Source organism: Plecotus auritus (genome assembly GCF_963455305.1).
Source record: "Plecotus auritus genome assembly, chromosome: X".
NCBI classification, from domain to species: domain Eukaryota; kingdom Metazoa; phylum Chordata; class Mammalia; order Chiroptera; family Vespertilionidae; genus Plecotus; species Plecotus auritus.
The window spans coordinates 7,254,730-7,326,818 of record NC_137784.1 but is presented as its reverse complement, the minus strand read 5'-3'; the positions used below and the strand labels follow the sequence as shown (position 1 = coordinate 7,326,818).

Below are 72,089 nucleotides of genomic sequence, written 5' to 3'. Positions count from 1 at the left end.
CTGGTGACTGGTTGTTTGGTCATTCTGGCATTACATATGGCGTTACAGCCACTGGCCTTTTATAATATAGATGTGCCTGTTTCCACATTTTGGGGGCCACCTTATGTATGCATTGCTCTTTTACTATCATCAAAGTGATAGATGTTTGTTGTAAAGTTCAAGACATATAGAAAAATGTCATGATAGCTAAAATGTATTAAGCCCTGGCCATTTGCTGACACTATGCTGAAATGAAACAACCAATACATATATGAACACTCACAACGAACCTGTGAGCTGGACATTGTGTCTATGCCAAATTTAAAAGGTCAAAAAATAGAGGCTGAAAGAGATTAAGAAACAGGCCTAACAATAGAAAGCTAGTGAACAGCAGAGCCAGATTGGAACCCCAGAGTCTGACATCAGAAGTCTGCCTCTGAAACATTGCCTTACATTGCCTAGAAAGAGGTTATACCCCGGTTGCAAGCTCGATCCTCAGTGGGGGGCATGCAGGAGGCAGTGATCCATGTTTCTCTCTCAATGTTTCTCTCTCTCCCTTTCTCTTCCTCCTTCTCTAAAAATAAATTTAATAAACATATTTTAAAGAAGTAATAGTACCTTTCCCAATTCCACTCTGAAAGAAATTACCATTGACTAAATATTTCAGATACCTTTTTAAAACAAAATGAGGATTCCCACTATAGTCAAAATTCTAAAACCAAATTTTTAAATTTAATAGATCATGAGCATATTTTCATGTCTGTACACTTATTTTATCCTTATTAATGGCTGTATGATATGCGATTGCACAAATTTACCATTATATAGTTATCCAATCCCCTAGAGCAGTGGTCAGCAAACTGCAGCTCACGAGCTACATGCAGCTCTTTGGCCCCTTGAGTGTGGCTCTTCCACAAAATACCACAGCCTGGGCGAGTCTATTTTGAAGAAGTGGCGTTAGAAGAAGTTTAAGTTTAAAAAATTTGGCTCTCAAAAGAAATTTCAATCGTTGTACTGTTGATATTTGGCTCTGTTGACTAATGAGTTTGCCGACCACTACCCTAGGGCATTTAAATTGTTTCCATTTTACAGTGTTGGTATAAAACTCTCAATATCTTTATTCACTTGCTTGATTGTGTTGTCAAGATAAATTTCTAGAAGTGAAATTGCTTGGCAAAAGATATGCCTGTTAGTCACTGTGATGAATGCCACTGAATTGTCCACCCCCAACTTTGTATGAATTTAGATCTCCACCACTAGTGTGTAAGAGGGCCTCTTTCATCATACCATCACAATCCTGACTGTTGTCAATCTTTTTAGTTTTACCAACCAATAAATCAAACTTTACATCTTATTTTACTTTGCATTCATTATTAACAAAGTTGAACACCATTCATAAAGGTATTGGCCATTTGAACTGCTTTTAAGAATTTATTCTTAAAGTCCATGTTTTGCCCATGTTTCTGTTGAGGTGTTCATTTTATTGATTAGTAAGACTCTGTTACATTATAGCTAATAACCCCTCTATATTTTTCTTTTACATATGTTACAGCTTTTTCTATGGGTTAATTTTAGTATTTTAACTTATATTTTTGGCCACCTATAAAGTTTTTTATGTTTTTTTAATGAAGTCAAATCTCTCAATGTTTTTATTTAATGTTTCTGATTTCAGTGCCATGCTTTAAGGTGGACTGTGTGTCAAGATTATGAAAATATTTTCCTATTGTGATATTTTGAGTACACGAAGCAGAGTTTATTCTTGTATTATTATGTATTAATTGTTGTATTATTTTCCATAGGAACAAGTGTAGACTTACTTTTCCCCACCCTGTATATTTGGTCTTCCTCCCTGTTTCTGGAATGGAGCTCCTAAAACCCTTGAAGTTTTCTAAGTTATAAGAGCAACCAAAGTGTCTTTCATTATGTTAATGAGGTTACTTTTGGACCACACCTAAGGATAGGCTGGTTGCCAGGAGAACCAACCATGTACTTAAAGGGTTGGCACTTTCAGTACCACCTCCAAGGAGGGAAGAGGAACGGGAGGTTAAATCAATCACCAATGGCTAATATCTAATCAATCATACCTACGTAATGAAGTCTCCATAAAACCCAATAGGACAGGGTTTGGAGAGCTTCAAGGTTGCCAAACTCATGAAGATTTGGGAAGAGTGGCACTCCTGAAAGGGCATGGATGCTTTACACCCTTTCCCCGTACCTTACCCTCTATAACTCTTCCATCCTACTGTTTCTGAGTTACATACTTTTATAATAAACCTATAATCTAGTAAGTAAAATGTTCATCTGGCCCAGCCAGCGTGGCTCAGTGGTGGAGCATTGACCTATGAACCAGGAGGAGGTCAGGATTCGATTCCCAGTCAGGGCACATGCCCGGGATGCGGGCTCGATCCCCAGTGGGGGCACGCAGGAGGCAGCCAAAGGATGATTCTCTCTCATCATTGTTTCTATCTCTCCCTCTCTCTTCCTCTCTGAAATCATAAAAACATATTTTTAAATGTTCATCTGAGTCCTGTCACCTGCCCTACCCAATTAATCAAAACCATTGAGGGGATCAGTGGAATCTCCAACCTATAGCCAGTCAGTCTTCTGACAAGCTGGCATCTGAAAGTGGAGTGGGAACAGTCTTGTGGGACTGATTGATCCCTTAACCTGTGGATTCTGACTCTATCTCCAGATGCTTCCTATATAATAAAAGCTAAATATGCAAATTGTCCCCTCAACTGCTTGCTATGACGAGCACTGACCACCAGGGGGCGGTGCAGAACATGGCAGTTGTCCGTGACGAGGTGCTGGCAGTGGGCGACAGTGGAGGCTCTGCCAGCCCCAATGGGCTTCCTGGTGAGCCGGTTGCAGCCACCAGGACCCCACCAGGACCATGCTGGTGGGCAGCACAGAGGCCCACACTGCACCCTGGCCCGCGGCATCCTGCTGTGCTCACTGCATCTCCACGTGGGGACTCAGGCACCATGACTCAGGTGGAAGGTGGCATGTGGGGGCCCAGGGGCCCAGATGCTGCCAAGGGCCCAGAGGTCAGCTGGGACCTACCCTTCCACACTAGACACTCGCACTTTGATAGCTGGCCAGGCCTAGGGACTGCATCTGTGCGTGAATTTCATGCACCGGGCCTCTAGTAGTGTCATAATTGAGTTGAAGTGTAGGGACACCCAGTTGGTGTCAAAGACTTGCTCGGTGGTGTGGAAACACACCCATACACACACACAAGAATTGTGTGTCAGAACCCTTTACCTCTTTTTCTAGGAAGGTTTTACTTTTCCTGATTAAGTTTTAGTCCACCTGGAATTAATATTTGTTTATGGTGAAAATTAGGGCTCTCGCTTTAGAAACGAGAACAGCAGATAAGATTATCTCTGAATTTGCTTTTTGCTTAATTGGTTGGTTGCTTGGATGGTTGGTTGGGGTTTTGAAATTTGGTTTTCTTTTGGTGGAATGAGTTTTTTGTTTTTATTCAATTTTTTTCAATTATCTTTGTGAATATGTTGCTGTGTAGAATGGTTTTAAGTGCTGGTTCACAACAAATTGATTCAAAAGTAATCTTCAGAGCCTAATATTTGCCCTCTTCTTTCTAAAGATGTCTTATGAGGCCAGACTTTGTCCAATGGGAACTGGAACCAGAGTGTATATCTGCAGTTATGAGTATAATCAAGATCAAATCAAAGAAAAGAAACTGAAGATGGCTGAGTGGTGAAACCATGAGGATTTCAGCGTTTGATAACACCAAAAATCCAGGTACCCCTTCCTCTTGCCTTTATTCATGGCCTTTCTCAAGACCCTTGCCAGAAAGCTTTCCCCGGCTGCCTCTAACTGCCTCCATATAGCTTAGAAGTATGCTATCCAATTCAGTGATGACTGGCCACATATGGCTGCTGAGCATTTCAAATATAACTAGAGCCCTTGAGGTACTGAATTTTTCATTTAAATTTAATTAATTTAAATTTTAATTAATTTAATTTAAATATAAAATAAATGATTTGGTTACTGGAAAAATTTTAAGTATGCTTGGAACATTTTTGTGAATCTACTTTTTCAACTGTAATTTTCATGAAATTTAAATGTCAACTAAGTATGGTTAATAAAAATTTAGCATCTTAATTGAAATGTGCTTTGAGTGTAAAATATGTGCTGGATTTTGAGGATTTGGTTTGAAAAAAAAGTATGAGTTCTCATTGACAATTTTTATATTGATTGCATTTGGAAATGAGAATATCTTGAATATATTGGGTTAAATAAAATAGATTATTAAAATTAATTTCACCACCCTGGCAAGTGTGCTCAGTGGTTAGAGTGTCAGTCCTCAAACCAAAGGGTCTGGGGTTCAATTCCCAGTCAAGGGCATGTACCTGGGTTGCAGGGTCGATCCCTGGCCTTAGTCCAGGCATGTGCAGGAAGCAATGAATGGATGTGTCTTTCTCATATCAATGTTTCTCTCTCTCTGTCTGTCTCTCTCTCTCTTTCTCTGTCTTCCCTCCCTCCCTCCCTTCCACTCTTTCTAAAAATCAATGGAAAAATATCCTCTAGTGAGGATTAACAAAAAACAAAACAAAATAATTTATTTCACCTATTCACTTTTATTTTTAATGTGACTACTAGAAAATGTAAAATTACAGATGTGGCTCACATTATATTTCTATTGGAGAGTAATGACTTAGAAGTTAAGAGTTCTACAAACAGAGCCTGGTTTGAGTCTCCACTTACTATGTCTGTAAATTAGGGCTAAATGGCAATGAACTGGTTTTGTCATCTATGCCTTGCAGGGTCTTTGTTAAGCTTAAAAGAGATAAATAAGGCAATTTATACAATGAATGGCATCTAAGAGCTCAATAAATAGTAATACATTTTTAATCTTATTATCATTATTACTTTTCTTGATGTGGACAATCAAATGTTTCCTCCTGCTCTGACCTGCTGCATTAACCTCTCTAATAAAAATTATCTTACCTGGCTATCTAATTTGCAGGGCTTGGTGCAAAAGGAAAATGTGAAAAACAGGGGAAAGTGCTATAAAGTTATCAATATATACAAAGTTTTCCTTTGTTCACAGTTTCTGTCTCAACCTGTGTTTTTATTTGCTATTCAATGCCAGGCTCTATTGAGCATTCCTGGGGTGTCCTCAGGGTACTCTTGAGGTGAATGTAAACCCTCACTGGCACTGGGAACCCTGGCTTGGCAACTTGGTTTAGTCACACAATATGTGAAGAACCCTTGTTGTGCTGTCACCTTCCCCCTGCAGTGCACCACTGGGCAGAAGTGATAGGTTTGGCCAAGACCAGGGAAGTCAATCTCTCCCTCCCACAGAACCGCCACCACAACCCACAGTGGACCTGAAATGACCCCACGGGATAAAAGTTACATGCTAGAACACAGTCAGCACCAGGATCACTGAAGGTGGGAGTGTGCCCTTCTTCCTCCCACACCACTCCCACGGGCTCCTTAAGTGGTGATGCTCACTCCTAAATGTCACCTGCTGTCCTCTCAACTCCAGCACCCACCTCAGCCCCAGCCATTCAAACCCGTCCCCAAACCCCCACTGAAGGCAAACAGTGGAGCCAGCCTCCCCACGTCCTTGTAACAGTCACTGGCCAAGCAGAGGGAGGTGACAGTCACTGCTCAGGGTGGGGTGGGGAAGCGCAGGTGGGACCTGGGCACCAAGGAGATGGCAGATGGTGGGGGGCATGGATACACATGAACCACGGCACCAAGTATCCAGGTGTGCTCCATTGTCCCATGGGACTTCACTTATATAAACCAAAGTCAAAGGTAAAATTACTAAGAATTTCAGGATGGTGACTCCACAGCATGAAATCCCAAGGGCAGGACCCTATAAACTGCACTGATCACACACTCATGAAATTGGCTCTGCCTTAACCTTACAGCAGACACTGTGGGTGCCCTACCCTCTCTCATATCTCTCTCATTTGTTCTGTGCACCCTGTACCTGGCTTCTATGGGGTTTGCTTCTGAAGGCTGGCACCTATAATTTTTTTCCTCAAAGCAAGGCCCCTGAGCCTTTGGAGCCACTTCACCTTCCTGTACTGAGAGCAGAGGTATCTGGGAGTTCACTTCCTCCCCAGGCAGCCTGTGGAAGTATGGAAGCCTAGCCCCCTCAGCTTGAGGTCAGACATCCTCTAAGGCTTCATTCATCCTTCAGAGCTCCCAGGGATGGGACTGAGGCTATGACTTCCCTATCCTGCTCCTTCCCTCCCGGCTTCTCTGGGGAGCACTTCCTCAGGAAACTCACTTGCTTTCAAATTCTCCTGTCAGGGTCCACTTCTGGGAAACCTGAGTTCAGACAAACCTTCTTTTTACTGCATTTACATAATAATATCAGTTATTGAGGACTGCCAGGTACCAGGCATGGTGCTGGGAACTTCATCTTGTTAAAGAAAAAGTCACAGGCCCAAAATGGAGTCAGTTATGCTGGACCATGCCATCAAACAAGGGCTTAATACCTAACTAATTGTAGTTTCAGTCTTCCCCCAGGAATATAATCTTAAGGTATGTCTAGAATTTTATGGTCAGCACCAATTAAGTCATCTGTTGCATAGTCCCTCTCCATCCTTCAAAGGAATATGAGGTACCCCACCTATAAAGACTTTTATTGTCCCCCAAAGGGCGGTGACCTAATCCTTTTTTGTTGTTTGTGTATCACTTCCTCGTCTTGCCTTGAAAAGCTTTCTCCATTCTGTAGCACTTTGGGGCACCATTCTACTTGCTAGATGCTGCCCGATTCATGAAATCATTCAATGAAGCCAATTAGATCATTAAGATTTACTTGGTTGAAGTTTGGTTTTTGACAGTCCCATGAAGCAGTCCCTGTGTCTTCCTTTGTGTGAAGCAAAGCAACAGATGATTGGCTTGGAAGGGAAAGCACAAAGGCAAAAGAGCAATCATCATTTGCGGAGCAGGCTGCTTAAATTAAGGGGGTGATGTGACAAATCTTCAATTAGCAAGGCTCCCGACACAGAGACTTGCCCAGTCATCAAAGCACTGTTTTCAGTGTTATTCAGGCAGTCAGATGGCACTCCCTATAATTTAAAGACTTCATTTGCTACCTTTAAGACAAAATATTAAGATAAACATAAAGCCCTACTTAGACATGACTATATGTGACATCAGGAATAAAATCATTTATTTTGCTCTAATGAAGTAAGTGAAAGAAACTCCACTGGGAAAAATACACGAAAGGCATAGGCCCCTCTTTCTTTCTCTAAAAGCCACATTTTATTCTGATGAATAACACCAGTTATCCAAGAGGGAACAAAAGGAGAAAAATCCTCTCTCTTAAGGTGGCAATTGGATTATCCAAGAATTTCTTTGATTCCTGAGTGTCTGCTTGAATTATAGAATTATGTCTTTTTCTCTTCACTCCTGTCACCATCATCCTGTCATTTTTCTCTTTTAAAAGGAAAGTCTGACTTTTTCCTTTCAACACCAAAAGTTAGCAGCTGTGCCCACATGAAGGTAAAAATGCTGAACAAAACATATTTAAAAATTAGTCATAGGTACATTTTGTCTAAATGATGACAACTTACAAAAGTTTTTTTGTACGTACTCATTTAATAAGGCAATATTTTAGGAAAATTAGAACATATAATTTCATAGAAACTTTATGATACAGAGTCAAGACAATTGAAAATCCTATTCAATCAATTGGGTATCTAAATATAATATAAATACATAGTTTCATAACTCCAACTAATTTCCATGTGTTTCTAAGGGAAATGATGTGCCCTAAATCTGGCAGTTGCATTCTTAAAGAGAAGAGTTACTAGGGATTCAGTAGATAGTTCAATGCAAAAAAAAAAAGTTTCTTACATCAGCGTAGGTATTATGTAGATATTTTAACTTAATTTTTGAATGCATATTAAATATTCTAGGTTTAAAATTAAAAATTACATATCCCAAACAAGATGAACCCAAAGAGGCTGACACATCATAATTAAAATGACAAAGGTTAAAGATAAAGAAAATCTTAAAAGCAGCAAGAGAAACAGTTACCTATAAGGGAGCTTCCATAAGACTGTCAGCTTATTTCTCAACAGAAACATTTCAGGCCAGAAGGAATTGGCATGAAATTTTCAAAGTGATGAAAAGCAAGGACATACGGCCAAGACTATATACATCCAGCAAGGCTATTATTTAAAATTGAAGGAGAAATAGTTTTTCCCAGACAAGAAAAGCTAAAGGAGTTCATTACCACCAAACCAGTAATACAAGAAATGTAACAGGATCTTGAAGAAGGAAGAGGAGGAGGAGGAGGAGGAGGAGGAGGAGGAGGAGGAGGAGGAGGAGACAACAACATAGTATAAAGAATAAAATGGCAAATAAATATGTACCTATCAATAATCACTTTAAATATAAATGGCTTAAATGTTCAAATCAAAAGACACAGAGTAGCTGAATAGATAAGAAAACAAGACCAAAATATATGCTGTCTACAAAAGACTAATCTTAGAACAAAAGATACACACAGACTAAAAGTGATGGAAAAGGATATTAAATGCAAATGGGGAAAAAAAGCTGGGGTATCAATACTTAGATAAAATGGACTTTAAAAGAAAGTCTATAGTAACAGACAAAGAAGGACACTATATAATGATAAAGGAAGCAACCCAACAAGAGGATATAACCCTTGTAAATATTTATGGACCCAGCATAGGAGCACCTAAATATATAAAGCAGGTATTGGTAGACATAGAGGGAGATTTTGACAGTAATACAGTCATGGTAATAATATACCTCATTGACATCACTGGATAGATCTTCCAGACAGAAAAATCAACAAGGAAATAGCAGCCATAAATAACACATTAGATCAGATGAATTTAATTGATATCTTCAGAGCATTTCACCCCAAAGCAGAAAAATACACATTCTTCTCAAGTACCAATGGAACATTTTCTATGATAGACTACATGTTAGGACACAAAACAAGTCCCAGTAAATTTAAGAATACTGAAACATCAAGCTTCTCTGACCATAATTCTATGAAACTAGAAATCATTCACAAGAAAAAAACTAAAAACACACAAAGACATGGAGGCTAAATAACATGTTAACAATGAGATCAATGAAGAAATCAAAAGATACCTTGCAGCAAATGAAAATGAGAACATGACAACCCAAAACCTACAGGACACAGCGAAAGCAGTCCTAAGGAAAATTCATAGTATTACAGGCCTACCTCAAGAAATAAGAAAAATGTCAAATAAACGATCTAAACTTTACTTAAAGGTACTAGAAAAAGAACAACAAACAAAGCCCAAAGTGAGTAGAAGGAAAGAAGATTAGAGCCAAAATAAAATAGAGAATAAAAAAATTCATAAAATATCAATAAAACCAAAAGTTGGTTCTTTGCAAAAATAAACATGATTTTCAATACTTTAACCAGACTCATCAAGAAACAAAGAGAAAGAACCCAAATAAATAAAATCAGAAATGAAAGATGAGAAGTAACAACTGACATCACAGAAATACAAAGGATTGTAAGAAAATATTATGAACAACTAAATGCCAACAAATTGGACAATCCAGATGAAATGGGTAAATTCCTAGAAACATAAAATCTTCCAAAAATGAATCAGAAAATCTGTATAGACCTATTACAACTAATGAAATTGAAGCAATAATAAAAAATTTTTTTAAAAAAAACCTCCCAACAAACAAAAGTCCTGGACCTGATGGCCTCACAGGTGAATTTTACCAAACATTAAAAGAAGAAATAACCCCTATCCTTCTCAAACTATTCCAAAAAATTCAAGAGGAGGTAAGACTCCCAAGCTCATTTTATGAAGCCAGTATTATCCTAATTCCAAAACCAGATAAAGACACTACAAAGAAAGAAAATTATAGCCCACTATCCCTGATGAACATCAATGGTAAAATCCCTAATAAAATATTATCAAACAGAATCCAGCAATACATTAAAAAGAGCATACACCACGATCAAGTGGGATTTATTTTGGGGATTCAAGGTTGATAATAAATCTGAAAATCAATAAATGTGATACACCACATAAATAAAATGAAGGGTAAAAATCACATGAGCATATCAATAGATGCAGAAAAAGCATTTGATAAAATCCAGCACCTACTTATGATAAAAACTCTCAGCAAAGTGGAATAGAGGGAACATATCTCAATATAATAAAGATCATATATGACAAACCCACAGATAACATCATACTCAATGGGCAAAAACTAAAACTGTTTCCCTTATTATCAGAAATAAGATAGGGATATCTACTTTCACCACTCTTTTTCAATATAGTACTGAAGTCTTAGCCACAGCAATCAGACAAGAAGAAGAAATAAAAGTCATCCAAATTGGAAAGGAAGAAGTAAAACTGTCATTATTTGCAGATGACATGATACTGTATATAGAGAACCCGAAAGATTCCACCAAAAAACTACTAGAACTGATAAATGAATTCAGTAAAGTATCACGATACAAAGTAAATATTCAGAAATCAGTTGCATTTTTATACACCAACTAGAGGCCCAGTGCACAACCTTTGTGCACTGGGGGCGGAGGGGACATCCCTCAGCCTGGCCTGCACCCTCTTGCAGTCCACGGAGTGGGCCTAAGCCAGCAGTCAGACATCCCCCGAGGGGTCCTTAGCACTGCCATGGAGGCGGGAGAGGCTCTGGCCACCTCCACTGTGCTCGCCAGCCTGGCTAGTGGCTGAGCAACACTCCCCCTGTGGGAGCGCACTGACCATCAGGGGGCAGCTCCTGCATTGAGCGTCTGCCCCCTGGTGGTCAGTGCACATCATAGCAACTGGTCATTCCTCTTCGGTCAATTTGCATATTAGGGTTTTATTATATAGGATAATGAACTATTAGAAAGGGAAACTAAGAAAATAATCCCATTTACAATTGCATCAAAATATACCTGGAAATAAGTTTAACCAAGAATGTAAAACACCTATACTAGAAAAATTATAAGACACTGAAAAAAAATAAGTGGAAGCATATACTGTGTTCATGGATAGGAAGAATTAACATCATTAAAATTTCCATACTACCCAAAGCAATCTATAGATTCAACACAACTCCTATCAAGATACCAATGGCATATTTCACAGAATAAAACAAATATTCCAAAAATTTGTATGGAACCACAAAATACCCTGAATAGCCACAGCTATCTTGAGAAAAAATAACAAAGTTGGAGAATCATGCTACTGATATAAAACTACACTATAAAGACATAGTAATCAAAGCAGCATGGTATTGGCATAAAAAACAGATATATGGATCAATGGAACAGAATAGAGAGCCCAGAAATAAATCAATGCCTATGGTCAATTAATATTCGACAAAGGAGGCAAGAACATACAATGGGCTAAAGGTAGTCTATTCAATAAATGCTATGGGGAAAATTGGACAGATCATGCAAAAAAAATAAAGTTAGACCACCTTCTTATACTATACACAAGAATAAACTCAAAATGGATTAAATACTTATATGTAAGGCTCGAAACCATAAAAATCCTAGAAGAAAACATAAGCAATAAAATCTTGGACATTTCTCATAGAAAAATTTTTTCTAATATACCTGCTTGGGCAAGGGGGGAAAAAGAAAAATTAAACAAATAGCACAACATCAAACTAAAAAGTTTTTGCATAGCTCAAGAAGCCATCAACAAAATGAAAACACAGCCCACTGAATGGGAAAACATATTCTCCAATGATACACCTGATAAGGGGTTAATATCCAAAATATATAAAGAACTTATACAACTTAACATCAAGAAAACAATCTGATTAAAAAATGGGCAAAGAGCCCTGACCGGTTTGGCTCAGTGGATAGAGCGTCGGCCTGCGGACTGAAGGGTCCCGGGTTCGATTCCAGTCAAGGGCATGTACCTGGGTTGCAGGCACATCCCCAGTGGGAGGTGTGCAGGAGGCAGCTGATCGATGTTTCTCTCTCATCAATGTTTCTAACTATCTATCCTCTCCCTTTCCTCTCTGTAAGAAATCAATAAAATATATTTAAAAATAAAATAAAATAAAATAAAATAAATAAATAAATAAATAAATAAATAATGGGCAAAGAGTTGGGCCAGCGTGGCTCAGTGGTTGAGTGTTGAACTATGAACCAGGAGGTCACGGTTGAATTCCCGGTCAGGGCATATGTCTGGGTTGCGAGCTCTATCCTTGATATGGAGCTTGCAGGAGGCATCCAATAAATGATTCTCTCTCATCATTGATGTTTCTATCTCTCTCTTCCTCTCCCTTCCTCTCTGAAATCAATAAAATATATATTTTTAAAAATAATAAATAAGTCAACAGACAAGTATTGGCAAGAATGTGGGAAAAGGGGAACCCTCGTGCCCTATTAGTGGGAATGCATATTGGTGCAATCATTGCAGAAAACAGTGTGGAGATTCCTCAAAAAAACTTAACAATGGAAACTGCTGTATGACCCAGCAATTTCACTTCTGGGAATTTATCCAAAGAAACCCAAAATACTAATTTGAAAGAATGTATGCACCCTATGTTCACTGAAGTATTATTTACAATAGCCAAAATTTGGAAGCAGCCCAGGTGTCCATCAGTAGAGGAGTGGATAAAAATGTTGTGGTACATTTACACAATGGAATACTACTCAGCGGTAAAAAAGAAGGAAGTCTTACCTTTTGCATCAGCATGTATGGACCTGCAGAGTAGTATGCTAAGTGAAATAAGCCAGTCAGAGAAAGACAAATACCACATGATTTCATTTATATGTGGAATCTAATGAACAAAATAAGCTAACAAGCAAATATAAACAGACTCATAGATAGAGAACAGACTGACAACTGTCAGAGGGGAGTGGGGCTGTGGGGGGTGAAAAAGGTGAAGGATTTATGCAAAAAAACCTCATAGACACTGACAACAGTATGTAGAAGGCAGTGGAGGGAAGTAGAACAGGGTAAAGGCAGGATAAATGGTGACAAAAGTTGACTTGACTTTGGATGGTGATCATGCAATTCAGAACACGGAAGATGTATTATAGAATTGTACACCTGAAACCTATATAATTTTATTAACCAATGTCACCCCAATAAATTCAATTTAAAAAATTCAAAGTTACAAAAGTGCATATAGCAAAAAGTCTCCTCTCACCATGTGTCTACCTACCCATTTTCTCTACTTTGAACAACTGCTATGACACTGAATTAAATTTGAGTCTGAAAGACCTTATTAATAGTCCCTGATTAAAATAAAGCATTATCACCAAGTGCAAAAAAAGCTAGGGAGATTCCAATATGTACAATCCTATCTAATAAAAGAGTAATATGCAAATTGACTGTACCTCCGCTACACCCACAAGCCACACCCACAAGCCACGCCCACAAGGCAATCAGGAGAGAATATGCAAATAAACCCAACCAAGATGGCTACAGCCACAGAGAGCAGGAGGAGGCTTGGGTTTCCCCGGCAATGGAGGAAGCCAAGCTTTCCGCCTGCCCTTGCCGGCCTAGGCCTCCACTCAAGCCTACAAAGTTTCAATGATAGAAGATACATAAAACCAAACAGAAATGGCAGCAGCCACGGAGCTGGAAAGAGCAGGAGGCTAGGGTTGCCCACGGCGATGGAGGGAGCCAAGCTTCTGCAGCCCTGGCCCGCCCAGGCCTCTGCTTAAGGCTACAAAGTTTCAATTATAGAAGATATATAAATAAATAAATAAATGGCTGCTGCCACGGAGCAAGCAGAAGGTTTGGCTCCGCTCCAGGCTACAAAGTTTCAATTGTAGAAGATAAATAAACCCCAGATACCAGGGCCTCCGCTTGGGTCACCAGGGGGCGTGGCTGGCCTGCAAACCACCACAGGCCCCTTGCCCAGGCCACCCCATGCCCCAAGGGAACCCCCACCCTGATCCGGGACACCCTTCAGGGCAAACCAGCTGGCCCCCACCCGTGCACCAGGCCTCTATCCTATCTAATAAAAGAGTAATATGCAGATTGACCATCACTCCAACACACAAGAAGGCTGCCCCCATGTGGTCAAAAGATCCTGTCCCCATGTGGACACAAGATGGCCACCACAAGATGGCCAGCAAGGGAGGGCAGTTGGGAGAGACCAGCCTGCAAGGGAGGGCTGTTGTGGGCTATCAGGCCAGCAGGGGAGGGCAGTTAGGGGTGACCAAGCCGGCAGAGGAGGGAAGTTGGGGGCGACCAGGCCTGCAGGGAAAGGCAGTTGGGAGGGACCCAGGCTTGCAGGGGAGAGCAGTTGAGGGGGGGGGGGACCAGGCCTGCAGGGAAGGGCAGTTGGGAGGGACCCAGGCTTGCAGGGGAGAGCAGTTGGGGGAGACCAGTCCTGCAGGGGAGGGCAGTTGGGGGGGACCAGGCCTGCAGTGGAGGCAGGCCTGCAGGAGAGGGCAGTTGGGGGGGACCAGGCCTGCAGGGGAGGGCAGTTAGGGGAAAACAGGCTGGCAGGGGAGCAGTTAGGCATCAATCAGGCTGGCAGGGGAGTGGTTAGGGCAGGTGTGGGCAAACTTTTTGACTCGAGGGCCACAATGGGTTCTTAAACTGAACCGGAGGGCCGGAACAAAAGCATGGATGGAGTGTTTGTGTGAACTAATATAAATTCAAAGTAAAGGAGCGGAGGGGAGAGCAAGAGAACCAGATAGAACAGCCGGATCCGACCCGCGGGCCGTAGTTTGCCCAAGGCTGGGTTAGGGGGTGATCAGGCTGGCAGGCAGAAGCGGTTAGGGGCAATCAGGAAGGCAAGCAGGCGAGCAGTTGGGAGCCAGCAGTCCTGGATTGTGAGAGGGATGTCCGACTGCCCGTTTAGGCCCGATCCCACCACGATCGGGCCTAAACGGGCAGTCGGACATCCCTCGAGGGGTCCCAGATTGGAGAGGGTGCAGGCTAGGCTGAGGGACACCCCCCTCCATGCATGAATTTCGTGCACTGGGCCTCTAGTCTATATATATAAAAGCTTAGGCAACTGTTATGACAGGACGACCGACCGAATAGTAGCTATGATGCACACTGAGCACCAGGGGGCAGACGCTCAGTGCAGGAGCAGGAGCTGCCCCCTGGTGGTCAGTGCACTCCTACAGCCAACCTCCTGTGATCCCTCCCCCACCTCCCCCATGCAGGCCCGGATTGGGTATTGGGACTGGGCCAGACAGCCCCGATGGGCCTGGGCCTCTAGTATGGATATAAAAAGAGAAGGGAAAAATTGATACATATTTGCTTGGGTATGTAGGAAAAAAAACATCTGGATGATACACATGTATCTGAATTACATTTTTCTGTTGTAATTACTCTCCAAAGCCTTCACACTCAGATATGAGGCATGCATTATTAATTAAATGACAACACTGTTATAGCCAGTAATTGAATTATTCCATAGCTCCTGCCTGCAGTAATTAATATCCATCAAAATAAAAGAGGAGGAGTTGTGTTACCTTTATTACAAATGGTTTGGTTTCATGGATTTTTGATCAAATTAAATAGAATCAAACTAACAAGTGGTTAAATTAAGTGAACGTCATCACCCTTATATTGCCCTTATTTCTTCGCAGACATGACTGAACAGTGAGAGTCCACTTAATAGTCTACATATTTCTCATTAACAAACTCCCTCCTTCTCAATGTAAACCCAGGAATGTGACTGTGTTTCCAAACTGATGAACGGTATTCTCATCAGACTATATTTAGCAGTTGTTTTGCACACAAAAAACTACTTCAAAGTAAGTTAGGAGCAACCAATTAAGTCTAAAAATGATTCTGCAGCCACTGTGCCAATTATAGAATAATCAAGGAGCAGTTTGTGTGTGAAAATACTCATAAAATCAGAATGGTGTCAGAGTTGGTCGATAGCTATCAATTTTGATTATTGTAAAGCAAAACAGTAATGCAGGCAAGCGCTGAGCAGGGCAAAAACTGAATCAAAGGGAAGTTTTCTCATGAATAGGCAAGCAGATTGTCTCTCATAAACAGATGCAGAATTGCATGCAGAAAAATTAGTAAAGAGAGGACAGACCACCCCCAAAATAAAAGAGCTTTCCACCCTGATGCTCCATCAATATTCAGAGCATCATGAACCACAAAAAAGTGATGCAATCTGTATTTGTAACAATATTTATGAGAGCTGTGGACTTCAACAAAAACATAGACTACTTTTCTTCTTTACTTAAACTCACAAAGACAAAATCTGCCTTAACTGGAATCTCCCTTTTTAGACACCGTTCCTTCACTCCACTCCAGTGCATAAACACAAACGCAACTGCAGCCAACACACACAGGTTGGCTAAAAGCAGCTTAGATGAACTTGTTCTAGTCCAGTGGTCGGCAAACTCATTAGTCACCAGAGCCAAATATCAACAGTACAACGATTGAAATTTCTTTTGAGAGCCAAGTTTTTTAAACTTAAACTTCTTCTAACGCCACTTCTTCAAAATAGACTCACCCAGGCCGTGGTATTTTGTGGAAGAGGCATACTCAAGGGGCCAAAGAGCCGCATGTGGCTCGCGAGCCGCAGTTTGCCGACCACTGTTCTAGTCTAAATAGCCTGAGGTAGTCCCGTTTATGTCTGTTATGCTAGTTAAATTAGTAATAGTTCTGTTGTCCCTCTCAAAAGTGTCCTGATTTGGTAGTTTCTTAACAAGTATTTTCTCTCTCAATACATAAATTACAGTCTACTAAATAGAAGAAGTCATGGATGGGTACAATGCCTCTATTCTGAACTAAAGGCAGAACAGCATTGTGGAGCTGAGGTGCTTCCATGAGTAAAACTTCCTAGTAATAAAAGAAAGTTATCCCTAAAGAAAAACAAGTTTCACACATACAAACAGCTCTTTAATTTCATCAAAGATAATAGGAAAATCAAACTCTAGAAATATCCATTATGGAGCAATAGGATCAGGTGGATGGAAGAATATTCTAGAAGTCAATAACCTAGCTTTGTCCTCAATATAATAGTATCCTATCTGGCTTTTACCTGCCTCAAAAGGATCTTCTAAGCAATCATCCATCAAGATGATAAAGTATTGAAAGAGGCTGGCTAAAGGAAGTGGTGGAGGCTCTATACCTAGAGATATACCAGAAGAAAATTAATAACCACCTCTCCTCAGTGCCATGGACATAAATCTTTTGGACCAGCTGATTTTTCAACTTACTTTCCAGTAACACAAATCTATGATTCATTAGACCTTTGAAATTGTCTGTAGACAACATGCTAATGCAAATGTTATAGCATTAAGTACATCCAGGGAAAAGGTGATCTTGGGTAGATGTATATTTGTAAATGGGCAAATTAGAAAAATAGTTTACAAGCTCAAACAATAAAATTATTTTTAAAAAATAAATTCTAGTTATTCAAGAAAAATGTGTTCATTGAGGAAAACCTGCAAAACATAGATATAGCAAGAAACCAAAATCACTCAATTCAACATGGTTAACATTTTAGCTTATATCTTATGTACAATTAGATAAATTATGATGAATGTATATACCCATGCAACCTCCAATCAGATCAAGAAGTACATTTCCATCTTCCCCAAAAGTTCCCATATAAGTTCTTTGGTTAATCTCTTCCCATCCCATCCCCCACCCCCCTTCCCTCTGAAATATGTCAGTCTGTTGCATGCTTAAATGTCTCTGGATCTATTTTGTTTGTCCTGTTATTTTGTTCATTAGATTCTACATATTAGTGAGATCATGTGATACTTGTGGGACTACATCAAATTAAAAAGCTTCTGCACAGCAAAATAAACCAGCATCAAAATGAAAATGGAACCCATGCCCAATTGATGCGATTCAGTGATTGAGTGTTGACCCATGAATCAGAAGGTCACGGTTTGATTCCCAGTCAGGGCACATGCCTGGATTGCGGGCTCGATCCCCAATAGGGAGCATGTAAGGAGGCAACAAACTGATTATTCTCTCTCATCATTGATGTTTCCATCTCTCTCTCCCTCTTCCTTCCTCTCTCTGAAATCAATTTTTTAAAAAATGAAAAGTGAACCCACTGCATGGGAGAACATATTTGCCAATGATACATCTGATAAGGGATTGATTTCCAAAATATATGAAGTACTCATACAACTCAACAAAAAGAAGACAAACAACCCAATTAAAAAAATTGGCAGAGGACCTGAATAGACAATTCTCCAAAGAGGCCATACAAATGGCTATGAGAAACATGAAAAAATGCTCAATGTCACTAATTATTAGAGAGATGCAAATTAAAACAACAATGAGGTACCACCTCATAGCTGCCAGAATGGCTACCATCAATAAATTAAGTAATATATTTGATAAATTATGCCATGGTCCTTACACAGAGCTGTTTTAATAAGAAACATATTTCTAAAGGCAAAAGGCAGGTTTATCTTTATTTCAAGCAAACATTTTCCTATGGCCACAAATGCTGATGATTGTCCACCACCCAGAGGTAAGGTAGCTGAATTGCAGGTGAGGTAGTGATTTTGTTTTGTTTAGGGATGAATAAAACACTTTTCATTTGAATCATCAAACTTAAAGTTATCACATCATCTGTGAGGAAAAGCAGACATCTGTCTGGTGACCTCTAGTGTAGCCTGTACTGTCTGAATTTCTCAGGCGTTTTTGACAACCCTATAATTCTCAGAATTTTCCCAGCCTGCTCTGAGGAAGAGGTTTGATTTTTATGTACAAGAAGCAGGCTGAAATAAATAGCAGAGATGAAAAGGATACAAATAACATATTTCAGCCAAAGAATGAATGTTCCAAATAGGCAATTAGTGACATTTGAAAAGCAGGAGTAATAAAAAAGGATTGGAAATGAAGACCACTATAGGAGAGGCAAAGACAACTTGTTGGGTAAACAAGACCCTCATCTCAGTAAAATTAGGTGAAAGTTGGGCTCATCGATGCAATAATCCCCCGTGAGTTATAAGAGAGAGAAAAATCTAAGACAGTTGTGGATAAAGATGGAAGACAAACCTGGACATTAGACAGCAGCTCAATATAAGTGCTGCACTGCCATAAAATAGTTTGCATTGGTTCGGGGCACTTAAAAGTGGTAGCCATATGTAACTGAGAGAAGGAGCAGAGGGAAAGACCTCATACATTCCCAGGAAGTTTCTGTGTGGATCTACAGTGTAAAGTGACATAGCTATCAAGCAAGGGTCTGAGAGTCCCTTCCTAAAAAGAAAGGAGTATGGCACTTAAGAAATGCTTGCTATGACTCAGGAGCTTCACTTTTTTTCCACTCAATTTTCTTTCCAAAACAAATGCATTATATTTATAAAATGATGCTTAACTATCATTTAAGCTCTTATTTATGTGCGATGCACAGAACTAAGCATTTTACAGACATTATCTCATTTTATCTTCACCACAACCCTTCAAGTAAGTATTATTATCCCCAATTCCTCACTCTCACTACCCATATCTCACATATAATACAAATATTGGCTAGAATTACCCTTCCTTTTGAGATATACAGGGTGTCCCAAAAAATGTATACACACTTTAACAGCCGAGAGCTCGATTAATGTTTCTTTCTTTTCAGAATTAACCCAATATACACACTTTGGCTGGCATTTTTAATTCCAATGGGTTAAATCTGAAAAGAAAGAAACATTAATTGAGCTCTCAGCTGTTAAAGTTTGTATACATTTTTGGGACACCCTATATGGGTGTTAACTTCTACTTAATGAAAAAACAATGCTAGTCTCATGATTCCTAATCTTTTTAGGGGCTTACCTTCTCATGCTTGCCCTGCCTCTGAGCTCCTGCTTTTGCTAAATGAGTTTAGCTTAGTAATTGTCTGATCATCCCACCTACCTTTTCCATTCAGTTCTACTCTAAACATTGAGCCACTCCCTTATTTAATTCACACACAATCACTCTCACACGCATACACATAAACACACACAAATCCAACCAAGCCAGTTGTGCTTGGAGCAACTTTTATCAAAGATCTGGAAAGACAGAGAAGGTCTGCAACACAGTAACAGAAATAACTTGGAAGTAATACTAGCTCTCCCTGTTCCTAGAGTCCATTTGGCCACCCCAACATTCCATGTAGGCCCAACCTCTCTTACTGGCTCTTCTTTCGATTCTCATCAGGGCCAACAATTAATGAACAGTTTCTCCCATGTTCTTATAGAAAATGCCTGGCCCTTCCTGTATTCTGCATTTCCTTTCCAGACCCTTCTCTGAGGCCTATATTTTCATAGCCAAATTATCCATCAAGGCATTTTCCCAAACAAAGAGAATTCTCTCCCTAAGAGGATTTAGATATCAGCAAATAAGAAATTTGGGTGAGGGAACCGAGGGCTGAAGAGATTTAGAAATTTGCCCCCAGGTTAAGGGTGCAGTAAGTAGTAAGTGACAGAGTCCAGATTCATTCTCTAGAACTGCACTGTCCAATATGGAAGCCACTCGTCTCATGTTGCTACTTAAATTTAAATTGTACTTAATTGAAATTTAATAAAATTAAAATGTCAGTTCCTCACTCTCACTACCCATATCTCAAGTGCTGAAGAGCTCACGTGGCTCGTGGCTATTGTACCGGGTAGCTCAGATACAGAACAGTTCCATCATTCAAGAAAGTTCTATGGGACAGTGCTCTGCAGACTGTACAGTTCCCAGACTTTGCTGTCTCTGGCCTAGCTGCCACATTGGAGAGGGTCACAGATTCATCTCATTCTTTTTATGTTGGACTGCCATCTGCTGTGCTATTTATAAATTCAAAGAAACACGGAGCATAGTTCCAAGTACAGAAAACCAGCTGAGTTTGTCTGTCATCTGTGTGAAGGCCACTTCTCTGCACAGGTGTCCAGCCTTTCAGTGACGAAATCACCAGACCATGCTCTTGCCATGCTTCTGCTGGCCTCGGAAGGCTGTTGAGACTGCTTGTCTTCTGGAAACAAAGGCCTCACTTCATCATCAGGGCGCTGGCCGCTTTATGAACCTTTCAGAAAGAGCAGGTCTTTTAAGGAGGGGGTTGTGTTTCCAGACCCTCACCGGCTTCGATGATAAAGTACGGCTGTCTCTCAGAGCAAGTGCTCTTAGTGGTGCTGTACTGATAATGATGTGCCTACTCCCGCTGCACCCTCACACTCCGAGTCCTTTCTTCTGTTCTCCCTTCTCTTGAATTATCCAGTTCAATTACTCAAACTGCCACCATTTCTTCATTTTGAGCTTTGATAGCAAGAGCAACGATTCATCAGGATTGAATGCCCTTATTTTTTAAAGTGATACAAATGTTGCTAATGCATTTTTTTTTAAATCCTCACCTGAGGATATTTTTTCCATTGCTTTTCAGAGACAGTGGGAGAGAGGGAGGGAGGGAGAAAGAGAGGGAGGGGGAGAGAGAGAGAGAGAGAGAGAGAGAGAGAGAGAGAGAGAGAGAGAGAGAGGTGACACATGGAATGGTTGCCTCCCCCATGCGTGACAGGGGTTGGGGAGTGAACCCACAACCTAGGTTCCTGCCCCTGACCAGGAATCGAATCTGTGACCCTTGGGTTCCTGGGCTGACGCTCTAACCATTTAACAACACAAGCCAGGGATGGATTGAATGCATTTAAATCAGTGGTTCTCAACTTGGCTACTCATTGCAATTACCTAGAGAGCTTGAGAAAAAGCCCGGTCCTCAGGCCCTCAGAAGATCAATGACAGAATCTTGAGGGATAGGTCCCAGGCATCCGCTTTATTAATAGTCCCCAGATGGTTCTGGCGTGCAGCCGGGTGGTCTGGCACCGCTGAGTTGCGTGCAATGACTGTAGAGGTTCCCAAACCTGGATGTGCATGAGCCTTGCCCCGAAAGCTTTGTAAAAATACAGATTCCCAGGCTCCTCACCCAGCAACTGAGTCACAATCTTAGAGCCTGGGATCAAGCTACCTGTATTTTTCTAAAGAGGCACAAGAGAGTCCAAGAGAAGATAGCTTTGCAAACACTTGCCTACGGGCAATTGCTACTCTGTAGGGCCAGGGCCAAATTGCTCCATATCAGTTGGCCTCTCTCTCCTGCACTTTGCACCCTCTGACAGGCTTCCATCTCCCCTCCACCCCGCCTCCCCGGCCCCCACCAGTACTCCACACCTGCAGTCCTGCTGGTCAAACACTCCCAGGGCCCCTCCTGCCTCCATCAGGTCTGGGTTTTATCTCTGCTTTCCAAAAGAAGAAAACAGAAGGGGAAAAACAAAAAGTTGACTCTTACAAATAAAGATAAAAAAAATAAGAAGGAAACTGAAATGAAACTGGCATCTAGAAAATGCTCAGAGAATTCCTTTGCAATGGACCTTTCTGCATTCGTAATATAACTTTCTGCCTCAAGATTAGTCTTGTTTCTTCCTAGCACCCAACCCGTTTTGCAATTGAGTCCATAGTCCAGCATCTTGCCTTATGTGCAGTAAGTAGTCAATAAATGTTTGAATATAAATGATTGTGCAGAAGTTTTCCTGTATTCATAATTTAACATTCATAGTTTTTGTTTGGTTGGTTTTTAGGTCTGGGTTGTGTGTTGTTTTTTTACTGTCAAAAAAACAAGTCCCTTTTGTAACAACTTAGTTCACTGGCATGTCTGCATACAGAAGTGGTAACGCAGAATTTAGGGAAATAATTTAAATTAGCAGAAGATACACTCTGCAAGCTGTCTAATAAATGCATTGGGAATTAATGTCACTCTAATTTTAAATCAATTTTCTGAAGTGGAAGAGCCCACTGAAACTTTCCCCACATATTTGCATGAATTTTGCTCTTAAATGTATATAAATGAACCAGAAGACCAAAGAAAACAGAAACAAATGTTACGTTTCTCCAAGGAGATTTACATCTCCTTGAAGAAACCCCAGCAGTTTCAGAGCCCAGGGGCTGCTGGGCATTTATTAAATCTGCTTATAGGTGGTTTTTCTCAGGCTCAATCCCTGGAGCTAGTTCAGACCTGATAATGACTCAAAGATGCTCATCCAGGAACCCTGTAGAAAGAGGCAATGATTATTGCCAGGGAGGGAGAGTTTTCCTTCCTTCCTTTTGCTTATATTTTGTTTTTTATACAATAAAAATCTATTTTAGGTAATAATAAATTTAAGTGTCCCAGCTCAATAGTGAACGTTGGGAGTTTCATTTTTATTCAAGTAGAAATTAGAGAGGACCCTTCCATCTCTGTTTAAAGATGAATTAAGTGGCCAAGCTTGTGTTCATTACTTGGTTTGAATTCTCTTTATTGGGAACTTTCTGCCAATTTAAACCTTTGATGATAAAAATTTATCCATTATAGAATATTTTTCTCTATCACACAATGTTTCCCAGTTGCATATTTCTTTATGCATTCTTCATGGATAAAGACCAAAGTGGATCTTGAAAGTAGCTTAAGGAAATAATCCAAACATTAGAAAATCTGTATGCAGGAAAATCTATCTGTAACTGTAAAAATTTCTAAACAAGTGTCCCTAGATAGAAGAATGGTCTAGCAAATTATAACAGATATTTGAAAGAATATTTTGAAGCCATTTGAAATACTGATTATGAAAGATAGCAGCCTGGAAATGCATATCAAATAACATTATATATATATCAACACCACAACGATATGCCCCTTCATACTCACTAGGATGGTTAGAATAAAAAAGACAGGTAATAAAAAGTGTTGGTAAGGATGTGGAGAAATTTCAAAACTCATACATTACTGATGGGAATGTAAAATGGCATGACCTCCTTGGAAAGCATTCTGGCAATTCCTCCAAAGGTTAAACACTTATCATATGACCAAGCAATTCCACTCCCAGATATATACCCTCCAAAATTGAAAACAGGTGTTCGAACAAATACTTGTACACAAATGTTCATAGCAGCACTATTCACAGTAGCCCAAAGGTGGAAACAACCCAATGTCCATAATCTAATGAATAGATAAACAAAACTGCTATATCCACACAATGGGTTATTATCCAGTCATAAAAAAGAATGAACTATTGTCTGGCTGGTGTGGCTCCGTGGTTGAGTGTCAACCTATGGACCAGGAGGTTAGGGTTCAATTTCCAGTCAGGGCACATGCCCAGGGTTGCGGGCTCCATCCCCAGTAGGGAGCGTGCAGGAGGCAGCCAAATGATTCTCTCTCATCATTGATGTCTCTATCTCTCTCTCCCTCTCCCTTCCTCTCTTAAATCAATAAAAATATATTCCAAAAAAAGGAATGAACTACTGATACATGCTACAATGTGGATAAACTTTGAAAATATTATGCTAAGTGAAAGAAGCCAGACACAAAAGACCTTATATTGAATTAATTCATTTATATGAAATGTCCAGAACAGGCAAATCTATAGAGACAGAAAATCTCTGGGGCTTGGAAGGGTTGGGGTAAATGGGGAGTGACTACTAATGGGTAAAGGGTTTCTTTTGGGTGTGATGAAAATGTTCTAAAGTTGATTGTGGTGATGGTTGCACCACTCTGTGAATATACTATAAACCATTGAATTATATACTTTGAGTGGGTGAATTGTATGGTATGTGAATTATATCTCAATAAAGTTGTTATAAAAACACACCTAGGTATAAGCACACTATTACTAGAGAAAAGCATATGCATAGATAAAAAATTCAAATTTTAAATATTTAATACGATTATATAATTATAATGACAAGATTAAAAATAAATCCGATGAATGTAGAGCTATCAGTACAGGGATTTCCAAGCTATTTTTGTGAGTATCCCATATTGTCTTCAGTAAAGATTTCACTTTTTTTGCTTATAGCACTTGGTGACTCTCCCTAAAAAAAGAAATGTAGTATTATAGATTAGAAAGGTGACTGACAGGTGCACAGTAAATCTGCAATAAATATTAGCCAAGTAGGTATTTCTTGGGCTATAACCTGAGCCCCCTTCTCCCTCTCACTCTTATTCTCTCCCAGAACTTTGACTCCTTCTGCAATAATAATCCACAAATGTATTTCCAGCATGAAACTCTTTCCCAAGTTTCAGACTCCTATAGCTAACAGTCCCTTGTTAATAATAAATATAAAAAGTTTATTAATAAACTGTGTTCATTGCGATTAAGCCCTCTTCCCTTAGAATCAGCACTTATAAAATATTTTTGACTTTTTAAAAATATTTTTATTGATTTCAGAGAGGGAGAGGGATAGAGAGATAGAAACTTCAATGATGAGAGAGAATCATTGATTAGCTGCCTCCTGCACACCTCCTACTGGGGATGGAGCCTGCAACCTGGGCATGTGCCCTGACGGGGAATCAAATTGTGACCTGCTGGTTCATAGGTCAATGCTCAACCACTGAACCACACCAGTTGGGCTATTTTTTACCTTTTATTTGAGCCAATGCAAGCTTGTTTATTTGAACACTCCACCTCAAAACAAGTGTCAAGCTCTTGTAGTAAACCAGGAAAGGAATATGAAAGGTGGGAGAAGGAAATTAACAATGTCTGTAGGACTGTCTCCTCTGAATTTCCTCTTGAAATCCAAAGCAGGTGCATTTTCAAAGATAGCTCCACCCTTCAACCCCTCTCCCCCTCTTATCACCTAGTCATGAAATACTAACACTGAGATTGTTGAGAGTAGGGTCAAACATGTGATCTCAAGGACCCTAACAAGAGGCTATAAATGCTCCAGAATGGGAGAGATATTTTGATGATAAATAACTACCTTGCACTGTGTTAAGGCTCCACATGCATAACCCCATTTAAACCTCACATCAACTCCAAGGTGAATGCTAATAATAGCTACATTTTCAGATGGATTCAGGCTGGAATAATAAGTTGATCAAGGTTACACATCTAGGAAGTAGAGGAACGAGAATTTGAATATATACAGTCAGACTCCAGAGCCTCACTGTTGATCAAGGTACCTTCACCCCAGCACTAGTGTCATTTGGCACCAGATGAATGTGTGCTACGGAGACTGTTCTGTGCACTGTAGGATGTTTAGCAACATCACTGGCCTCTACCTACCAGATGACAAAAGCAACCCCTAAGTGGTGACGATCGAAAATGTCTCCAACATTGCCAAATGTCTCTTAGCGGGTAAAATTATCTCCAGTTGAGAATCACTGCTATAGATGGGGGGCCTAGTTTAGAGGCTAAATAAATTGCCAATCAATAACAACTAGCAAATAGCCCAACCTGGATTCAACCTAGGATAACCCAATGCCATATATTATGCTATATTGATCCATATGGCAGAGAAAGCAAGAGCCAAAAGAAAAAAGGAGGGGTAAAAGAAAACAAATAAGATTATTCTTTTGGAATGATTTGCTTTTGTTTAAAGCAAAAGAAACATAACAGAAATGGTTCCTTTATTTCTGTTAAAGAAATAGACTCTTAAACATTATTAGAGTCCCTAATGCCGTGGTCGGCAAACTGCAGCTCGCGAGCCACATGCGGCTCTTTGGCCCCTTGAGTGTGGCTCTTCCACAAAATACCATGGCCTGGGCGAGTCTATGTTGAAGAAGTGGCGTTAGAAGAAGTTTAAGTGTAAAAAAATTTGGCTCTCCAAAGAAATTTCAATCGTTGTACTGTTGATATTTGGCTCTGTTGACTGAGTTTGCCGACCACTGCCCTAATGCACTTAAATTTAAGAATAAACAGGGATGTTCTATAAAGCAGTGTTTCCCAGACTCAGCTACATATTAGAATCACCCAGTGAACTTTAAAAATACTGATATCTAAGTGCCAGCCCCAGGAAATTCTAGGATGTGGCCTGGGTTTATGGTTTTAAAAGCTCTCCAAGTGTTGCTAGTATGAATCCAAAGCTAAGAACCACAGCTATAAACAATTAAACTAGCCTTGTAAATTACATATTAAATTGTTGCATTTGTTTAGCTTAATAGCAAACCAAATGGTTACCTGATAAACTTAGTACATACATTATTCTCAACATTCATTGAGCTAATGATAATGAAATTTGCTTATGTTCATAGCATTGTATAGCCGGAATGGAAAGTATTCTCTAGTTCCTAACCTTTGGTCCATCTTGTCTCCCATCATCGTTTACAGTAGAAAATGAGCAAAAATGATGGGAAGGATATTAGTTATTTCATAATTTTTCATAACACTGTAAAAGAATGTTTTTAATTATATGGTAAAACATGGCTTGAAATGGTTTCAGGCCTCTAAACACTTCCTTTTGGATTATTACTTCAATACGTTTGATTAAGTGGTTTCTCTAAAAGTTAACCTTGTCCCTACTACCATGAATAATCTAGAATTCATTTGATGCATCACTTTCTAATATGTGATTTATTCAGCTAACAATAGGACATTGTAGGTGTTTATTAAGATAGCCTTCAAACTATGGAAAAGATAGCCATGTTCTCAGCTAGCTTTCTTTCAAAATGACCAGTGAGACTTGTGTAATATGGACAAAACACTGCCGTTCACTCCAAATATACGCCCTTTCCTTCCCTGAACAGTCTACATACACCTGCATGTAAGGACTAAGACAATGTGGGCTTTCTGATCATTTTTCCCATACCAACGGCCATTTCTAATACTGAACGAAAATGTTTCCAGGGGACCTGATAAGGGGCGAGGGGGTGGGGGTTCTTCCTCTGGAGGAAGAGCCAGAAGGGGTGGGACGATGGTGCCTTACTTCCTCCCTCAGCGCCATTTTGTGGCTTCGAGACCCATAAATAAAGGGGAGCATCAGACCAGACCGGCCGTTGCACGCGGTTGCACGAACGATTCGGCCACCTGGGTGGCGATCCGGCAGCGTAGCCTCGGCCTACGTGACTGTGCTGCATTTGTGGGACCTCTAGCTGGAGAGGACTCAAGATGACCACCGAGGAACCTCTTCCCAAAAAGGTTCGACTGAGTGAAACAGACTTTCAAGTTATGGCACGAGATGAGTTAATTTTAAGATGGAAACAGTATGAAGCATATGTGCAAGCTTTGGAGGACAAGTACACAGATCTGAACTCTAATATAAGTGGCTTAAGGGAGTCAGAGGAAAAACTAAAGCAACAACAGCAAGCGTCTGCACGCAGAAAAGACATCCTTGTAATGCGATTAGCAACCAAGGAACAAGAGATACAAGAGTATACTGCTCAAATCCAGTACCTCCAGCAGGTCCAGCAGCCCAGTGCCGCCCAGCTGCCATCAACAGTGGCAGACCCCGCCATCAGCTTCTTTTTCCTGAAAATGAAAGGTGAACTGGAAACGACTACAAACAAACTGATAGAAACCCGGAATGAACTGAGTGCCTGGAAGTTTACTCCTGCCAGCCAAACAGGCAGAGACTTAATGATGAAATGCCGAATGCTTATCCAGGAGAATCACAAGCTTGGAAGGCAGGTGAACCGGGAACTTATTGCGCAACTTGAAGCAGAGTTGGCTTTACAGAAGAAATACAGTGAGGAGCTTAAAAGCAGCCGGACAGAACTGAATGACTTCATCATTCAACTTGAGGAAGAAGTTGAGGATATGCAGAGTACCATTCTAGTTCTTCAGCAACAACTGAAGGAGACACACGAGCAGTTGGCTCTGTACCAAGAGCAGCAGCCTCAAGCCCCAGCCCCAAGTACCAGCAGGACTACATCTTCTGAGCCTGTAGGACAGCCAGGGGCCCCAGGTAAAGACTGCAGTTGGCTGGCCAACGGGCCAAGCAATGGCAGTTCCTCCCCCCGGCTGAGGACGGCTGGGTCTGGATGTCACAGGGAGGGGGACACAACCGAAGATGGCTTTCCTCCTTCTCCAGGGACTGGTAATAAGGCCTCCAACAGCTCAGAGGAATATGAAAGTGTAGTCTCTCCCACGGGCAGTGAAACTCGCTCACACACCACTGAAAGAAACGGCATAGACTCCAATCGTGACCGACCCTCAAGAGGAGAAAACAGTGAGTAGGAAAGGTAACTGAACAGTTGGTTCCTGCCACGTTCAGAATGGCCTGGACTCAAGTGTAAATGTACAGTGTTCAGTTTTATATTTTTCCCAGCAACTTTTTATACAGGGTCATTTAATTTGGGAGAGGATACTATCTAGAAAATTAATGCATACTTTTGTCACGATTTGCCTTTTGTGTGTGTGTTCTTTTTTTTTTTTTTCCCTTCAGAAATTCTAACAGTTACTTTGTTGCTAAAATGTCATTTAGGGTCAGGTTATTTTTATAAGAGTTAATGTGATGTTGTAAACGGAAATCTTTCCTTAAAGTATAATGCAATGCTCTCTGTATAAATGTGTCTATTTAGAATCTGGTGTGTAGGGCTTTTCCTACTCCTGCTGTTACTATGTTTATGCACCATTCAGACTTGTTAGAGTAGATGTGGTTTTATGACTGCCAAGTTTCTCAGTGCAGTAGCTTTCACTAAAAGTTAGACTTGTTGATGAAGTCCTGTAGTAGTTTCAGTGTTAGATACAGTTTTTCCCCCATGCATTTTACATTTAGGTGACTGAATGTTTGAGAAATTTGTGTGCATAGTTACTCAGTTTTTATGAACTGTTGTATCTTGTTAATGCACGTTGTTCTGTGACTCCAGTATTTCTTCCCTGAACTGACCAAAATTAAATAAAGATTTTTCTTGTTAAAAACATTGTCTAGCAGTTTGCATTGATTCTTAGAAGTTGGTTATTTCTCATACATGAATCTAAGTGTAGGCCATTTCTCACACACTGATCCATGGAATCTGTAAGGTTTCTTCAGAATTAAACAAAAGAAACCAAAAATTATGTCCCATTACAAGCTGCCTTTCAATCACTGCTCTGAAGATTAAGGGGTAGATTTGCTTATTTTCTTTTATAGTTATTACCCATTTTGTTGGGTTTTTTTTTTTTTTTTTTTTTTTGGAGTAAGGAGAAGGCTGGGAAGTATAAAAACTTTTCCTAAGCCCTGGAAGTGCATAAATACCTTCAAGGGTGGGGTGGAGTTCAATAAATTATGGTAGAAATGCTCTTCAAAAAGTGCCCATACATCTATAGTGGATAACATTGAATTTGAATCTTACTTTAGACACTAGAACTAAAAGAAAATAACACTGACCCTGGGTAGCAGCAATATCTGAATTTACTTAACATCTAGATTCCCAGAGTTATGTGTTATTTAATTTAATTACATTTAATTCTATGTTAACTGCACAAATGGTCCACTTTACTCTTGCAGTTAATTCTTTCATTCAAAAATAAGGGTAGGACCCTGGCCAGTGTGACTCAATGGTAGAGCATCAGCCCGCACACTAAAGGGTCACAGGTTCAGTTCCCAGTCAAGGGCATTTACCTGGATTGCAGGTTTGTTCCCTGCCCTAGTCGAGGTGCATGCGGGAGGCAACTAGTCGATGTGTCTCTCCCACATGGGTGTTTCTCTCTCTCTCTCTCTCCTCCCCTCCCTCCCTTCCACTCTTTCTGAAAATCAATGGGAAAATACCCTTCAGTAAGGATTAAGGAAAAAAATGAGGGTAGGGAACATAAATGCCTACTTCTTTTGAGTCTCCATTGCATCTAGCAACCTGATTTATATGTTTAAAATATGCCCCGTATGTTTAAAAGATGTGCTATTTATTGGTTGGCTAAGGGAAATGAACCATGCATCACATAAATTATTCGTCCCTAATTTATTTTGTATAATTTCTGCTTATCCTTGTTCAGTTGCTCCTTTCTAAACTAGAGAGAATTTTGGACCAGGATGAATGGAAAGGATGAAGTGACAAGGAAAAAGAATGGAGCAGATGCACGCATGAGGTTTTTGATGACTATTGATTGCTTGGATCTGCTTTCAGTTTCCATTGATTTGTTGAGGTCGACTGGATTTACTACTACTATGCTTTGCTTCTGAGAGCCAGTATTTTATTTTCCCTGCAGCAGATGTAGCTTGTGCATAGGTCATTTCCCTGAGACCTCAACATATCCAGGAAACAGTCAGGAGCTAAGAAATAAGTCAAAACACCTCTGAGCAACCAAAATAGATATGGCCATTTCCCCACTGTCCAAACACTTACATAAAGTGGAAAGCCCTTTGGAGCCCTCTGCACAACATAATTCTAGTAAACTCAATTGTGTGATTTTCTAGCAAGGCATATTAGAAGCAGCAAATTTGTTAGGAGGTTAGAAAAAAAATAAGGCTGCCAAAGGTCTGGGACACTGGCAACCACAAAAATAATGCCTAAGAGACTACAAGAGAGGGAAAAAAAGCAACCAACAAAAAAAGAAAACCTGTGAAAACAAGATTCAAGGAATCAAAACTCAGAGGAGATTTGATCATGCCTTGAGGAGGCAAATAACCCTATAGTTCAGGGGTGGGGAACGTCCAGCCGCAGGCTGTATAAAGCCCACAAAATCATTTAGTCTGGCCCTCAAGGCATTAGGGGTGAGTTAATGGAATGTTTAACCAACTAATTTTTGAGTTGATAATTTTGTATGGCCCACAAATGATGTTATAAATATCCAAATAGCCCTTGGCAGAAAGAAAGGGTCCCCGCCCCTGCTATAGTTGAACTGCATATGAGGATATCATTGCCTGCTGTGTGGAAGAGAAACTGACAGTCATCATGGCAAGCCTGAGATAGGAAAGAGTAAGATATGCCCAGGAAACTGTTGGAGGAAACAGGAAAGTATGTAGTACGTTTAAGAAAAAGTTCTAGTCAAAATGGTTTTGCTGCTGTTGTTTTGTGTGTTTAAATGAGTAAAGATCAGAAAAAAAGGATCTCTTAATTTTTAATATTTTAATCAGTTAAAAATGTTAACAAAAAAGCCTATTCTTATTTAAATGACATAGTTAAGTAAGTCATTTAAATATGCCTCTTCTTCCCTAACATGCTGGATACTTTAGGCATTACTGTTTTTCAAACCAAGTAGGCAAATCTCTTTAGAAGTGTCGTGTTTTGCAAGTATCATTATAACAGCAATAATGTGATTTAGGAAGGAGAGATACAGAAAGAGAGAAAGAGATACAGAAAGACAGAGACTGCTAACTCTCTGACATGTCAGGAGTTATTACTATTCCATCTTTCTTGCCTTTCTTTCCCAGCCACATATGCTTTCAATTTTTACATAGTTATTAACATGAAACATAATTCATTTTGCTTTTGACTTACCACTCATCAGATTTACTTTCTATGTACCTCTATAATAATCATAATTTTAATTTTTATGACTGCCATGTTCCTAAATTGCTTCCATTTTCACTAATTATCCATAAACAATACTGTAATAAATAAAAATCTACACATATATAGCTATTATGGCCTTTTGTAGTTTTGAATTACTGTCAAAGGATAAATTCCCCAAAATGAAATTAGAAATGTATCTAAAGTAAGAAACATATCTGAAGAGTGACGAGCTTTATCAGGTTGTGATAAAAATAAGGTCTGAATACTAATCAAATCCCTCCTCCCCAGATTAGCAGAAATCTAATTCCTGGACACCTCTTCCTCCCACTGCTCTGAATTGCCCCAAAACCTGGAGATTCATTCAAATTCTTCACAGAAAACTAGAGACTGACCACCATCCAGTGGGCACTTCATGACATTGCTTCAGTTAATTCTGTACCGTGACACAAATGACCCCATGCATCGGATGGGCAATGTCCCTGGCTCTTACACTGTGAGCACACATCACCCATCTATGAAGGGGGCCCTGTGGGCATCATCATCCCTCTATTAACAGATGAAAACAGAGAGGCTCTGAGAAGTAGTTACTTGACTAAGGTGTCACAATCAGTAAGATACAAAGCCAGATCTTGCATCCCCTAGAACAGGCCTTTGTCCATTTCACCATATGAGCTCATTATGTACACTGTCCATGCCAACCAAAATCTGAAAACAATGGGAGGGCACTATTAACCTGATTGTTACAAAACTATAAGGGGAATACTGTGCAGTGTATGTAGGTATGTTTTTCTTTTCTGCCCTATAAAATATCTCATGAGACTAGAAAACATACCATAAGTGAAACTGTGCTCTAAAATACCCTTACACATTATAGGGCTCAAATGATTGTACGCAGTTGAAATTAACAGTATTATTTAGATATTAACTTAATCCTAGCTTGTTGAAGGTATAACATTAAAAAATGTGAAAGAATAGAGTTGGAAATGCAGTCCACAAACAACACATTATTAAACTTCAGATGTATAGTAACACCCATTTACATGTGGTAACCCATGCACTAGGGTATGGCTGTGAGATTATGCATTTGTATTTGCTTTTAAAAGTATTTCTCCATCAATAACTATGTACAGCTGTGCCCTCTGCTGGATGAAAATGGGTGCTATTTTAGGGAGCTATACATGGACAAAATATAGTGCGTTATCACATTTATTTAAGGAGAAATTTTCATTACTTGAATTCTGAGTAATATTTCATAAATTAGTTGAATCCATCCCACACCAATCCCCTAATCTTCTCTATAAATTAGTGCTAAAGAATCTCATCTACTGAAAATTCAAAACACTGTTAAAGATTAGCTCAGTACTGTTTATCAGCTGATAGGGACTTGTTACTTCCAAAAAAAAAAGTACTCATTTAATATAACAATATAAACATAGATTGATCTTTTAGGAGTTTCCCACATCTCAAGAAGCCTTGCATTATAGTATTTAAGTTTGCCAATATCCAAATAACCACGATTATCGTCCCATTTAATTTCACTGTCATTTAACCAGTGTTTATTCCCATGTGGTATGCTACGTTTTAATGACACAGAACCAAGTGAGGCACACCCCATTTCTCAGGGGTTTTATCATTGAGTGGAAGATGCTGAGAAACAAATTAACAATTCTGGAGTAGATTGTGTAATGAACACTGGGATGGCCCAGAACCCCCTTCAATGAAGGACTTGTTGCTCCAGCCTCAGAGAGCCACCTCACCCAACACCATGCTCCCTTTCAGAGGCCCATGTCCAGTGACTTCTCCATATGAGAGATAAAGGCCCTGACATCTCAACCTATCACAACTCAGAAGGGCCATTTTAGCTCCTGAGATGCCTTTGGAGTCCACAAAGACTGTTGTTAGGCCACATCGAAGTTCAACTCTTCTCTCTACCCCACTACTTCTCAACTGGGGGCAATTCCCCCTCACACTCCAATATTTGGCAATGTGGAAACATTTTTAGTTGTCACTGTGAAGAGGAGAGGTGTGTGTATATCATTGAATCAGCTTTCAGGGGAACAGTCATAATCAGATCTACAACAAGAAACCATTTGATTTTTATATGTGTGTGTATAAGAAAAAGAGTGGTATGGCCCTAGCTGGTTTGGCTCAGTGGATAGAGCGTCGGCCTGCGGACTGAAGGGTCCCAGGTTCGATTCCGGTCAAGGGCATGTACCTTGGTTGCGGGCACATCTCCGGTAGGGGGTGTGCAGGAGGCAGCTGATCGATGTTTCTCTCTCATCGATGTTTCTAACTCTCTATCCCTCTCCCTTCCTCTCTGTAAAAAATCAATAAAATATATTAAAAAAAGAGTGGTATGTGTGTGTTTAAATGTATTAGTATACAACAAACTTGGAAGGACATACACTAAGTATAAAGAGTGGTTATTTTAAAGTAATGGGAGTGTTTCTTGTTTTCCTTTGTGCTTAAGTGCCTGTGTTTTCCAAGATTTGTGTTTTTCTTCTTGTGTTTTGTTCTGTGCTTGAAACACATGTCACTTTTGCAGTTTGGGGAGGGGAAATATGGTAATTGCAAGCAAAGAGGGCATGGTCAATAGTATCAAACACTGCAGAGAGGCCACGTAATACTAGATAGTAGATAGAAAGAAGTCAGCAGAGAGCCTCAGTGAGACAGCTGTGTTGCAGTGGATGTGCTAGAAGAGAAATGGCAGTGGATTGAGAGAAAAGAAGGTGAGAGAATCACAGTAGGCCACTTTTTACAGAAGTAGGACCACAGAGAGAAGTTGAAAAATAAAACAGTAAGGAGTGGGAGATGAAAAATCAAACCAAACTATTGCAAAGATCCAAAAGCCTGAGCAAGGCTGATGCTGATGAAAAGGGGGGGGGGAGAGAGAGAGAGAGAGAGAGAGAGAGAGAGAGAGAGAGAGAGAGAGAGGACATAATTGAAGGAGCAAGGTGCTTGTGAGACCATGGGTTTGTATGCAAAGAACACAAGAATGGATTGGCCTAGGCCAGCCTTGGGCAAACTACCGCCCGCTGGCCGGATCCAGCTGTTCTATCCGGTTCTCTTGCTCTCCCCTCCGCTCTTTTACTTTGAATTTATATTAGTTCACACAAACACTCCATCCATGCTTTTGTTCCAGCCCTCCGGTCCAGTTTAAGAACCCATTGTGGCCCTCGAGTCAAAAAGTTTGCCCACCCCTGGCCTAGGCAGAAACCAAGAGACCTCTTATTCTAATGCCGTGGTCGGCAAACTGCGGCTCGCGAGCCACATGCGGCTCTTTGGCCCCTTGAGTGTGGCTCTTCCACAAAATACCACGGCCTGGGCGAGTCTATTTTGAAGAAATGGCGTTAGAAGAAGTTGAAGTTTAAAAAATCTGGCTCTCAAAAGAAATTTCAATCATTGTACTGTTGATATTTGGCTCTGTTGACTAATGAGTTTGCCGACCACACGGTGAGTACAGAGCTCAGACATTTTGAAGTGATAAAATCTGCACCTGGTCATCTTTATTTTTCAGTGGGAGGTGAGGTCATCATCTGAAATAGAGTATCTGCTGCTGGGACAGGAGCTTGCCAGGAAGGTGAAACTGAAGGGAAATTGCAGAGACCTGAAGGCCGCTTACTGGGGGCGGGGGTGGGGGGGGTGGGGGGTGGGGGGGAGATGGGGGGAGAGTACGCCTAGGAAATTGACATTTCCTTCACCCAGTTTCAAAGTAACATCTCAGGAGTGTTAGCACTAGCTACATGACTGAGGCAAGGGGACTCGCTCCCAACCAATTTCTCCACAACACTCAGGTAGCAGAGGGGTGCCGGAGGGGTCCAAAAAGGCCCCATAAAATTAGCTATGGTTTCCCAAACCTGGCAGGATCATCCACACCTGTACATCTCTGAGGGGAATTTGGGGACCCAGTATCACAGTCTGGGATTATTCTGTGCTCCTTCATGCTTTAGGTAATGGCCTCTGTAGACTGTCTTGCCCTGGGGTTTAAATAAACTCTACATCCTCACGGGGCCTTTAGGCATACCTCAGTCTATCTGACCGCCAACTGCTGGGACAAGCAGAAGCAGAGTTCTCCTGAAAGACCCCTGGAGGGAGACCCTCACTCTGTCCCACGGATCGACGGCGACCCCAATCAACCGCAGGAGGCGTCACTTGATGCAAACAGCAAGAGGATTTATTCCAGCGCGCTAGGGCTCGACTCGTAACTCACACTAGAGCAGCGAAGACGAGCCCCGAGCAGAAAATTTTACAGGCTTATAAAGGCAAAAATCACACATTGGGAGGGGTCACACATGTGAGGGAGGAAGAGAGGACAAAGCCACCGGGAAATTCCAACAGGGCTCGTTAATAACATGTTTAATGACAGGGCTTAAGTTTTCAGTCAACAGTCCCATCTGGTAATCTCATATCTTATCTGTCAGAGCACTATTTGCTCTGTCTGGGGCTGTTTCCTGGGACAGCTTTAAGGGTCTCATTCCCATTGTCAGAGCACTATTTGCTCTGTCTGCTCTTTACTCGGGGCTTGAAAAAGAAAAAATGTTTTATTCTTTCACTCCAAAATATAAAAAGGAGGACCTGTCATGCTGCAGCTGGAGCTTCGTTTTCTCCAAGCTCTGACTACCCCCGCCCCACACACGCACACATGCCTCTCCCACCCCCAGGATACACTAATAGGAGATTACTGTGGCCTATGGCCTTAACAGACCGTGGAATTTTTAGGGGCTCCATTAAAAGGAATGATTCTCAACTGGGAGCAATGTTGCCTCCCCGCCCAAGGGAGATTTGGCAATTTTTGCTAAACATCCTACAATGCACAGGGCAGCCCCCACAATGAAGAATTATGCTGCCCCACATGTCCTACTGCTGAGGTTGAGAAGCCCTACTTTTTTTTGAGGGTATCTTTGAAAAGTCTTATTAAATTGTGATTATAAGTAATTGTATTCAAAACAAACATAAGTGCAGATAATACAGAAGAGCATAAAATGCAAAGTAAAAGATCTTCCTACCCACTTCCAGTCATTAGAGGTAATGCTGTCAACAATGTCTGCTTGTTAAAACCAAGATGGTGTTCCAGAGCAGCGGGCGCCAACCTCTCGGACCTCATGGACCACCAGTGGTCTGTGGACCACCGGTTGGCGGCCGCTGTTCTAGAGAAACCCTGCTTTAAAGAGTTATCTGGAAGGATCATCTGGAAGGATCTTTTAAATTCTTGCTAAAATCCATATAAGGGTTATTACTAATTTTTTATATTTTTATTGATTTCAGAGAGGAAGAGGGAGAGAGAGATAGAAACATTATGCCCTAACCAGTCTGGCTCAGTGGATAGAGAGCGTCAGCCTGTGGACTGAAAGGTCCCAGGTTCGATTCCAGTCAAGAGCATGTACCTTGGTTGCGGGCACATCCCCAGTAGGAGGTGTGCAGGAGGCAGCTGATCGATGTTTCTCTCTCATCGATGTTTCTAACTCTCTATCCCTCTCCCTTCCTCTCTGTAACAAATCAATAAAATATATATATATTTTTTTTTTAAAAAAAGAAAGAAACATCAATGATGAGAGAGAATCATCGATCAGCTGCCTTCCGCAACCAGGGCATGTGCCCTGACTGGGAATTGAACCATGACCTTCTGGTTCAGAGGTCGATGCTCAACCACCCAGCCACACCAGCTGGGCAGGTTATTACTAATTTTAGATTAATGATTTTTTTAAAAAAATAAAAATAAATGCCAGACAACAGGGTAACAAATGGTAGGATTTATACATTGCTACAGGATGACACTAGAACTCATGTGAACTCCAACCTTCTCCAGCCTCCATTTCGGAATCCAGTTTCTCACTCACCCTGATCAGCTCTCTGGAGTAACAAATGCCCATCCTTTTCACAAGGGATTGTCCCTTGTTCGTGCTTAGTGTCCCCCGCCACCAATATTTCCATGCAAGTGAATCAAAATTATTAATGACTAGAACTTAGCCTGGAAGATAAAAAGAACAGGGCCACCTTCTCAGTCAGCTACAGCATTTCCACTCCCCGTAGCAATGAGGATGCAGAAGAATCTGCTAAGTTTCCTGCCTTCTTCTTTAGTTAACTTTTAGCTGGGAATCCGACTAGCAGACAATTCCAAGACTCCACTACACTTAGGATGGTCCAGTGATGAAGCTCTGGCCATTAGTGGGATTTAAGCAGAAGTGTGGCTGGAGACTTCTGGGTAGTACCCTTAAAGCAGTGGTTCTCAACTGGGGGTGGCTTTGGCCCTACGGGACATTTGGCATTGTCTGGGACATTTTTAATTGTCATAACTGGGGGGGTGCTAGTAGCATCTACTGGGTAGAGCCCAGGAATGCTGCTAAACATCCTACAATGCACAAGAGAGCCCCAAACACAGAATTACCCAGCTTCAAATTGAATTGTGCCAAGGTAGAGAAACACTACCTTGGAGAGACGGGGCTTGCCACGGCTTCCCATATCTCTCTTCCCACTGGCTGAAAGTAAGGCACAGAGGTGTGCCATCTTGTGTCATGTGGGCCAAGGCAACAAACCACGGAGAATGAAGCTACAAGATAGGTGGAATTGGAGTCTCTGGCCAGGTGGATCTACCTTACCACTCTGAGCACCTTCCACCCAGAGAGACAGAATATATACACACACTCATCTATCTATCTATCTATCTATCTATCTATCTATATATATCAAGCAACGGGAATGATGGAACGACCAGAATGACCGGTCACTATGACACACACTGTGGCAGCCAACAGGCCTGATCGGGGCCACGACCAGCCCCCCCCCAACTGCCCATAGCCCCTCCCCCTGGCTGGCCCTGCCCCCAATCGGCCCTCCCCGACCCCTGATCAGGGGCAAGCCAGCTGGCCAACCTCCTGTGACCCCTCCCCCCTGCTGGCCCCACCCCCAACGGCCCAAATTGGGGAGGGCCGGGCAGACCCCACCTGTGCATGAATTTGTGCACTGGGCTTCTAGTGGTACTATATACTCATCGCACTCCAGTAACTGCTCTACCTGAAACATATCTACTCTAGGCCTGCTTGGTTCTGCCTTTCCCAGGGTTACTTCAGCTCTTTCTCCCTTTATCTTATCCCTCTTCTTCTCTTTCTTTCCTCCCCTGATGCAGTTTCTTCCATAAGGCAGAGATTTAGCCAGGCCCCAATTAACTTATCAGCCTCAATCCACACCTCAATTTTCCCAGAAGACACACAATTCCTATCATTCCCTCCTCTCCCCCCATTTTCTATCTATAGATATCTTATTTCATCCCACATCCATTTTCTAAACAGTAGAGAAAGTATCTTGTCTAAAGTAATCCGCCTCAATATAGAAACACTTCTGGCCTTTACCTGCTAGATTTTCTTCATATAACTTACCATCCTATACAATTATATTATCTGTTTATTGTCTATGCTCTACTCAACAGTGTTAATTTTATGAGGTCAAAAATGTCTTGTTCACCACTGTATATCCGGTAAATACCACTGTCCGATAGGCATTTATAAATACATAATGCATGCCACATATATAATTTTAAATGTCCACTAGCCATGTTAAAGAGATAGTGGGGAAGGGCACGTAATAAGAATAGAGCCACAGTTGTTTGATAATTACTCACCTTACTAGCTATAGATGAGAAGTTTCCTTACAGACCCTGGGAAGCTGGAGGATGAAACAAGGCTGTAAAAAGATACTGGTAAGATGCCTCGATGGGTCCATTACTCAGAAAAGAAATACATTTTGAGAACAGACCAAGGACAGGACAGCTTTGATTGGTTGCTGTGCCCAGACTCTGACCCCCCTCTGGTTGTTTTTCTCAGGAAGGCTGAGCATTCTCTATCCCCCAGGCTGAGCCATTTGTAACATCATAGATTAGCTACCTTGTTAAGGGACTTTGAGCTCCTTCAGGCCTGACTACAGACCCTATCCTCCCCTTTCCATGTTACACTTGCAGCTCCCAGCTGCATGTAGCTATCTTCTCCCTCCTGTGCATATAACCAGCCAATTGGTGAGGGGCGAGGGGCGGGGCTCTGAGCAGAATTTCCAGGGTGACCGACTGCTCTCCCATACTGCCCGCATTATTGAAATAAACGCTCATATATGGTTCAACCCTGTCTCTGCTTAATTTGGCTCAAGCAGTGACAGGTGGCCTGGGACCCATTGTGTCCAGTTTCAAAAGTAAAAAGATCGTTTAATTTTAATCTTATAGTTTATTTTACCTAAATAGTCCTTCCCTAACATGCCCTATTAAAAAATGAGATTTTTAGCCTTGGCCCGTGTTGCTCATTGGTTAGAGTGTTGGCCTGTGCACCTAAAGGTTGCTGGTTCAAATCCCAGTCATGAGCACATGCCTAGGTTGCAGGTTCAATTCCCAGCCCCAGTCTGGGTGGGTGCGTTCAGGAGGCATCCAATAGAGTGTCTCTCTTATATTGATGTATCTCTCTCTCCCCCTTCCCACCTTCTCTTCCACTCTCTCTAAAAATCAATGAAAACAATAAACTCAGGTGAGGTTTAACAAAAAAATTGAGATTTTTCTATTTTCTTATACTAATTCTTCAAAACCCTCTGTGTCAGTTTCTTACAGCACATCTCAATTCAGCTACCACATTCCAACCTGTGAATAGCCACATGTGTTGAGTGGCTACAGTGGACAGTGCAGATATAAAATAATACTTGAAGATAACTAGTAGGCATGCAGTACATCTTTGTTAAAGTTAATGTTCTTCTGTGCTATGTGATTCTTCTATAGTCCAAGAATGGCATGGTAATAATGTCTACATTAATTTAGCCTGACTTAGCCATCTCCTCTTATTAGGCATTTGTTTCCAGGGTTTACTTCTTAAAATAATTCTGCAATGAGCATCCAGTTTTCATCTGTTTTCCCTTGGAATAAATTCCCAGATGTGAAAATTCTAAGACCAAAGTATGCTCCCTTTGAGGGCTCTTGCCACATTTTGCCAAGTTACCCCCAGAAAAAATATGCCTCTTACACTTCGAGTGGTTTATATTGGTTATTAATGATTTCTCTGCGATACTAACAGGGCAAGTATTGCTGATAATGATTGTGATGATAAAAATGTTAATAGCCGCCCTAACCGGTGTGGCTCAGTGGATAGAGCGTCAGCCTGCGGACTGAAGGGTCCCAGGTTCCATTCCAGTCAAGGGCAAAGGCACATCCCCAGTGGGAGGTGTGCAGGAGGCAGCTGATCGATGTTTCTCTCTCATCGATGTTTCTAACTCTCTATCCCTCTCCCTTCCTCTCTGTAAAATATCAATAAAATATATTTTTTTAAATGTCAATAGCCACTATTTGTTTGCTCTAACGCACCAGGCACTGTGCACTAGGTATTTCTCACACACGTTATGGGAGAGGACCTGAGGCACAGGGAAGTCAATAAACTAAGCGCTAGAATTGCGCTCAAACTCAGATCCGAATGACTATTTCCAAAGCCGCGCGGTTTTCCCCTGAGCCTCGACCACCCTCCCTTGAGAAGAGCGAAATATCTAAAGCCATGGAACTATCGTGGGGTCGGGGGCCGCGCACAAACGACCTTCGTCTGCCCTCCCAGCCACACTGGCCCGCGTGGCCCAGGTCCCGCCCTAGCGCCGCGACCCGGGTGCCACACGCGACCCTCTGTACCCACCACCCCCTTAGCCGCTCCCACATTCAACTTGAGGGGTGGAGCCTTCTCCGGCGCCCGCCCGGCGGCATGGTGCTGAACGCGGTGCGGAACGTGGTGCGGAAGTTGCGTCACCGCGGTGCGGGCGGGACTTCCGGCGCTCAGGGCGAATTGGAAGCTCACGTCTAGTCGCGTGGCAATAGCCCCGCCCACTCAGCATTCAGGGAAGTCGGTCCCTGCATCCCACCGCCCAGGACCTGCAAGCTGGGAACCCGAGGTGACTCCGGGGACGGCTGGGTTTTCTTTGGGAGGTGAAGCGTAGCCTGGCTTCCTCTGAGGCCCCGAGAGCCGAGGGCTGGGCTGTCACATTGTCGTAGTAATTATCATCCCGCGGTAAAAGGTGGCGCCAGAGGCCCAAGAGATTCCTAACTCATTGCTGGTTTTTTTGAGATGAGGGGCTGGTTGCAGACTTCTCCCCTCGCACGTGCATCAGAATCACTGGGTGACTTAAGAATGCTGATGCACGGGCCCCCATTCCAGATCAGTTAAATTCGAATCCCTAGAAGTAGGGCCCAGGCATCGGTATTTTTATTAAAGTTCCCCATTGTGATTCTGATGTGCCAGGAACATTGTGATAAGCTAGATCTGGAAGGTGAATTCGGACTGCCCATCCAGCCCAGTATCTAAACATTAGGTCGCCCGGGGCAGCCTTCTTCTTGGAGGGATATCTAGGATATTGGTCCGTCTCCTAAAAAATTTGCGTTTTCTTTCTTTTCTCTCCCACTTTGACCTCTGTGGGAAGTCGGGGGTGTAAGTGGAAGTTATCTGGAGAACATTTGTGTGCACCTTACCCGTGGAGATGGAGAATGCCTTTGCCCTTTTTTCTTACTCAGTAGTTAAATTAAACCAGTAGCCAACGAAGTACCCTTTAGCTTTGAAATCCAGAAAGTTCCTTGGTACAAACCAGTGGGTTCTGGACAATTTTTTTCAGAAATTATTTTTAAAGTTATTTCACAGGCTAGGTTCTGTATTCAGCTGTCTTGCATCTGAAGACAGAACAGCATTACTCGAAAGTCAAGACTAAAGATTAATAACACAAATAAGACTTCTGGGGCTATTTACTCTCAACATACAATGTATACTTATATAGTTTACAAAATTATAAAATTAACAGTTCCTTTGGGATGGCAATGCAAACAGAAAAGTGTATATTTTGAAAGATTGTTAGTAACTTTGGATGGGCATCGCTGAAGGCAAGTTCACTGTAAGGTGTGCAAATCTGTGTGTGTTCCTTGCTCTGCTGGGAAAGTATATAAACTAAAGCTCCAGAGAGGACATTTCGTTCTGTAACTTTTACAGAGGGTGAAAGATCATTGTATCTTTTAGGGTCCACCACTGAAGGACAATGTGAGATGAGAGGGCTGGGGGAAATGGGACATGTAGGCTGGAGTTTGGAGAGTTTTCAAACTAGCTACAGAGCTCCTGGAACTACTGATCTACAATAGGAAATCCAGCTGCAGGACAGAGAAAAAAAGTGAAGAATGTATAACTATAGTTGGTCAAATAAATTGAAAATATCTTTGAAAACATTATTTAAATAACTACACTTTCTGAAAAAATTTGGAGCTGTATAATAAAGTCAGAGTTATTTGCGTGACTAGCTACTCAGTGATTTTAGAGAGGGTAGAGGTAGGAGGAGAGCGTGTTATCAGGAAATGACAATCCCACTAGCATCCAAGGAAAGAAAATATCAGCTATGATTTTTATGCTGGAAGAAAAATGGGAAATTTAAAAGAAGTAGATTGCCGAATCCATGCCTACAGGTAATTGATTAAACACCCAAATGAGTGGGACATAATGAATGCTGTACACATTCAGAAAAGAGAGATGAACATGAAATTACCGTGTATGTATTTATAGAAGTAAAGTTTGAAATAAGGCTCCTGAAATCTACTGATGGTCTTAACCGCTTTTAAATTAGCCATGGGCTTTGCTGGTAGGCTCTTCACTTGTATTCCCTGACTGTTCAACACTATCACACTAGTTTTTTTTTTTTTACTGCATGAAGGATATACTTACAGTGAAGAGATCTTACTGTCTCTTCCTATGAGTTGTTTTATTACTATGTCCTCAGTTATCCCAGTTTTCAGCTCTCTTATTGCCTGTTGTGTTTATGAATCTGAGAGTAACTTCTCTTTGGGTGTCCTCATATTTCTTTTTTTTTTTTAATATATTTTTTTATTGATACTTTACAGAGAGGAAGGGAGAGGGATAGAAAGCTAGAAACATCGATGAGAGAGAAACATCGATCAGCTGCCTCCTGCACACCTCCCACTGGGGATGTGCCCGCAACCAAGGTACATGCCCCTGACCAGAATCGAACCCGGGACCCTTCAGTCCGCAGGCCGACGCTCTATCCACTGAGCCAAACCGGTTTCGGCTGTCCTCATATTTCACTTGTGATTCTGACGTTAGTCACATGGGGATTTGGTGAACTTTTAAATAAATCCATCACTCTTGCTGACAAATTAAACGATGCCATCCTGTTTATTTAACTATTATCCATGTTAAAAAGAAGAATTAGTTGCATCGTTTCCATTTTTCTCCTTCCCCCAGCCTATGTTTCTTTGTGACATTGCAACATCCGGAAGATGTAAACTGGGGTTTGGGGTTGAGGGAATAAGGAAATCAAACTGCTTGTGGGCTCCCTTGCCTATGGGTGGCTGTTAGGGACGGAAAGGTGCGGTCTTGCTTGAACACGGAAGCCTATCCGCTTGTGGGAGGCCTGTGTCTGAGAGGTGGAGCTTGGGCTATGGAGGGTAGAAGACCATGCAGACTTGATGTCCAAAACACTGAGCAGGGACCATGCACAGCCACAGGAGGGAGCCAGATGAACTTGCCAGCCTTATTAGCTGCTGGGGTGAGGGCAGGAAACAGTGCTCTCAAAAAAACCTCACTTGGTTATTTCTCTTAGGTGAGGACGTTCCTACCAGTGCGTGTTACTGGAAGTCATCCACTCCGATAGGGTTATTACCGCATATACAGAGATTCCTTAGAACCGCATGACTCAAGTTATGTAATTCAGGTTTCTCAGCATATCTTCGTTTATTAGGAACAGTCTCCAGCAGACCCTCCCCCTCTTTCCTTTTGCCTTGTAATGAAGGCCTAATTAGATCCTGAAATTATCTCATTGGCTCAGAGAATCAGATCCGTGGGAGCTTTATAGGAATGGTACGACTTTAAGTGCTTTAACCAGCAAAACTTATTTAATGACTGCCTTTTTGTGTGTTCCTAAGCAAAAGTCAAAGCAGGTGGGTTTTCGTTTATTTAATTTTCAGAATTCTAGTGGAAAAGGAAGGTAGAGAGGAAAATCCAGTTACAGATTGATCGTTTTGAGGGAAATTTGTGCTCTTATTTTTTTTATCTGGTTGCTATGACACACCCTAGATCCTATATTTATAAGAATATAAATGTACAGTGAAAAGAAGATGTACAATGCCGCATTACTTATTTGTGAAATTTTCAAAATAATTTGATGGAAGTAGTCACAGTGTGTCCATTGAAAACTATAAAGCTCTTGTCTGTTGTTATTCATGTATATTTATGCATTTAAAAATGTCTTTTCCAGGATAAGCAGATTCAATGAAGAATGAGTGCATTTTTCAAGAAAGGCTTTATAGGAAAATATATTGTTGAAGACTCAGAGGCACTGTCTTGTCTGTGGGTCTCGGCAGTGTTCAGTGAATGACCTCAATGCTGTATTTATTCCTTCCTTCTCTCATGGTTGAGGACAGACAATGAATCCGGTCTCTGTACTAGCCAGGGCTCAGCTGGGTAGTGACTATTATGCCATTGTACTCAGGGGGGAGGGCTGCCCGATTGGTAGTGCTGTGGATCCCGGCCTGCCCTGACATTACCAATCTCTTTTCTTTCAGCTGCATCATCCCATCAGTCCACAAAATGTGCTATAATAGAGTAGGAGACACTCCTAGGGAGGTAGGGAATGAAAGATAAAATTAAAGACCACTGAAAAGGCATCTAAGTCTGCTGCAACCATAAGCTTTCTTTTCTCTGAAATGGTAGTGGTGTCTGATGGTGGTGCTGCCATAATGTCTAGAATTATTTTAATGTTGGCCTTTCAGAAACCCAGGTCTTTCTATTAAGTTCTTAAGCACTGTGTGTAGAAAGAATAACCAGGTTTGAAAAGTTGACAGGTCCCTTCCCTTGGCAGCTAACTGGTGCAGCTAGCTGGGAAGGATGCATATTCCTTCTTCCAGTGAGAAGACAGTGGGAACTCTCCCTGCTTCCCGTCCTTGTTGGGCCAGTGTCTCGCTCACGGCAGCTGGTAGAATGTTCATCAGAAATCCTGGCACTGCATGTGCATTCTTAACTCCTATCGATCGATACTGTTTTGCAGGAGTTTAAGGTGTGTTTTTTTCCTTAATTAAGTCTTTAAATGTCTATGTAGATCTTTAAGAAGTGATTCAAGTTGCTTATTTAGTCATGGAGAGGATTCTTTTGTCCCAAATATTAGGAACTGGTCACCAACATTGGGGTTGATCATAATCCCAGTTCTCTTGCTTCCACTCGTCTTATTCCAAGTTTAAGTGTGAGAATCCGAAGTTTTTCCAGTGATTTCCAAGTAGAAAGTGAGGAACAATTAGGATGCTCAGCATATTGAGGGCAGTGTCTGTACAGCTTATTGATATATGCATGTAAAATGTGTGGGCAGATGATGGCCCACAGCTTTTCTGTTGTACTGCACAGGAGCTAATGATGGTGTTTACATTTTTATTTTTATTATTATTTTTTAATATTTTTTATTGATTTTTTACAGAGAGGAAGGAAGAGGGATAGAGAGTTAGAAACATCGATGAGAGAGAAACATCGATCAGCCACCTCCTGCACACCCCCCACTGGGGATGTGCCCGCAACCAAGTTACGTGCCCTTGACCGGAATCGAACCTGGGACCTTTCAGTCCCCAGGCCGACGCTCTATCCACTGAGCCAAACCGGTTTTGGCGATGGTGTTTACATTTTTAAAGGGTTGTTCTTTTCAATTGAAAAAAGACACTGTATGTAGCCTATAAGCCCAGAATCTTTACTATTTGACCCTTGACAGAAAAAAAAAATTGCTGGCATAAAATACCAAGAGTAATACTGGAAATAGCGAGCTAATCCTATACAATAAAGAGCTTATATGCTAAGTAGACCGAACAGCAGAACGACCTTCCAGACAACCGTCTGGATAATCTTCCAGATGAAGCCAGGGCTGTGAGGGGCTCCAAGGGCCAGCCGAGGCAGCGGGGCTTGCAAGGGCTGAGCCCCTTGCACGAATTTCGTGCACTGGGCCTCTAGTAATAATAAAGCTCTATGCAAGCTGGTATTCCTTTTGATGTGTTTTTCTATACTTTATCTGATTTAATTTTTCAGAGATTGATTAATTTGTCATTCTCATGAACTATTTTTAAGCAACTATCTAGGATTTTAGGAATCATACAAATAAGAAAATGTAAGAGGATATGATACATAGGTTTTGGAATTTGAGGGGGGGTGCGGTAATAAAGCCAAGGATGAAATTAGCATATTTGACATACAGCCCCAGGCCTCTGAACTTGCTGGAGGGTGGCAGCAGATGTGATTGAAATGTCCTAGTGTCTGTCCATACCAATGCAGAAAGCACAGACTAAGATTGAGGACAAAGTTGCCTGTATAACATCATTAATATAAATTCTTCTTTCCTAATCGCCTTGGTCTTAAAAGAGTCTAGTGCAGGGGTGGGCAAACTTTTTGACTCGAGGGCCACAATGGGTTCTTAAACTGGACCGGAGGGCCGTAACAAAAGCATGGATGGAGTGTTTGTGTGAACTAATATAAATTCAAAGTAAACATCATTACATAAAAGGGTACGGTCTTTTTTTAATTTTATTTCAATAGTTTTATTCATTTCAAACATTTTAACAAGAAGAATGTAAACACTAATTATTATAATTTGAAACTTCAAAAAATGGAGGAATCATAGCACAATAACATACCTTATATTGAAGATGGCAAAGGCAAAATAAAATTGCCTAACAAAGGAAAGGTACAAAAGCCTTTCCAATTAAACTTAAATATAATAAAATAATTTAAAACTAAAACAAATAGAAAAGAACAAAATGTGTAAACAGTAAATTAAACATTTTCTTTAGTGCAACTTCCAAATTACGTAGATGTAGATGGCCATGTAGACTGGGTTGAAAGGTTTTTGGTCTTTAAAACATCAACTTCAGTGGGAACAGTGTTGTTGGTCTCCTTTTTAGCTAATGCTCTGATACTGTGCTCTCCAGGGGCGTGTCTCCCTACATCACCACGATCACGTGTCTACGCATTCCCAGGGTGATGTCGGGGGACCTGTCCTGGGGCATTACAAGGAGCCTCTGGAAGGTTGAGAGGTTGTTCCTTCTACTGAATGGGGATATAAATCCGCCCACTCAGAAGAAGGAGCTGCGGCCGTGTTTCCCGACGTTGCCTTGTTAACACTGCTGCTGGTGAAGGAGCGGAGGGGAGAGCAAGAGAACCCTCCGCTCTTTCGGCTCCGCGGGCTGGATAGAACAGCCAAACAGGCGGGATCCGGCCCGCGGGCCGTAGTTTGCCCTCGGCTGGTCTAGTGCTTCAGCTGATTAGTTGGTGTACTTTGTAAATAGGCGGCACACTGGGCTGAATCAGAGCCGCTTCTGCTTCAAATGCTGAAATTGGCTTTCTTCAGTCATCGCAGCTCACTGTCCTGGTGTCTTCCTTGCAAAAGTGGTCAGTGTACCTTGCATGATCTCTAAAGCAGCGTACCATGACAGCCCTTCTCTCAAATTATTTGTTGAATTAAAGGCATAAGTAAGTAACCTCGCCTCAAATTAGTGCTTCCCCCTTCTTTTTAATCACAGCCATTGACATTTAGCAGCCTGGTGAACATGATGGATTACACTTGAACTTCTCAAACAGTTGCCTACTTTATCACATCTGCCTACACTTCTCACTCTGCAAAGTGGAGCCTCTCAGACACCATCTCAGCATTTTCAGAATATTGGTACTGCTTCTTTAAAGCCAGGCTGGATTGTCCCGATTCTAAATAATAGCAGGCTTTTCTGAGGTCTATAGTAGTGTTCAGTGAAAATAATGTTTATTACATATTCGAGGCTGTCAGTTTGGGATAAGTACTGTTCACATTAATCTGGTTCTAAGTAGGTTTTTTAAAATATATTTTATTGATTTTTTTACAGAGAGGAAGGGAGAGGGATAGAGAGCTAGAAACATCGATGAGAGAGAAACATCGATCAGCTGCCTCCTGCACACCTCCTACTGGGGATGTGCCCGCAACCAAGGTACATGCCCCTGACCGGAATCGAACCTGGGACCTTTCAGTCGGCAGGCCGACGCTCTATCCACTGAGCCAAACCGATTAGGGCCCAAGTATGTTTTTTAAGGCTAGAAGTCTGGATTCAAAACGCTTACTCTTCATAAGACATGCAGATGTCGCCTCGATTTTTCTGATTTAATTCCTAGGCTACTTGTGAATCTAAAACAAATTTGATTAAGACACACATGGAGTTCACTTAAGTGCCATTAGGTGCTGCAGGCTCTCAGAAAGCGATTCGGGTTATCAGGGATAGACAGATGAAAACTGGCTGCAGGTAATTAGCACTTAAAGGCTGCACCTTACAGGTTAGCACTCAAGTGTGCACTGATTTCTGCCATAATTTCATTTTGGGTTCGTTGTACTTCTCTGGGTGGTTAGCCCCTGAATTGTATTGACTGTTTTAGATTTCTTCAGTAGCCTGTAAATCACATAGCACTTAGCCAGGTTTTCAGATAACGGCTCATGTTTTACTAGGAAACCTTTAAATTATACTTTAACTCAGTGGTCGGCAAACTCATTAGTCAACAGAGCCAAATATCAACAGTACAACGATTGAAATTTCTTTGGAGAGCCACATTTTTTAAACTTAAACTTCTTCTAACGCCAATTCTTCAAAATAGACTCGCCCAGGCCGTGGTATTTTGTGGAAGAGCCACAATCAAGGGGCCAAAGAGCGGCATGTGGCTCGCAAGCCGCAGTTTGCCGACCACTGCTTTAACTGGTTAACTGCCACGGTATTTTGAATTTAATGAAAAAGGGTCCGCCGCTTGCATCTATAGATGCTTATGGCGCACCAATGGTTAAGAGTAATGTGGACTGAATGTGCACTTACGTGTTCTCTGCATCTGTTAACCTTGTTCCCGTTTACATTCACTGCACATGTGTGTATTTCTGAATTTAGAACAGTGAACAGGAAGTGTGGGTTGTGTTTAAGATAAATTTACAGAAGGTCATGTCAGCCCTCTTGGAAATACCCTATTTGAAAGCTTATTATATTTTAAAAGAATGCAAATGATTCTCCTTTAGGTTAAATCTTAAAAGAAGTGGTCATTTTACCATCTCAATTTCAACATTACCCATAGTGAAACATCTGATCGAGATTACAAGATAAGTCAAGTTTATTTCTTAAGGCTTGGAGATGTTTTAATTCTATTCTGTTATTGAGTGAAGTTAGGGAAAATAGGACTCTTTCCGTATCTGATTTCTAAAGTTTCAAATCCTAAGTAACTGCTCAGCAACACATTGTGTTAGCGGTTTCGTCTAACAGATGCTTAAAGGCTCATGCATTTTAGGGTGTTATTTTTTGTTTAACTTTTTAAAGTACATTCTGATATAGATTGTCATTTTAGTAGCTCTGAACTCCTGAGCAGAAGGAAGAATATTACGTCTGTTTTACATAGGTTGTAAAAGGTGCAGATTGAACTTGACCTTTAGGTATTTCCTGTCATATCAGTAAGTCACTAGCACTGAGGTAGTGGGGAAAGGAGCACATCCGGGCAGAGCAAGGCTGTTGGGCAAAGGCATTCTGCATGGTGGCTCCGGGACGAGCCTCCATGGAAGTTTCTCCTCCTGCAAAGGGGCGGAGTGGTGTCACACGCTGGCTGAGAGGTGCTTACCACAACCCCAACCAAAATAAGGTCCATTGAGGGGACTTACAGCGCAGGGCACAACCCAGGCTGGAAGATGTCTTATGTAGAAAGGCTTCCCCAAGACCCAACAAAGGTTTCTGGTGGGTTGGCAAGAGGAACTCTATTCTCTTCACGCCTCAAGGATATGCAAGTTTAATTTAAATAGACATTGGCATGAGTTAAGAATTGGCACATAAAATAATAGTTGTCAATTTCAGTTCACACTATATATTTTATATACATACTAACTACTATTTATATGGTAATTTTCAATAGGGAAACAAGTTCTGGTGTTAAATCTCTATGTCATGGCACTTTAAGGTAGTGACCTTTATGCTACTGGGGGCATCTTGCGTGTCTTTCAATAGTGCTGATGTAGAGTACAGCTTAGGGAATACTGTCAATAATATTGTGATAACTATGTACGGTGCCGGGTGGACACTGGAAATATCAGAGGGAACACTTTGTAAAGTACATAATTGTCTAATCACTATGCCGTACACCTGAAACCAATACAAAAAACATTGAAAAGTAAACTGTAATTGAAAAACAAAAATTAGGGAAACCAGTACTTGACAAGTGGAGTGTCCCTTGAGCCACTTAATCATACCTAAGGGGATCCCTCCTTTTCAGACCACAAGGTCATGCCCAGGTGCCAGGGTCCCGCAGTAGTAAGTTGCGTGAAGACTAGGCATGGTACTGGCAAGAGGCACCCTATGAGAAGCTGCTTGGCAAACTACAAAATAGCCATGAATATCACATACCTATACTGACCAGATGTTGCACTCTGCTTCGTCTTTCCTAGTTCCCGAGCCCATTTGGACTTTCACAATCAAAGATGGCAGCAAAGGTAAGATTTTTTTTTTTAACTTATAAGAGAAAAAGGTAAATTTTAGTCTTTAAAGTCTTGGTGTTCTCATTCCATGATGGAGAAGACCAAAGAAATGCATCAGAGACAAAAAGTAAAAGCACCACTGGGTGCGTTGCTCAACATCTTTTGTCCCCGGCACTGAGGAATAGGCTGGGCCAGCAGGCATTTAGGGGCCAGAGAGGGAGGGACCAGAAAACATGCCATTCATTAGTCCACGTGGTTCTTGGCAGGCCATTTCAAACTGGGAACTAGTTGCTTAATTACAGTGGATAGAAAGGGCCAAGGTGATAGATGTCCAGTCCTTATCTCTCCCTGCATCCTATCTAAAAATGAGCATTACTAGCTTCTGTCCCACTTTTTAACGGCCATAACGTTAAGCTAATTATCCTGTGCATACCTCATGTACACATACTTCAGAGCAGGTGTGCATACACTCAATTTCCATTGTGGGCATGGACCTGTCATACCCTCTTTGGCCAGCAGCATCCTAAAGCAGAGTAGGTTTTTAGTAGATACTCAGTAAATATGTGTTGATAAGTTTATTAAACATCTTGAGGATGAATTGTGATGTCTAGCCTACACCTCCCTTTATTTTGTAGACGACATCATCGGAAACTACTACGCCTTGGTCTTGTCATCCAGTATATGCAAGATACTGGCAACATTATTATCAAGCAATGGCTTGGATGCGAAGCCACCAGAATGCCTATCGGAAGGCCGTGGAGTCTTATTTCAGTTCCCCCTGGTACTTCACTCCAGGAGGTCTTCCCCAGGGCTTTTATGCTAACAAAGGTAGATCCCCTCAGTCCTTCTATGACCATCACTTGTCCTCCCAGGACTCCCACTGTGGTTATTCACATTCTCCAAGGTCTGGGCAGCGTCCTCCTGAAAGCACAAGCGAAGACCAATCTTGGACCACAGAAGAGGAGGCGGAGACCGACTCAGATGATGAGGTGGAGTATGACCTGAGCAACATGGAGATCACCGAGGAGCTCCGCCAGTACTTTGCAGAGACCGAGAGGCACAGGGAGGAGCGGCGTAAGTGCACAGCTGCCTTCACATGCTCCCTTTCCTTGCCCTGCATTCTGCAGTTTTATCGCCCCCAATCTATAAATTTACTTTCTAACTCCTCAACTGGGTGCAGATACTATTCCAAATCCAATCACAGGCCTGGAAAAGCCATGGTGACATTGCACCTCAATTATATTAGTTTCCAGAGCTATTTTTATACAGGACTTTCTTTTTAGTTCTAGAACAAAGCTTAACCCAGTAGTATCTCTAACACTTATTGAATGGAGAGTGTGCATGTGTGCATATGCGTGTGCATACATGTGTGCACGCATGCGATCCCTAATCTACACTATAGTCCCTCGAGGTACTAAACCCATTTTACAAAGGAGGAAAGTGAGCCTTTAGAAGGTTATTTGACTTATTCCATGGTACACAACTAATAATTTGCTGTCAGGAATCAAACCACGGTCTGCCTGACTCCAATTCCTGTGCTCCTTGCTCATGCACAACTAAGACCACTAGGTTCCTAAAATACTGTTGCCAACTCATTGGTACACAGCTCTGAGCCTTCCCTGGTACTGCAGTTCTGCCATTTCTTAAATATTAAGCTCCCTACCCTCAAAGTAGAGATCAGTCTGAACCTAAATAGAATAACAAAATGCCCAGTACTTACTTAAATTTTCCGATTTGATCCTGCATTGAGACTGTCTTCCCAGGGGTTAGAGAATTGTGATAATGGTCTTATATCTTCAGTCAGAAAGCAGGGATTTTCTTTTTTAAATTTCTGACTACAAAGAACTAGAACTGCTTTTGGTGCTCTCCTTACTATTAAAGTTATCAGATCACTTACATTTTAAGTGTCTCTAATAAATATACAAATATCTGTTATTTTCTATTATAATCAGTAGCCAGTCGCAATATTTATTTGTATTGAGTTCTAATTGTATGACAGTTTACCTATCATTTTTAGTAAACAGAAACATGGAAGTCTGAGAAGAGTTTCATTTCCATTTCGAATGATCATATTTTCATATTGATGGCCTAGCATTTATTGATCTAGGAACTGAGCAGTGGGCTTTGTATAAAGCGTCACGCCCTTTAGTGTCTTTGCCTGTCCTTCTTCCTTCACTAAACTATTCATTCAGGTGTTTTTTTCCTTCCCTTCTTTCGATTAAATGGTTGACTTCTTTGGCATTAGAAAGTATATCCAAACAAGTATTTTTAAAACAGCACTTACAACACACATAGAATACATTTCTTTCCTTGAGCTCCAGGAAGGAAGTCTACCTTTTTTCAAAATATGTACAAAATAACCATTTGATGCATGAGGGAGAGTAGGCATTGGCCTGTGTCCACATTTGCTTGGAATGCTGTTTGTTACTTTTGAAAAAGAAAATATGATGATGGTGGGGCTTATTTCTGTTGTCCTTACCAGAAGATGTTTTTCCCCCAAGAGATTGATAATTTTACAGTGAAAGTTGCAATTAAGGATGGGAGCAAACCCAGTCACTGGAGAGGCCATTTTATCTGCTAATGTCAAATAAACCTGGTACAGTTATTCAATAAAAAAATAGATGTGAATGAAATGAACAGAAAATAATGAAATGTGTTCTTCCAGGGTGAGCAGTTCAGTTACAGATATGGTTAAGAACTATCCCCATTCCTTCCTCTTGCCTTTATCAGTTAGAATCCTAGGTAGGTTAAAAAAGGTCATGAAAATTATATGCTACATTGTGCCTGGAACTTAATATTATTTTAAATGAATGAGTAAAATATTTTGTTATTAATTATGAGCCTTAAATCAGAGGTTTTGAAATCTTACCCCACAAAGTGCTAAACTTGCTATGGTTCTGTGAGACATTTTACAAAGTGAGTTAGACTTGGAATGCTGTATGAACTTGATTAACTTCATGTTTTGGTTGATAGTATTCCTAAGTCATCTTTGTTCAAGGCTCCAAATTGCACTGTTGTCATTGCTGTTATGGGAGTTGTGTCCCTTAAATAAGATATATTAAAATCCCCACTTCCCCAAACGCCGGACCTCAGGATGGAACCTTATTTGGAGATAGGGCCTTTATAGAAATAATCAAGTTCAAATGAGGTCATTAGGATGGGCCCTGACCCAGTGTGACTGATACTATCTAATAAAAGAGTAATATGCAAATTAACCATCACTCTGCTACACCCACAAGCCACGCCCACCAGCCAATCAGGAGTGAATATGCAAATAAACCCAACCAAGATGGCTACAGCCACAGAGAGCAGGAGGAAGGCTTGGGTTTCCTGGGCAATGGAGGAAGCCAAGCTTTCCTCCTGCCCTTGCCGGCCTAGGCCTCCACTCAAGGCTACAAAGTTTCAATGATAGAAGATACATAAACCCAAACAGAAATGGCGGCAGCCACGGAGCTGGAAAGAGCAGAAGGCTAGGGTTTCCCCCGGTGATGGAGGAAGCCAAGCTTTCCGCACACCCTGGCCAGCCCAGGCCTCTGCTTAAGGCTACAAAGTTTCAAATATAGAAGATACATAAATCCAAAAAAAAAAATGGCTGTTGCCACGGAGCAAGCAGAAGGCTTAGCTCCACTCCAGGCTACAAAGTTTCAATTGTAGAAGATAAATAAACCCCCCATACCAGGGCCTCTGCTTGGGTCGCCAGGGGGCGTGGCCGGCCTGCAAACCACCACAGGCCCCTCGCCCAGGCCGCCCCACGCCCCAAGGGAACCCCCACCCTGATCTGGGACACCCTTCAAGGGCAAATCAGCTGGCCCCCATCCGTGCACCAGGCCTCTATCCTATCTAATAAAAGAGTAATATGCAGATTGACCATCACTCCAACACACAAGATGGCTGCCCCCATGTGGTCAAAGATCCTGCCCCTATGTGGACACAGATGGCCACCAAAAGATGGCCAGCAAGGGAGGGCAGTTGGGAGGGACCAGGCCTCCAAGGGAGGGCAGTTGTGGGCTATCAGGCCAGCAGGGGAGGGCAGTTGGGAGGGACCCAGGCCTGCAGGGGAGGGCAGTTAGGGGTGACCAGGCCTGCAGGGGAGGGCAGTTGGGGGGGGGGACCTAGGCCTGCAGGGGGAACAGTTGGGGGGGACCAGGCCTGCAGGGGAGGGCAGTTAGGGGTGACCAGGCCTGCAGGGGAGGGCAGTTAGGGGTGACCAGGCCTGCAGGGGAGGGCAGTTAGGGGAAAGCAGGCTGGCAGGGGAGCAGTTAGGCATCAATCAGGCTGGCAGGGGAGTGGTTAGTGAGTGATCAGGCTGGAAGGCAGAAGCGGTTAGGGGCAATCCGGAAGGCAGGCAGGCGAGCAGTTGGGAGTCAGCAGTCCTGGATTGTAAGAGAGATGTCTGACTGCCCGTTTAGGCCCGATCCCAGTGGGATGGGGCTTAAACGGGCAGTCGGACATCCCTTGAGGGGTCCCAGATTGGAGAGGGTGCAGGCTGGGCTGAGGGACACCCCCTCCCCCGTCCACGAATTTCGTGCACCGGGCTTCTAGTGTATTTATAAAAAAGGGGACCCTTGGACACAGACACACCCAGGGAGAACACCAGGTGGAGACTGGAGTTGTGCTGCCTCCAGGCAAGGAACTACCAGGAACTAGGAGAGGGGCCGGGACAGATCTTCCTGAGCACCTTCCCTGCCGAGGGGGCACGGCCCTCCTCACCCTTGAGCTCGGACTTCTGACTTCCAGAACCGAGACAGAACATTGCCATTGTGCTGAGCCACCAGGTTTTGTGCTCTGTAATGGCGGCCCTGGGAAACTGTACAGTCACCCTGCGAGAATTGTCTTTGTTCCCAAATGCAGTCCAGGAGTGGGACATAAAGGGAACTGGAAAGGTCTTACCATCTCTATGAAGAAAATGGGGTGTATGTTTGTTTTCCCAGGGATCTAGAGAACAAACCAACAAAAAGGGGAGCTTTGGCCAGCTGGAGTGGCTCAGTGGTTGAGCATCAACCTATGAACTGGGAGGTCAGGATTCGATTCCTAGTCAGGGCACATGCCCAGGTTGTCGGCTCAATCCCCAGTGTGGGGCATGCAGGAGGCAGCCGATCAATAATTCTCTCTCATCATTGATGTTTCTATCTCTATCTCTATCTCTCCCTCTCCCTTCCCTTCTGAAACCAATAAAAATATACACTGAGTGGCCAGATTATCATGATCTCTGAATGCATAATAATCTGGCCACTCAGCGTATATCCTATGTAATAAAAGGCTAATATGCAAATTGTCTCCTCGACCAGGAGTTCGACCAGCAGGCAGGCTGGCCAACCACCCATGTTCCCTCACCCTGGCCAGGTTGGCCGGACCCCACCCATGCACAAATTCATGCACCAGGCCTCTAATACACACACACACACACGCATACACACACACACACACACACACACACTCACACTGAGTGGCCAGATAAGATCATAATAATCTGGCCTCTCAGTGTATTTTAAAAGGGGAGTTTATGAAAACCCTTACAAACTTCATCCTTAACCTTATTCCCCAGTATTTACACTATTATTAGTAACACTAGAGGCCCTGTGCACGAACTTCGTGCAAGAATAGGCCTTCGCAGCTGCGGCAGCTGCCTCAATCCCTCCCTCGCAGCCACAGCAGCTGCCTCAATTCCAAGGCTGCAGCCCCAGCTTTGTCTAGAATGTCCAGAAGAAGGTCGTTCCGCTGTTTGGCCGTTCAGTCGATTTGCATATTATGCTTTTATTATTATAGATTATACAGAGGCAGCTATGGCAGAACCACTCAAGTCACAGGATTCTACCACATAGTAGCTAGAGGCTACTCTTGGGGGCCACCTGCCCTAACCTTTCTGTGCCTCAGTCCCCTCACCTGTGAAACGGGGATCCTAATTAATGGGGTGGTAATTATGAAGATTAAATGAGATAAGAGAAAAGTTAGAGAACAGTGCTTGGTACAAACTCAGTGCCCAAGAAATCTTACTTCATGGTTAGTTGCTAATAACTCATCCTTGATTGTGAATTATTAACTAATCATTAACTAAACTGGCTTTATTCAGGTAACTGTCCTGCTTAGTGCTTGATTCAGATTCTGTACATTTTTTGTAAAGATGCTCCATGACTTCCACAAAAGTCATATATTGCTGCTCTAGGCAGCACTTACCAAACTCTTAAACTGATCGAAATATTTAATAAATATTCAAAACAAAAGAAATAAATTTTGATGTCTGTCAAATTTAGTCATTAACACAATTTAGTCCGTGTAGTCATTAACACAACTTTTAGTTCTGTTGCCAGGACATTCTTGCTTGACATAACTATCTAAAGTAAAATACTTGGGCCAGAAAAAGGAACTCACCCCCCATTACTAATAGCAGCACTGAACACATTGAGCTGCCACTTCTTTGTGCTTTTTAAAATGTGTACTTGTAGCAAAATTCAAAACTACTTGCCCTAGAGTCTCTGCTCTGCTTTTGTCTCCTGCAGTCTGCCCTGAAAGCATTATGAAGTCCCCCAGGAGGCGTGAGAATTGTCTGGCGAGGGTGAGAATCTTACTGCTAAAGACTTGGTCTCTATTCGAAGTAGCTGCCAGGGCTTGGCCCTGCACCCCCAATGACACAATAATGGGCAGTGGTTCACCGGCATTATTTTGTTCACCAGCACTTTGGGTGAAATACGCATATAGGATGAATACGCATTCCTTGGAGCAGTCATGAATGATGGAATTCAGATGTAAGTGATGTGAATGCCCCAGGTGCTTTCCAGTCCGTTGGCTTTACTAGAAACAGTGGCGGTTTAGTTCTGTACACAGTCGGGAAATGCTTCATAAAGCCGTAAGGGACCTGAGTAGTGTGAATACTTGCTTGAAGTTGTTTTGTTTTGCTCTTTGAACCACTAGAATCTACTTCATCATTAAGGGCAAATTCAACTCTGAATATGAATCATTTAGAGAACACAGAATTTTATAAACTCTTACCAGCAAGGGAAAACGTAGCTAAACTTGATTTAGCTTTTCATCTGCTGAATCTTGTTTAATATTTTCTTAGGATAAAATCCTTCACACGAGACAGCATGTGCTTGCCTGTGGTTACTACTCTTCCAGCTAGTCTCTAATTTAACATATTTCGATGATAAGAGAGAAAAAAAAAGGATAAAGAACTTTTGTGCAGTGGGAACAGGCATGCTTTTGATTATGTCCTCATTTCCAAATGAGATGTTTCCATTATTTAAAACTTCAGTGGTCACATTACTTACAGGAAACTAGACAGTTGTGAAGTTTGAAAGGTCAGCTGTGTTTTCACCTACTTCTTAGGGAAAATCTTTATTGTTAGGTTAAGAAAAGTATCATTTTTTAGGCATAAATAACCTTCGATTGCAACGGCAAGGTTATAGTCCTGACTCTTCGAGGGGAAAATGCGTGCCAGTTATCTTTCCCCATGGAGAAGAAAGCCCTTCGCAACAAACACTGCCCCTGTTGTCTCCGGCTTCAGCCAGTCAGATGGGTATCACGTGTTTGGGGGCTAGTTGGTGGGTCAAAGCAGGGACATGTTCGCAAAGAGCAAACCCCAGATAAATCAAAGGGAAGAGGAGATAAATCAAATTAAAGATGACACCTACAAGAGCCATCTATGGTTACTTTTGCAAATGAGGGTAGAGCCAGTGAACTTGGTGGTCCGAGGAGGAGCTCCACAGGCTAATTGTGGACCACTGGAATGTGCTTTAGGCTTTGAGGGATGGGGTCAATTGGGAGTGAGAGAAAGGAAAAGGGGGTAAGGCTACCCCCAGTTAGCACGCAAAGTGCTATTCTTTTTTTTTTTTTTGCAAAGTGCTATTCTTATCAAAGGGTCCAGATGTGTTCTTCATACATTTGATGGGAACATCTGCTCCATTGTATTGCGTCTACCTGAGTAAGGAGGTTTAGACTCTGTCAGTTGGCTGGAACCCTATCTGGTTGGTCCTCCTTCCGTTCACCCCCTATGGAAAACCTGAAGGTTACAGCCCTGTAGTTAGTGAGCCATTTTGGTTTAATCAATGAGACTCAGTGTGGAATAATACTGATTGAGCATAATCCCACCACACGTGTGTTTCATCTAGTCCAGCTGTCCGGACATGCATAAAGCTAATCAGTGAGAAAAAAACATGCAAAAGGCTATAGAAAAGGAAGGGAGGGATGGAAATGCACTTTTATTCTAAAAGTAGGAATGGTGGTTGTCCACTGGCTTGTATTTGTCATGGAGTGAGGGATGTGGGGTGAGGATGGCAGACCCATCAGAAATGGCTCCATATCTGCACCTGTGGTCTGGGTGTGTTGTTGACAAGTCAGAAAGGAGGCATTCATGATATAAAACAAGTCTGTGCTTTCACTCGGTTGTGCTATAAGATCATTAATTCTAGCAACGTAGCAGAGAATATAATCACAAAGACACGCTAATGCTGAAAAAAATGAGGAAAAATAACATTCCTCAGCACTCATTTGTCTTAGTGCTTTGTCCTCCAAAATGTTCTGCCTGTGGGCTAATAATTTGTGGAATAATGAATGCATGTTTCCCTGTTCCGTGGGCTTCTCTGGGGTCCAAGTCATTGCCCATGATTTTTTTTTTCCTTTATGGACATAAGTCTCTATTGGCAATATCATGTAAATCTATAGACTCAAGCAAAATATATCAAGGTTCTATATCCTAAACCCAGATGAATCCAGTACAGTTTCTCCTTAACAGTATAATACTGACTGTTTTTCTTGTTTTAACCCTATGTATATATTACCCCTGTAACAGTTTCCCAGGGCTGCTAACGAATTACCACCAACTGGATGGCTTAGAACAGCTGTGGGCAAACTACGGCCCGCGGGCCGGATCTGGCTGTTCTATCCGGTTCTCTTGCTCTCCCCTCCGCTCCTTTACTTTGAATTTATATTAGTTCACACAAACACTCCATCCATGCTTTTGTTCCGGCCCTCTGGTCCAGTTTAAGAACCCATTGTGGCCCTCGAGTCAAAAAGTTTGCCCACCCCTGGAACAACAGAAATTTATTCTCACAGTTCTAGAGCCCAGTTGGCAGGACCACACTCCCTCCAGAGTCTCCTGGGCTTTGTTTCTTCCAGCTTCTTCTGGCTCCTGGTGTTTGGTGGCTTGTGGCAGCATAGTTCCAACCCATGCCTCCAGGTGTATATGGTTTTATCCCTGTGTCTCTATGTGTCCTTCTCTACTTCACCCTCATTGGATAGGGTCCACCCTAATCCAGTATGATCTCATCTCTACCTTTCCCTAATCACATCTGCAAAGAAGCTATTCTATATATATAAAAGCCTAATATGCAGTGTCTCCTCGGGAGTTCAACTGGGAGACCGGGAGTTCAATCGCTCGCTATGACGTGCACGGAGCAAAGGAAGGCCCCAGCCAGCAGCCGGAAGGCCCCGATTGGCCCTGATCGCCGGCCTGGCCTAGGGACCCTACCTGTGCATGAATTTCATGCACTGGGCCTCTAGTTTCCAAATAAGATCATATTCGGAGGTTCCAGGGAGATGTGAATTTTGGGAGGATGTTAGTCAACCCACTACAACCCTGTTTTAAAGCTGGAATATGAAAAGAGTATGATTTGTATTCAAACAAATTCCCATGACCAAATATCCTACAAGAAAAAATCTCTTGTAACATCGAGTCCCACAGCTGTTTTCAGTAAAAATGACCCACCTCTCCGCAATAAGGCACCTGTTCAGTTATGTCTGAGGTGTGACATTCCCCTTCTCTGCTTCAGTCAGCTGATTCTCCATCTGCTTGGATGAGCCCTCACCTTGTTTTGACAGGAAGAAAAACTGCTAGTGACTGAGAATCCTTCTCAGTGGGAGGAAGGAAGCAACAAATAGAAAACGGAATCAGAATAAGGCTTGTTTGATCCCCCAGGTCCGTGGTCGGCAAACTGCAGCTCGTGAGCCACATGCGGCTCTTTGGCCCCTTGAGTGTGGCTCTTCCACAAAATACCACGGCCTGGGCGAGTCTATTTTGAAGAAGTGGCGTTAGAAGAAGTTTAAGTTTAAAAAATGTGGCTCTCCAAAGAAATTTCAATCATTGTCCTGTTGATATTTGGCTCTGTTGACTAATGAGTTTGCCAACCACTGCCCTAGGTCAGTGTACACAAAAGCACTTTCAGCCAGTCTGAGGGTATTTGGTTTAAGCTGGCTGGTTTTCACATCTGTAGTACAGCCTTGGAACATTTTTCTTCATTGTGTGAGTAAGTGGAGGTGAAGTGGCTCAACTGTAAGGAAACAAGATCAGTCCCCAACCCTGGCTCTTCCCTCAGCCTCTCCCTGTGGAGGCGCTGAGGTTCTACTGTAGGGGAGCTCCACCCAGCACCTTTTGTGATTTCAGCATCTGTTTCTCTCTCTCTCTCTCTCTCTCTCTCTCTCTCTCTCTCTCTCTCTCGGTTGTCATCATTTTTTCTTTATTTTTTTTAAAATATATTTTATTGATTTTTTACAGAGAGGAAGGGAGAGGGATAGAGAGTTAGAAACATCGATGAGAGAGAAACATCAATCAGCTGCCTCCTGCACACCTCCCACTGGGGATGTGCCCGCAACCAAGGTACATGCCCTTGACCGGAATCGAACCCGGGACCCTTCAGTCCGCAGGCTGACGCTCTATCCACTGAGCCAAACCGGTTTTGGCAGGTCATCATTTTTCTTTAACAGCATCTGGAAGAAACAGTTGTTTACAAAAAAATAACGTATGGCCTTTGTCCATACTTTCTCTCAACGATCATTTCCTGAGCACCTGCTTTGTCAGGCATTGTGTCCTCCTGGGACTGGGGGTAGAGGTAAAAAAAGGCAACAGGGACCCTCCCCCTTCCTGCCCCTTAATTCCATGCAGGAAACCCGGAAACTTACAGACTTCTTGTGGGCAGGGAGGGAACAGAGTTGGGCCTTAAGTTTTCTTGAGGAAGGCTGGGTGGGAAAGAGCTACAAGTAGAGAACAGAGCAGAGGACTGTCTTTTATTCTTACAATGTTCTTGAACTGACTTTAAGAACTAAAACCCAGTGGTGGCAACCCATGAGCCAAGTTCAAACTGGGAAAGTTGCACAGGCTTCATAGACTGCCAGCTAGGGTTGCTTTGTGTGAACAGGATTTCAACCCCGGATATCAACAGTAAGAAAATGTCTCTCGAGCCCTAGCCGCTTTGGCGTGTCAGCCTACACACTGAAGGGTCCTGGGTTCGATTCCAGTCAAGAGCACATGCCCAGGTTGCGGGCTCGATCCCCAGTGGGGGGCGTGCAGGAGGCAGCCAATCCATGATTCTCTCTCATCATGGATGTTTCTCTCCCTCTCCCTTCCTCGCTGAAATCAATACAAATATATTCATTTTTAAAAAAGAAAATGTCTCTCAACATAGAATTATGACACCAATTCAATATTGGTAAGACAGTTTTTGTCAGAAGAGTAGCAGAAAGAAGCATAATTATAACCATGCTAAATTATAAGGAAAAGAAAACTCTAGATGCAAAAGTAAAAAGGTTAAATTCACATATCCTAACAGCAGAGAGCAACACTTTCTAAGATAGCGAAGAGTCCAGTGTTTATTCAAACTTCTAAACTCAAAGACTTGGATTTAGACAGGAAGTGGAACATCTGTTGTGTCACTTAATCTGTCGAGAAGGCTGATGATAGTCTAGGGACAAACTTGAGAGTGAAAGGACTGTGGCCTGGGAATCCCTGCCCTCTAGATGCAGAGGCTCGGAGGCCCCAGCAGGCCCACATGGGATTGTGTCCTGCAGGCCAACAACAAAAGGAGAGCCCAAGGATGGGTAATGGGGCCAAGGCTCTCCCAGGGGGGACTCTCTTCCCTGGCTAATGGGGAAATGCCAGTCCTTAAGAGGCAGGGTGGGGAATAGATTTTAAACACCCATGAGGACTGAACAACTTACATCCTGAAGTTTCAAACTTCTCAGAAAGACTGAGAATGAGAAACAAATGCTTGTTGACCTCCCATTCATTTCCATATTAGGTCAATAGTTTGGTTTAGGTCTGCCTTTCACAGTAAGTCAATGATATCTTTTCCCTGGATAAGGTAACGGGGCTATGGTCTTCATTTTGACAGTCATTTGGCATATCAGTGCATTGCTTCCTTATGTGAAAATGAACTGCAGATGTGCTAAGACAGAAATGGCCACATTTTTAATAATGTTTCCAAGTTTATAAAACTCCTTCCCGCCTAGTCCAAGGTGTCATTTATAAAGAACAGGATTTATGAGAGGGACTGTGCATAGCCATGTAAACATCTTTCTGTGCACACGTGGTTCCCTCTCTTTTGTGGTTCCTTTCATACTAACCTTTCTTTCTGCTGCTTTTAACCAGGAAAGAATGGTTTACGCAGGGGTGGGCAAACTTTTTGACTCGAGGGCCACCATGGGTTCTTAAACTGGACCGGAGGGCCGGAACAAAAGCATGGATGGAGTGTTCGTGTGAACTAATGTAAATTCAAAGTAAAGGAGCGGAGGGGAGAGCAAGAGAACCGGATAGAACACCCGGATCCGGCCCGCGGGCCGTAGTTTGCCCACGGCTGGTTTATGGTGTTGCTTTATCCCCTACAACCATCTTCACTCCTTACTTGGTAGCATTTCTCTTGGTAGCAACAGTAGCTACAGATGGATGCGTTCTGCTATCAATTTATGTTCTTGACAGTCGCTTACAAAAATCTATGTAATAGGCTAAATTTTACCTCCTGCAGCATTGGTTTGCTGATATTTGATGTTCTTATTTACATAAGAATAAAAGTTATATTATACTTGTTATAATAAAAAATGGAGAGGGGGAGAATAAACTGAATACATATTTCTTGCTTTACAAGAACCATTCATTCATTCATTTACTTTAAATTTTCACCCGAGGATGTGTTTATTGATTTTAGAGGAATTGGGAGAGAGAGACAGAGAGGCAGACAGACATTAATGTGAGGGAGAAACATCAATCGGTTGCCTCCCATAGACGCCCGGACTGGGGATCGAACCCACAACCTGGGTATGTACCCCAACTGGGGATTGAACCTGCAACCATTTTGGTGTACGGGGTGATGCTCCAACCGAGTCACCCAGCCAGGGAAAGAACCCATTTAAATTAATAGGAATGGAAACATACACTGAGTGGCCAGATTATGATGATCTCTGAACACATAATAATCTGGCCACTCAGTATATATATATATATATTAGAGGCCCGGTGCATGAATTCGTGCATGGGTGGGGTTCGGCCAGCCTGGCCAGGGGGAGGGGACATGGGTGGTTGGCCGGCCTGCCTTCTGGTCGAACTCCTGGTTGAGGGGTCAATATGCATATTAGCCTTTTATTATATAGGATATACACTGAGTGGCCAGATGATTATGCGTTAAGAGATCACCATAATCTGGCCACTCAGTGTATAATGATGGCACTTGAAATGGAGCCTAAGCCAACCTGAGAAGTGAAAAGTCAGATCCCATAGCGAGGACATAGACAGCCAGTTACATTGCTGGTGTTGTTAGGTGGTCAGAGCATCAGCCTGCACACTGAAGTTCTCTCTCCCTCCTTACCTCTTTAGCTTTGTTAATGTAGCAGGAAGATTAGCCCACAGAGGTTTCCCATCCATTCGCAGAATTCCCTTGTTCAGCCCGCATACCTTTGGAAAGTGTTCAATCACTTGACCTCCTGTTGGCTGGTACAGTGTGTTTTAGATGCATGGAAGGGTAAGTCATGGTGGCCATTGCTCTTTCTGGATTACCTACATTCAGTTTTTCAGCCACCACCTCTTCTGTGGTGGGGAGTACTTCTTGCAACACTGGCCTTTCCAGGAAGCCCTGCCTTTCCCTGCAGGCCTGGTTGGGTGTTTAAAACCCAGTGAGCCCCACCTGCCCTTCCTGGTTGGGCAAGATGTGAGCTGGCTACTGGATGAGGAGAGGAGCCAGGTGCTGTCAATTTCTCCTGTGTTTTCAGGGCTGCTTCCAGATGTTGGGTGGTTTGGGGTAGCGCGTTTCCTTGTGGCCTGTTGCTATTTCTCTCAGCGTACAGCCCCCTGATAAGTGAACAAGGAGCTTCATAACTAAGTAGTGCCTTGGAATCAAGAGAACGTCTCAGCCGGCACAGCTGGGCGTGGCTTCACAGTGTGAAAGGGAAAGCTAAAGGACTTGGGGGACTGCCCCCCGCTGCACGTCTGGCAACCGTGAATTCACCCCAGTTGACTGTGTTGGCTTGTTCTCAGGGCGGCAGCAGCAGCTGGACGCGCAGCGCCTGGAGGACTATGTGAACGCCGACCACGACCTGTATTACAAGACGCGCCGCTCCATGGAGCCCCCCTCCGAGAGCCCCAGCGAGCGGCGCCAGGCCGAGATGAAGCGCTTGTATGGGGACAGCGCCGCCAAGATCCAGGCCATGGAGGCCGCCGTGCAGCTGAGCTTTAACAAGCACTTTGACCGAAAGCGGCCCAAGTACTGGCCGGTCATTCCCCTGAAGTTCTGAGTCCTGGGCCCTGGGCCTTGGGCCCCCAGCCATCACCCCTTTCCACTGGGATTTGCTCCTTCATCTGCTTATGTGCATTTTTCTCAGGGAAAGGGGACTTTGTCCTGAGAAATCAGCATGTTCACCAAAGTGCCAGTGGGCCCGTCATGTGGGGGGGGCACAAAGGGAGGGGGGGGAGGGACTAGTAGGGGGGAAGATAATCTTATATAATAAAGAGCTAATATGCTAATTATTTTTAAAATTTTTTTAATATGCTAATTAGACTGAACAGCCGAACGACCTTCCAGATGAAGCCGGGGCTGCGAGGGCCAAGCTCCTTACACGAATTTTGTGCATCAGGCCTCTAGTGTAATACAGCAGCCTTTTTTTAAGCAGCAGGACATGTACTGTTGCCTGCTTGCATTTTGTCATAAAATGATCATTTCATATGCGTTACACTGTTCAGTCCATTGAAGTTCTCACTTAGAGATACTGCCTAGGTTTTTGTCTTTTTCTGTTTGCTTCAATCTGGAACCCAGCTAAACTAGGCAGATGCCTTAAATGTGGCAGATGTGGCCTCCTGCCGGAACTCCTCTGCCCCCACTGCGTGGTCCAAGCACGCAGCCAGACAGTGACTTCTCTCCCTGCGAGGTCAGCACGCATGTGCTGCCAAGGGCCCGAGAGTTCATATTTTGGGCTTTCAGGCTGCAGGTCTGTGTCCTGACTTCTCAGTTTGTGCCCTTGCCACCCTGAAAGCAGCCATAGACAGTAACTATACAAGTGAGTGTGGCTGTGTTCCAATAAAACTTTATTTATAAAAACAGGCATGGGCCAGATTTGGGCTATGGGCAGTAGTTGGTGGACCGCCACTTTAACAGATGAAACTACCTGTCTGACATTCGTTTTGTTATCTCTTTACCTCTGCAGAGTTTGAGTGTCAGACAGAACTGAGAGCAAAGAACTGTAATGCCCAAAGCGGCTCCCCTCTGCAGTCTCCTCTGGTGTGGAAGAGGTATAATTGAACTCGTACTTGGTATGGCAAATATCGTTTTGATAAGAGAATACATTTCTGAGACTGAAAATCTAAAAATGGATGAAACAGGCCATTGAAAAGAGCCAGCTGCCTTTTAAATAAGTTATTACAGCGCGTTGCCAGGGTGAGCCTTGTTGACCCGAGAAGATTAGCACATCCATCAAAGGTTGGTGAAGAGATTTAGTATTGACATGTTTTTCCCTAAAAACACTTAGCTCCACGTCTCAGCCCCTGCCCTGCGACAAATGCATTACTTTCATCAGCCCCGGGTGCTTGTTTTTGCAAGCGCTCGTTTTATTACTGGAGTTGCAATTTGAGCCTGGGTATTGTAGACAAAAATCAGAATTAATTTCCCCTGAGGTGACATGTGACTAAAATCCTAAGTCTTCAGTAGTTCTCTTTTTTATATTTTAAACTCATAAGCCTAAATAGAAAATAGATGTAACTCAGGCACAAATACAAACTAATTCTATTTGCAGCAGGCTCTTAGCTATTTGAAAGTGAAATGTTTCTCTTTACAAAGGACTCTCCTTCCTTTCCCCAGAGAAACTACCATCCCCATGCCACCCCTGCCGGCTTTGTGACTACAGACTGAGTTACTTTCACCTCTCAGTGCTTCGTGTTCCTCACTCTTCAAGTGGGTGTTAATTCTCCCACATGGAGTCCTTATGAGGACCACACTGAGTTAGTACCTGGAAAACATAGTGCTGGCTGCACGGTAAATACTCAATACATGTTGACATTTATTCTCTGTCTTTAAAAATTGCCAAAGAGCCCTGGCTGGTGTGTTAAGTGGTTAGAGCATCAGCCTGCACACTGAAGGATCTCTACCTCAATTCCTGGTCAAGGGCAGGTACCTGGGTTGCAGGTTCCATGCCTGGACATCTATCGGTCCAGGCATGTGTGGAAAGCAACTGATAGATGTGTGTCTCTCATGTTGATCTCTCTCTCTCTCCCTCCTTCCCTCCCTCCCTCTTTCCCTCCCTGCCTCCCTTCCACTCTCTCTAAAAATCAATGGAAAAAATATCCTCAGGTGAGGATTAATAAAACAAAAAAATTGCCAAAGAGAGCCAGTGGAAATCCTGGGTATAAAACTTCTTCCTAATATGGAGAAATGTTTCCCTGTCAGCTCTTCGGATGGATGCACTGGCTTCTTACATCTCATTCCCACCGGTCCATCTTCCCATATGCCTCATGGATAAATTGCGATAGAAGAGACCTATGACGTGTTCATTCATTGATTCAGCAAATATTTTTAGTCCTTTCCATTCCAGGTAGCCTCTGTCCTCGGGAACTTGCATTCTAGGAGAAGCAGACAGGTGTGCAGTGATAACAGTTGCAATATGTGCACTGCTGGACGCATGCGTGCAGGAGCTGCAAGAGTATAGGAAAGAGAGGGATGAGGGCAGGGCTTCTCAACCTCAGCACTATTGACATTTGGGACCGATCATTCTTTGTTGATTTTTAAAATTACATACTATGGCCCTGGCCAGTGTGCTCAGTGGTTAGAGCATCAGCTCTTACATGGAAGGGTCACTGGTTTGATTCCAGTCAAGGTCAAGTACCTGAGTTGCAGGTTTGACCCGCCCCAGTGGAGGCACGAGTGGGAGGCAATCAATCGATGTGTCTCTCACATTGATGTTTCTCTCCATCTGTCCCCCTTTCACCCTCCCTTCCACTCTCTCTGAAAATCAATGTAAAAATGTCATCGGGTGAAGATTTAAAAAAAATACATATTGTGGACACATATGTACTAATATCAAGAAACTTGCATGCAAATTATTCATATACACCAGCTTCAGAATAATGGGTAGTTCTGAGCAGGGAAGGAATTGGAGTGCCATTCAGAAAAGGGGATTTTCTGTCTCTGATGTTTAATTTTTATATAACAGAAAAGCTATGTGAACTCGGTTTGATAGAGGCCCCCAAATTCATCAAACTATTCTGACACAAAATATTGTATTTCACTTTATCAAACACTTAATATAGGGCTTACTATGAGCCACATACTCTCCTAATGGCTTTTCAAATATTAATTTCTTTAGTAATCAACCTATGACGCCCTACCATTGCAGGTATACAACCTGTTTTCCAAAACCTCTAGGTCAGGCATGTTTCAGAATTCAGATTTTGTTGTGCTTTCAATTTTATTCAGGTCAGGCACTGTCATCAAATCCTTACAGTTAAGTCAGATTTGGCTGCCAAACAAATTATTTAAAAAAAAAAAACAGTAACAAAAGAACAGCTTCTAGTTTCCAGAGCTTTGGGGGTTTCAGAAAAGGGGCAAAGGAATATTCCCATTTGTAGATTAGGAACCTGAAGCACAGAGAAATGAACCAGCTGAATCTGGTTCACTTTCAGTGGTGCAAGTGGCTGTCCAACCCAGATATTCTGACTCCCAAGCTCCCCACTTTTAGCTGCTTCGCCCTGCTGAACTCCGTCTCTACAACCATATGTCAATATACTGTATGTAAGGCACACTGTATCCAAAGTATCACAAAGAATTAGCCACTTAAAGCCCTCAGCAGGATTCCAGTACATTCCGTGCTGAAGCATCAGGTTAGGTTCTAGCCCTAGCTCTGCTTGAGAATGTGTGACTCTGGATAATGCATTTGCATTTTTTGTCTGAATTTTAGAACTGACGCTATTAGCAGCAAGAAGAAGAGGGGATACGCTTGTGATATTGAGGAAATAGACGTTCCATGGGTTGGTGATCTGGGGCAGGTGAGAAAAAGTCTAGGATGGCTCAGGTTTCTGTCTTGGGTGGTGGTTCTAGTTATTGAAGTAAAGAAAACAATGAGAAACCGGTTTGGGAACAAAGATAATTAATTCTATTTGGAACATAGTGAGTTTGAAGGGCTCACAGGACATTCAGTGACATCCTGCCAGTCACTGGATATTTGGGTTTGGACCTCAGTGGAGAGGGTCTGCATTAAAAAAGACTTAAGAATATGGAAAAGGGAACCATATATAGACTGGGAGGAGTGGACCGGTGACAGTGGGCCCTGAAGAACAACAACTTCAAGACATAAGTAGAGCCTGTGATGGGAATTGAGAAGAAATGACAGAAGAGAAAAACCAGGAGCTAGAAGTATCTTGAAAGGGAAAATTATAAGTGGGACAAGCAGACAATGTGGCTCCTGCTGGGATGCCTTAGGAAGTTGACATCACCACCAATAAAGTATTTTTGTAAAAAAAAAAAAAAAAAATATATATATATATATATATATATATATATATATATATGCCTATATCTAAAATATTTTTGTAAATATATATGTGTATATATAACAGAATCTAATTAAGACTCTACATCTAAGTACCAATTTACAGGAAGTTCAGGGAGTAGACTAACATTTTAAACACACTGAAGATACAATCAGCCAAATCTAGAATGAGGGAAATTTGATAGGAGAGAAAACCTAGTTTCTTCAACAAATGGACTTTTAAAAAGTGTGTGTTGGAGAAGAGGTGATAGCAGGGGGGAGGAACTGTTCTAAGATATAATGTGTCAACTTTGTATGGATCCTAATTTGAAAAAAATTATTTAAAATTTGGGGGAATTTGAATATGGACTGAGTGTTAGAGAATAGTAAAGAATTATTAAATTCGTTAGGTGTAATAATTATTTTGTGGTTATGTTTTTTAAAGTTCTTATCTGAATTCTTTACAGCTGAACACATATACTATCTTGGATTTCCTATTTAAAGTATTCCAGTGGCCGAGCATGGGAGAGGTGACAGTTGAAACAAGATCAGCAAAATGTTGAGAACTGTTGAAATTAGGAGATGGATGCATGGAGCCTCATTATGCTCTTTTCTTTGGCTTTGTTTATGTTTGAAAATTTCATAGTAAATTTTTAGAAAATGAAATGGAATTGGAAGGAAATCGATTAATAGCATTGTCACAGAAAGGTCAACTAAGAACAGAAAAGTAGATTTTAGCCTGATAATCTAGGAACCATTGTAATGTAAAGACCCTTAAAGCAATCTCTGGATAGGTGGGAAAGAAAACCAAATTTTACATCAAAAGCTAAGATGCCTCAACAATAAAAATAAAAATGTTTTAAAAGCTAAGATACTGCCAGGTGGGGGGTGGGGGGCATGTCAGAGGGGACACCGGAACCAATCTGAAAGAACTCCCAGGAGTTCAAACAGGAACAATTTGAACAACAAACTATATACTATATAACATAATATCAGATTAGAACCCAAAGTATAAGAGAAATATACATGAGTCCATACTAATAAATGATTGAATAATAAATGGGGAGAAGAGACAAATTTTCCTTATACAAGAATTCCAAATAATATTGATAGATAACTGCTCCCTCTATGAGGCAGACCTTACTCTCCCTCTCCCACTGAGTAGGAGCTAATGAGTGACTCACTTCCAAAGTACAGAAAGGGGAAAATAACTTTCAATGGAAAAACCTGGCAGACATCACATCATTTAAGTGCTCAAGGTCAGCATCGCCAGTGATAAACTCTGTGGGTACAATGTGCTACTTGATGTGATGAGAAGGGCACTTCACCTCCCGTAGTCTCAGAACCCATCACCCCAGTCTACTCATGAGAAAAAATCAGATACGCATGAATGGAGGAACATTCTAGAAAATACCTGACCAGTAATCTATAAAATCCTCCAGGCCATGGAAAGGAAGACAGAAACTGTTACAGAAGAGACTAAGAAGACATGATGCCTAATTGCAATGTGGGATCCTGGATTGCATCCTGGAATAGAAACAGGATATTAGTGAAAAAACAAAGTCCATAGTGTCATTGAGTAGGAATATGCCAATGTTAATTTCTTAGTTTTGACAAATGTGGCATAGTTATGTCAAATGTTAACAATCAATCTAAAATAATTCCAAAACAAAGTTTTCAAATAAAAATAGAAATTTAATATTGATTTTTGCTCATTATATCTATGTGTGACTCGTTCCACATATGTTATTTTTCTAAAGAAAGAATTTACGAAACCCCTTTTATTCTTTTGAATGCTATAGAATCTGACACCTCAGACACCAGAATGGCAAGACTGAAGTGTATGTAAATGAAGTAAGGATCCAACCTTTGTTAGGTACCTAATGTGTATAGTGCTGGACAATTTGTACATGTTC

The 72,089-nt window shown here is 42.1% G+C and overlaps 2 protein-coding genes across 2 annotated transcripts; both read left to right on the top strand.

Annotated features, from left to right (window-relative positions):
- Positions 1-27,733: 27,733 nt before the first annotated feature.
- LOC308240050 (pre-mRNA-splicing regulator WTAP-like) lies at positions 27,734-28,801 on the top strand (the record flags this gene model as incomplete). The annotated part of the gene is made up of 1 exon (XM_080652945.1): positions 27,734-28,801. The coding sequence occupies one exon, from the start codon at positions 27,734-27,736 to the stop codon at positions 28,799-28,801; it is 1,068 nt and encodes a 355-aa protein (XP_080509071.1).
- Positions 28,802-41,804: 13,003 nt separating this feature from the next.
- On the top strand, positions 41,805-70,158 carry GEMIN8 (gem nuclear organelle associated protein 8). The gene is made up of 4 exons (XM_080652496.1): positions 41,805-41,889; positions 51,439-51,483; positions 52,104-52,542; positions 65,699-70,158. The coding sequence occupies exons 2-4, from the start codon at positions 51,472-51,474 to the stop codon at positions 65,953-65,955; spliced, it is 708 nt and encodes a 235-aa protein (XP_080508622.1). The 5' UTR covers positions 41,805-41,889; positions 51,439-51,471; the 3' UTR covers positions 65,956-70,158.
- The last annotated feature ends 1,931 nt before the right edge of the window (positions 70,159-72,089 follow it).

What these genes read in the sequence shown, in the direction of transcription:
- GEMIN8 (XM_080652496.1), top strand. An exon ending in GAGGCACAGGGAGGAGCGGC is followed by an intron (nt 52,543 to 65,698) that starts GTAAGTGCACAG and finishes GCTTGTTCTCAG; the next exon opens with GGCGGCAGCAGCAGCTGGAC.